Source organism: Rhodamnia argentea, chromosome 11 (genome assembly GCF_020921035.1).
Source record: "Rhodamnia argentea isolate NSW1041297 chromosome 11, ASM2092103v1, whole genome shotgun sequence".
NCBI lineage: Eukaryota > Viridiplantae > Streptophyta > Magnoliopsida > Myrtales > Myrtaceae > Rhodamnia > Rhodamnia argentea.
Window position 1 is genome coordinate 2,222,578 of NC_063160.1, and position 72,089 is coordinate 2,294,666.

At 38.0% G+C, this 72,089-nt stretch overlaps 4 protein-coding genes across 9 annotated transcripts in view; 2 read left to right on the forward strand and 2 right to left on the reverse strand.

Annotated features, from left to right (window-relative positions):
• Window positions 1-14,228: 14,228 nt before the first annotated feature.
• Window positions 14,229-30,380, forward strand: LOC115744120 (crossover junction endonuclease EME1B-like). Its single transcript, XM_030679220.2, has 12 exons — window positions 14,229-14,619; window positions 17,128-17,280; window positions 17,414-17,490; window positions 17,849-18,094; window positions 18,167-18,320; window positions 18,421-18,530; window positions 22,804-22,979; window positions 24,729-24,789; window positions 24,922-25,040; window positions 26,240-26,329; window positions 27,953-28,067; window positions 29,684-30,380. Exons 1-12 carry the CDS (start codon window positions 14,328-14,330, stop codon window positions 29,852-29,854), a joined length of 1,764 nt encoding a protein of 587 aa, XP_030535080.2. The 5' UTR covers window positions 14,229-14,327; the 3' UTR covers window positions 29,855-30,380.
• Window positions 30,381-34,406: 4,026 nt separating this feature from the next.
• On the reverse strand, window positions 34,407-39,888 carry LOC115744088 (TSL-kinase interacting protein 1). The gene is made up of 8 exons (XM_030679177.2): window positions 39,808-39,888; window positions 38,083-38,222; window positions 37,658-37,797; window positions 37,336-37,574; window positions 37,001-37,259; window positions 35,900-36,310; window positions 34,928-35,059; window positions 34,407-34,845 (listed from the first exon to the last, which is right to left on the reverse strand). Exons 2-8 carry the CDS (start codon window positions 38,198-38,200, stop codon window positions 34,756-34,758), a joined length of 1,389 nt encoding a protein of 462 aa, XP_030535037.2. The 5' UTR covers window positions 38,201-38,222; window positions 39,808-39,888; the 3' UTR covers window positions 34,407-34,755.
• A 7,067-nt stretch (window positions 39,889-46,955) lies between these two features.
• On the reverse strand, window positions 46,956-53,292 carry LOC115744089. Of its 2 annotated transcripts, XM_030679178.2 has the most exons (3): window positions 52,995-53,289; window positions 49,030-49,110; window positions 46,956-47,727 (listed from the first exon to the last, which is right to left on the reverse strand). In XM_030679178.2, exons 1-3 carry the CDS (start codon window positions 53,151-53,153, stop codon window positions 47,323-47,325), a joined length of 645 nt encoding a protein of 214 aa, XP_030535038.1. In that variant the 5' UTR covers window positions 53,154-53,289; the 3' UTR covers window positions 46,956-47,322. The 2 variants fall into 2 exon arrangements, with proteins under 2 accessions (XP_030535038.1, XP_030535039.1); XM_030679179.2 differs by lacking the exon at window positions 49,030-49,110 and having other exon boundaries at window positions 52,995-53,292.
• A 16,486-nt stretch (window positions 53,293-69,778) lies between these two features.
• Window positions 69,779-72,089, forward strand: part of LOC115744046 (UDP-rhamnose/UDP-galactose transporter 6) — a 5,609-nt gene continuing 3,298 nt past the window's right edge. Inside the window, exons 1-3 of one of the 5 annotated variants that reach the window (XM_048272304.1) lie at window positions 69,779-70,057; window positions 70,154-70,410; window positions 70,965-71,183. In XM_048272304.1, the coding sequence (XP_048128261.1) occupies window positions 71,054-71,183 (130 nt within the window). In that variant the 5' untranslated portion in view covers window positions 69,779-70,057; window positions 70,154-70,410; window positions 70,965-71,053. Of the gene's footprint in view, window positions 70,411-70,546; window positions 70,849-70,964; window positions 71,184-72,089 lie in introns of those variants that run through there. The other 4 variants (XM_030679131.2, XM_048272305.1, XM_030679133.2 and 1 more) reach the window with 4 other exon arrangements.

Sequence of the window (72,089 nt, forward strand, 5' to 3'; positions counted from 1 at the left end):
CTAGGAATACTTTTGGAACAATTTTTTACTATACGCGTTGCTGTTTCCAAAGTGTTTCGGGAACACTTTGGGAACAAAACACTTTTTCTGGAGTGTTACCATACGGACCTTAAGGCTGCGTATGGTAACGTTTCTATTCCCGGAACAACTTTTAGAACAAAAACATTTTTTTCTGTTTCTGTTCCCAGCAACAATTTTTGGGAACAAAAACACGTTTGGTAACCTGCAAAAAAATCTATTCCCGGAACAAAAAAAGAACAGAAACACGTTTGGTAATTGCATAAAATTTCTGTTTTGGAACAAAAAAGAAGAAGAAAAGAAATGCGTTTGGTAATCGCAAAAAAATTGTTCCTAATTTTTTTCATTTAATTAAGGGGACTATATATATTAAAATTAAAATGTCTTTATCTTTTTAACTTACTAAATCAAATTAAATTGCATTTTTTCAATTTACTAAATCAAATTGGACCAATATATGTAATATGTATAAGTAATTTATGCACAATTTTATCAAATGATGATATGGATGAGATCAACTATAAAAAAAAAAAAAACTCAAAGAGAAGACGAATTTGAATTAGACAACGAGAACATCAAATATGTTTTCTATAGATAGGAAAAATTACAATTATGAGTTACACGTAAATGTTCCCAAGTAGTTAAAAATATGATTACCTTTAAACGGGGACCCTAGAAAAATATTAATTGCACTTTGAGTAAAATTGGGGACTAACATGAAAAATATTTATGCATTTAGGTCCTTTTAGTCCAATTGTGCAATTTTTCCAAACATGAGGACTGAAATGAGATGCAAGGTATCAAAAATCTCATGTCATGACTCTAAAAGTAAAAATTTTGGCTAAAATGATTTAAAATGAAAATTTTTAGTCAATTTAGGATTATGTTCAATGAAAAGGCATGTGGTCCCAAACTGATTTTTTTTTTTTAAATTTAAGAGACCAAAATGAAAAGGGAATTAAAATAAGAATATGGACTATTTTTGCACATTTTTCTGACCACGAATACTATTTTTCCTTATTTTCGGATATTTTTATAATTAAAATAAATCTGCAAAATGCCAATTATCACAAAAAATATTTTTTGTTCAAAATTGGTTGCTAAGGTTAGGCCAAAGCTTCCAAGGTTGATTTTGTAATTTTATGAATTTTTTCATATCTTTAATTAATTTTTTAAAATAAAATGATCAAAAATCAAGTGTTAACATCATGCAAGAACAAAAGAGAAAAAAGTGTGTTCAAAAACAAAATTGTTCCTAATTGTTTCTACAAAATGTTCCAAATGTGTTTCTAAAAAGTGTTCTAGGAACACAGAAACAAGTTTTTCTTGTTTCTTGTTTCTTCTCCAAAAGTGTTTCTATTTTTCAAAAGTGTTCGCGGAACACTTTGGGAACACTTTTTTACCATATGCATTTTTGTTCCCAAAGTGTTCTGAGAACACTTTGGGAACAGAAACACTTTTTCCTGGAACGTTACCATACGGACCCTAAATGCCTGGATTGGTTCAGTTTAGTCTACATGGTTTTTCTAACAACGACATTGGCACTAGTAATCTCTAGAAAGCTAGTTAAGTCAAGGGGATTGATGAGGTGGGGTGGCCATTTTTCAAAACTAACCACTCTTCTGGTGATAACAAGTGCTAAAACCATTGAATCTGCCTAAAAAGCTCGGGCGACATCACCAGGAACAAACATCCAGCTCGGGAAAGAAGAAACAATAAGGAAGAGGAGAAGATTTACACATATTAGGACACCGAGTTTCTTATCATTGCCCAAATTTTTTTATTACATTGCATAAACTTACATAGACAAATGCACATTGCGAAAAAGAAAATCTAAAGACATCTAATAAGTTTTTCGCATTCCCACATACACATCCACAAAGCATAAGTTTGGACAAAGTATAATCCGACATAAGACGCCATCTTACGTTCCATTATTTCGATTTTTGCATCAATGAAAAGCCAATGACCCGATTATCCAAAAAATATATTATGATTAAAAAAAAGGACTTTGTCGTCGCATTGGACTTTTGGCCTGGTTTCAAAAATTTCTTCCTAACACTTTTTTTAATCGAACTATACCTTTTGGACAATTGAATCATGAACTTTTTGTTGATGCAAAAATCGAACTAATGGAACCTAAGATAGAATCTTCAGGATCATATTGTGGAAAATCGAATTAATGGAGCGTAAGATGGAATCTTCAGGATCATACTGCGGCCAAACTTATCCTTTCTTGGATCTTAAGCCGTGGATCTTCGCACATACGTAAAGCCCATGACTGCATTGACCAAAAATACAATTATATTTAATAAAAAAGTGTTGGGATGAGAATTTGTGGGAATCGGATCAAACGGATCATACTTTTGTTAAAAATTTAGATGATTAGAAAGTTCTCAACCTCGCAATAAAGACACCACTGAACTTACCTTTTAAGAATAACTGATCCTGTTGAAACTATTATTATCAACCAAAGAAGTGGAGAAGCATGAGGCAATTCTGCAAACAACACTGGGATCCAGATTGGGACTCTCTCCGGCCATCCAGCCCCTGGACGGCTCCCTAAGAAACGCCTCCCAAGAAACGTCGAAGAAGAACACTTGGGGAGGATGACTCCTCTAAGCTGATATATAACATCACCTTCTTAGGGGCCATGTCAGTAGCCTATTTTGAGGTTGAAAATAAATGCCTAGATTGGTTCAGTTTAGTCTACATGATTTTCCTACAACAGCACTAGCATTAGTAATCTTAGGGAAGCTAGTTAAGTCAAGGGGCCTGATGAGGTGGGATGGGCATTTTTCAAGACTAACCACTCTTCTCATGATAACAAGAATTAAAAGCATTGAATTTGCCTAAACAGCTCAAGCGACATCACCAGGAACATTTCTTATCATTGTCCCAATTTTTTTTATTACATTGCATAAATCTAGACAAACAAATGCACACTGCGAAAAAGAAAATCTAAAGACATCTAAGAAGTTTGTCGCATTCCCACATACATATTCAGAAAGCAAAAGTTTGGACAAAGTATAATCCGACATAAGACTCCATCTTACGTTCCATTATTTCGATTTTTGCATCATCGAAAAGCCAATGATCCGATTGTCTAAAAAATATATTACGCTTCGTCGCATTGGATTTTCGATCTGTTTTCCAAAAATTCTTCCTAACACTTTTTTTAATTCATTTTTTTAATCGAACTATAGTTTTTGGACAACTGAATCATGAGTGAAAATCGAACTAATGAAACGCAAGATGGAATCTTCCGGACCATACTGCGCCCAAACTTATGCTTTCCCGGACCTAGTGCCGTGGATCTTCACACATATGAAAAGCCAATGACTCCATTGACCAGAAAATATAATTGTATTTAAGAAAAAAATGTTGACATGAGAATTTGTGGAAATCAGATCAAACAATCCGTACTTAAATTAAAATTTTAGATGATTAGAAAGTTCTCAACCTCGCAATAAAGACACCACTAAAGTTACTTTTAAGAATAGCTAATCCAGCTGAAACTATGATTATCAACCAATGAAATGGGAGAAGCAGGAGGCAGTCCTACAAAGAACACTGAGATCCAGACTGAGATAGTGGACAACAAGATAAGTGGAGAAAAAGGAGGCCTTTCTCCAAAGTCGACTCCCTCCAGCCATCCAAGCCCCTAGACGGCTCCCCAAAAATGGTCCAAGAAAAACACTTGAGAAAACGTCCAAGAAGAACACTTGAGGAGGAGGAATCCTATAAGCTGACATATACCGCCACCTCTTTAGGGGCTACATCAGTAGCCTATTTTGAGGTTGAAAAGAATAGCAGCACTTGTTTTCCTTGGGGGTTACATGGTTTTTCTTCCCTTCTTCTTCTTCCAGCCGATCACCGAGGTCTGAATATTGGCTAGAGGCCATTGGCGAAGTAGGGCGGGAAGACAAATGATCTAATTAATGATATGATTGCAACATATTATTGATCCGATTGCAATATTTTTATTAATCTTATGACTTTCGACGGAACTTGTCGCATTAAACTTGGCACCTAGCGCTTGATTTGAAGGCATCGCGTAAGGTAACTACACAATACAAGTAAATATATCTTGGAAATTTGAAGGCCCTAATAAAATCTTCAGGCTCTATGCTTGCAGATGGTAACTGCATGTTGGCTAGAAAGAAAAAAAAACCCAAAAATTTAAAATGGGAGTAAAGTTGAAATTGGAAAAATTGACCTCAATGATCTGCCTTGGCACATCAAACAAAAAAAAAAAGCAAAACAAAAATTTAATTAAAATACTGTTATTGTGGAAATTTTGTTTTGTCGAGTAAAACATATTAATGTTTTAAGCTCCTTGAAGAAAAAGTGGAAAATCACATAGAGGGCCTCATCGGCCAATTACTTTTAAAATCCCAACCATCTTATCTTATACTCTATAAGTATTATATTTGTAATTGTTGTTTTTGTCGTATCTGTAACATTAAACGAACCATGAAACCCTACCATATTTTTCCAGGAAGTGCTTTGCACCATGCCCATAACAATATATAGCCGTTCAAATAGGATCCTGCAAAATTTCTAAAAGTTTAACCCGTCAGAGAATGACCAAAAATATATCTGTATTTCAATATTCCATCTATATATAGAGAGATTGAGGCATGTTTAAAAAAGAGCATTGGGGCTCGAATTCATAAGCTTTTAACTCCAACACCTCCTTAAGATCGAGGAGAGTATACACAATTTGTATGCAAAAGTGTCAAAATTTTTTAAACTTATTATATTGGCATCAATTCAATTATAAACTTTTTAGTTGGATAAGTTTAGTCATAATCTTATTGCATTGGTGCCAATTGAGTCCCATCCAACTAGGGTCGGTTGACGGCCATTGCACTTAGCAAAAAAAAAAAAAAAAAAAACGAGTGTAAAGAACAGAAAATGAAAAGAAAAAAAGAAAAAAAACAACAAAAAAAGTTAAAAGATATTATTAAAAGTGACAATGCCGGTGTTGACCGTGTCACGTGTGATGACAGACATCCACATCAGTGATTTTCAAGAGAGATAAACCAACTTGTTGCAACTTTTTCTTTTTTGCCTCCGATGCATGCTATAATGACTCAAATTATAATATGATGTACGAGTAATCTGTCCAGCTATCATACCCTTCTTTAGCTGCAAATGCTTAAAGCTTGACTTCTTCCTTCCTCAAGTTTTTAGTAACAACAACTGAATACTCAATATCAAATATGCATTTGCCTATTATTGAGATATGTGATTTATGTTAGAAAAGTCTCACATCAAAGAATTACTGATGTGGAGTGTTGAGAAATTCTATTAGATTGAAGTTGACAAAACTGCTATTATATCTTGAAAATACTTTGTGAAGTGCTTTGAGGACACTTTACGAATATATCATTAAGTGTTATATATTTAATCTGCAAATTGCTAATATTCTAATAGATTCAGCTCACTTGGACAGAAGCACATTCCCTCGAGACATATTCGTTCATTTGCAGTAAGATATATGTTGAATCTTCATGCAATCCTCATAGTTTTTACAAAATCAATCTTAATTGCTTTTATGGTAAAATATCCCTCACTAAACGGCTCATGATCTATCACATCGAAGATAATTTCCTTTATTAGAAGCTTGATTTGCGGATTCAATGATTTGATTATATGGGTGAGCAAATCCTCTCAAATCTCCGATCTTTCAAACTCTTTGCTATGTGATCTTTGTTCATCAATCTGTCAACGGCTAGTTTGGAGATTTTTCCTTGAGGTGATTCTATCCAATGGGAAGCTTGGATGTCAAGGAGTTTATAAGGAGCACAAGACGCTATATGGTAGAGAGACGATCAAGAGTTCATAATCCATATTTTGAGAAAGCTATAAATAATCTAAATCATCTTCTTCGAGCTTATCATTGAGATCTTTTGAGAGGTGTTGTATGAAGTGAGAAAGCTTTGAGTAGAAGCAGCACTCGCTTCTGTTGAAGTGCTTAAGTATTAGCCATTACAATTTTTCCGTAATCACTCATTTCATTACTCGGTGGAATACGGTTAGTAGATCGTTAGTGTGGGAGAGTGGATATAGGCTTTAGCAAAAGCCGAACCACTATACATTATTATGCATTGCTCTCTATTCTCTTATTTGCATCTATCTACAGTTTAATAAAAACACTTCACTATTCTGTTCTTTACATCCGCTCCTATCAAACTTGGAGTTTTTTTGCTGCGTTATTTTATCAATTTTGATTATAATCACCTATTCACTCCCTAGTTGATAGTGTTAACAAACAACATGGAATAATTAATATTTTCTAGTTGTCTTATAATTCATTGACTTAAGTTTTTGAGTGAAAGCATGTTTAACTAGACATGTTGATAGACTTGGAATTGGGCTCCTTTTATGCGATCTCCTCGGATGAAGGTTCTGAACTTCTATTGCGCTCTCTTAGCACCTTTTGCACTTCCTCCTTACGACCAAATCGTCGGTGCCCACGTCTAGACTAATGAGCACGTGTTTCAGCTTCATAGTTTGAAACCCTTTGGCATCTAAAAGGCGTGTATGGTGATGGAGATTCATTTTGAAGCAAGTAATGATTCAAATTTTCCAATTCTTGATTCGGGATTCACTTTCGTTTTAACTGGAATGACTTCGGTCGGGCATGATTTGCAATATAAATGAAATGAAAGAATGGGATTGTCATTAGTGAGCTTTTTGCAAGCATTCCCTGAAAATTATGCTTCGCGGTCTCGGACTTGGACTTCAAATTTGGCCGGACAACTACAAAACGATGCAAGGATGTTTGGAGCGAAGACCGCGGAAAAGGCATGGGACAAACTATGGAAGGAGTAGCTTGGCTTGTCATTCAGCCCGATTTTATGGTAATATTCCAGCAAAACTCTTGCATGTATAGTGTATTTAACTGAGGTATATATTTAACCTAGGTAATATTCCAGCAACTAGGAAGAGAAAACACCTTACAAGTATTCGCCCCCGTCATTAAAGAAAGATTCTGCAAAATTTTAGTGTACATGCCCTAAGAAACTTCTCTATTCTCATTGCTGCTAATTTTTTCTTGGTTACTCTCTTAACTGAATTATATCTCGCATATGGTAATGTCTTTCTATGTACATTAAAATGGGTTGGATGGTGGTTGTGGAGATGAATGATTCAGCACCAGAAAACCTTCACCAGTCTCCGATAATTTCATAGGTTATGTATGGGCGGCTTCTTTCGCACCGGAGTATAATCCATTGCAAACAAGTCATTTGCGTCGGCCGGTTGCCCTTCTTTCGCCACAAGCGTTTCCGCGTGATTCGTTCCTTCTCCACCGATGCTCTCCCGCAAGTTTCGAGCTACAGAACAAGGAAAGATTAACACTCAATGATCCAATCCAACATCTCCACAAGAGAGAGAGAGAGAGAGAGAGAGAGAGAGAGAGAGAGAGAGAGAGAGAGAGATTACCGGTAGTAGCCGTAATGGAGGCAAAACAAAGGAAGACGAGCACGAAGAGGACGAGATGCTTGCATGGAAGTTTGGCCATGTCGACTCTTTTCGATTTTTCTAAGCTATAACATGGCAATCACCACCAGTTCGATCTTTCTTTGGGTTTTCACTGCTTTATATGGACTTTATCAGAGGAGCGATATAAGGGTAGACAATAGACAGGTTCTTTCAGGTCGACTGAGACTCAGGTTTTTGTATGCAAATGAGAGAGTCAACATCAATGTCTGCTCATGTTTCTTGCCTGATAATGCGAGTATGGGCCTCTCCGGGCGTTTGTGAGGTTATTGTTATCTTCTTTCCAAGTGGCCTCACTGTCTGTTCCCACCTCGCAATCCACCTTTTTGTGTGTACGCATTCTCAAGAAAGAAGAAGAAACTAATGCGTTCATTCTCCCCCATCTTGAATTTCTCTTTTATTGACGAGAAAAATCGACCTAAGTCTTTTCACTCTTATCTTCGAGGTCAGTAGGACCTCCGATTCCTGATCATGTAAATAGTACAAGGCAGAAGGAACCGATAGATTCTTACCCTAATGATCACCGTCGCAAAATGTGGAACCAGAGTAATTTCCCGTGCTCCGCGAACGAAACAGCTCGGGGAGAAAACCTCCGAGCCGTCTCTTCTTTCTCCTTGCCTTGCACCGTTCGTGGCCCATACATTTTAGCCGTCGACCTAAGTTAAGGCCGTAATGAGGATGAGAATCCTATCAAAAGCCAATCTCTTTGTGGGAAATCTTCTTTGAATTTAGGTTCCTTGGGCTTCATCAGATTCAAACTTACTGTCAAACTCAATTAGCACGAGTAAATGAACCCTTGATAGATGTTACTATCTGTCTAGTTTGGATCTTTGACCGTCAACATAAAGCTCAAGTTGAAAATAACCCTAATCCTATTACATGGTGTTCTAATTAACAACGAGATGCGCCTCCATCTCATGGATCTAAAGAAGACCTAGGGTTTTCAGACAGCTCAGACTGTTTGGACTCCGTTTAACCACGAACACGTGGATAAATGTCGTTCATCCGAGCAATCCAATGACGTGTCTCGCTGTGGTTGGTCGCCGGACTTGTACCGAGACAAAGAGACCACACAACAAGTTCGAGCAGTGCGCAAGATCTGCGGGCCTCAAAGTTGAGGATCTTGCTTAGCCGAGCATCCATGGCCCTACAATTTGCAATCCCTCATAATTGACCTTGTCCCTCTTTTGAACACGACGTGTTTGTCCTCACTTGGGCAATTATGATCGACTTGATTTGATCGAAAACCATGCTTTGGTTGATTAAATTAGCAACTAACCATATCTGTATTCTAGGAAGAATGCCAAGGCAGAATGGTGGGGCTACTATCGTTTTCGAGCGAGGCAGTCGAACAATACGCAGAGCATAATCACATGGGGCACGTCGATGATTGTCTACTAGGTGGCCCCGACCTTGTCCTCAGATTTGAGCGCGTGATTTGTCGGCGATTATAGCTTGAGATAGCGACGCTAATGGAGAGGGTGTCATCAACTAAAGTGGCCTATCGTTTCGTGATTGTTGAGTTTTAACCTTGTAAATATGGTTTAGAAGTCATTAGGGCACCCGTCAAAACCAAAAAATTGATAATGTCAAATTATTTTTTCTAAGATGGAATCCTCTTTTAAGTACTTGAGTTCAATAGATGTCCAACAAGTTTCAAATTAATGGTCAGTTACATTGTAATGAATCATATAGTAAATCAATTTAAGGTATCACCGATGTTACTGCATCGACATATGTCACGTTCTTATTGAATGAATGATTCAATAAAGTATCACCGAGTTGATCGACCCGTTGGATGACGCCGAACAAGTTCGGAACTTGTTACGTTACAGTTCATCCTCGGGAAAAAATAAAAGAGGGTCGAGCCAAGTGATGGTGAAGGAGGAAGGATTTGATATGACTCGGTTCCAAAAGAGATTGCGCCCAGTTTAGGAGCCATGGGCTCCATGGTCGCCCTAGGATAGCCGACACGAACCAACAAACCCCACTTGCCAAAATGACTTTGGAAAGGTTCCTTTTTTCTCTAAAATGAACTTTGGAGAGGTTCTTCTGCTTGTCTGAACTCCCGATTTAGCTGCGAGGTCGCCGTCCGAGCACGACCCGATCACGTGCCGGGGAGCGGGATTGGCTTGAGCCGAGACGGCAATGCCCAGTTCGCTTCGCGGCACGTGATTCGCTTGGACTTTTGGTAATTGGAGAAAGGGTAGAGAACCCCCCGAAAGATGGGGGCAACTCAATTATTGCTGTCTTGTCTGGTTTTTTCTCCTCTGCGCGTTCTTCTGATTCTTCGTACTTACGTCGGGTTGATGTGTTTTTGAGTCACTACCTTCTCAAATTATCACGTGAATGTGTTGGCTCTTGTAGCATGCTCATCGGACTCCAGATGGTAATGCATGTTGAATTAGTGAGCTGGACTAAGGGTAAGCATGATTTCATGGTAGCACTTGAAAATTAGAAACGGACCGATGGAAAACCCATCCAATTCTAAGTTTTAGTATTTGCAGGGGAGGTTCTAGAATCCGGGTAGGTGAAACCCGTAACGTACAACAAGTTTTCATGTTTCTCTTGGTATAAGTCTTCACACGATCCTGCGATATGTTATGGCGTTCGATGATAAGTTTGTAATATGAAACCACTAGTTTGAGTTTCCATTCTTAGCAATATTCATTACTAAGATTTTCACTTTATTAATGTTTCATATTTATTTATGTGTCTAAATATAAATTGTGATCAATGTTGATTGTAGCAACAAGTGATGATAATTAAAGGTGATTCACTGTAATGTTTCAATTAAGAATACAAGTTGAATCGGGTAAGACAATGGAACCGCCCTAGAACTTGTGACAAGGAAGGTTTCATGTTTAAGGGCATGTATGGTAGGTTTCGGGTTTCAAAAAATTAGGAACATGTTTTGACGAATAGATTTCGGGCTTAATGTTTAAAGTGAAATCTATACGGAACTTGAAAACGTTCATCCCTTAACCGAACTAATGAATTGATCCTCGAATGAATGTTTGGATTTAAAACCCTTTGATTAGTGGTATCGGACAAACTTACATGATTTTGACATAGCAAAACCCGGTTACTCTTGAGAGGTTTTTTTGGGGATTCGACCAATGATTATGAAATTGACTGAGTGAAAACCGATTTCGTACATGTAATCACCGTTCCTAAAACAAAGGTTTGAGTCATTTCTAGAATACAATACAACAGAGCCGCTAAATAACGAGAAAAGGAAAACACTAGCGATTTCGTTTAAAATACAGCACACGGGGTTGAAATTGAAGCTTCGAAAACGAATGCCCTTTTATTAGCCATGATGAACAAACTTACATAAAATCAACATAGCAAAACTCGGTTATTATTCATAGTTTTCTTCGAAATTTGACGACTAAATATGGGATTTTTTTTTTTGGTCGGAAAAGAACAAATATGGGATTGATTGAGTGAAAATCGAGAATCGAGGATTTGAATACGTTTAATTACAGAGTTTTTGAAATAAGGTTAATTAATTTTCAGGACTCAGCAGAGAGAGCCACTAAGTAATGAGAAAACAAAAACACTTGTTATTTCACTTTAATATACATCACACAGGTCGAACTTGTAACTTTTGACAGCGAAAACCCTTTTACTAGCCACTTTGAACAAACTTACATAAAATCACCATAGCAAAACGTGGTTATTATTCATAGTTTTTTTTTTTTTTGTAATTCGACGAACAAATATGGGAATGATCCATTGGGGTGTGGTTCTGCTCCCATCGACAGTGGGCAGCCCACCCATGGGGGTTGTAGGGGAGCAGCCCTGAATGCCAGAGAAAATTTACAGTTTGAACTTATATTTTATTAGTAATTTGAGTTTGGGTTCATGAATAATTAGTGTTATATATAATATCTTTTCACTTATAATTAAGAGTTGTAATAGAACAGTGGAATGTGCTAATTATAGTGTAACGGAGCCTGCTTCTATTGTAACAAAAGATTCTCCTCTTATATGGAAATGGCCCGTATTAACAATTATGATTTTACATATATAAAATTCCTCAATATTTTATCCATTTGCAGCAAAATATTTTCTTTATGCGGCAGTAAAAACAAATACGTTTTTTCGGAGAGAGATACTATTTCCCCAATCGAGTCACATGAATCTAACATATTTTAAGAGTGGACTATGATAAATCTGGTGTTTCGATTTTCTTTTTCTCGTCTTTACTCCTCTATTTCATTATATTTGTACGCCTAATTCCAACACGATAAAGGAAAAACCGATGACTTAGAAATTTGTAATCACTACCTTTTTAAATATGGTTAAGTCATTTCAGTATACAACGGAGCCTCGAAATAATAAGAGAAGCAAAACACTTGTATTTTCATATCTGATGTTGTCATGAAGAATTTCATGAATGGTTCGAATGAAAAGAAACCCTATGATAGATGAAGAGAGAGACTCGAGATTTTGTCAAATCTCAAATTGATTAAATGAAAGTACCGTTTACTTGATATGAGGAGGCTTTTCATTGCGATTAGTAATTTATCTACTGGCAACTAGTAAATTTTCAAGACCATTAGTAGGCTTCAGTGAGGTAATGTTGTTTTCTATTAGGAAAAATTCAGTAACTCCTTCATGTGAAACAGTTACTTTCCCGAGTGATTAGTAAATTCCAATGGTGAAAAGTAGACATGGCCAAAATGAACCGGGAACCGGAACCGGCCCGTTGACCGGGGCCACAGTTCCGACCCGGAACTAGCTCTCAAGGGCCGATTCCAACCCGGTTTTTTTTTTTTTAAAGGAGGAGGCCTAGGAAAAAATATCCGTTGGGCCTAGGAACCGGAACCGGCCCGGAACTGGAACCGGAACCGGAACCGGCCACGTCTAGTGAAAAGTGACTCATACATCCTACACAAGATTAGTAACTTTTCATAGAAGAAAAATATGACCACCCAATATACCCATAATTCAAAATTTTATTATAGTAATAAGTGTTGTGCCGATAAAAAAGTGGAAAAAGCATGGACCCATGTATTTATTATTTTTTTTTGGGGATCGGGTGTTATCTTATCACAATCTACTATACAAGTCACACTATATGGATTATGTACCGTGTGCAGGTTGTGAAATCGTGCTCTCTCCTTACGCATCCCCACCCCATTCATCCCGAAGGTGTGGATTCGAGCCCCCTAACCCCCTCTTCCCAAATGAAAAGAGTGTATTCACGTATTCACTCTAGGTGTATATAGAGTGTAGCACATATGAAACCCTCATAATAATACGCACGGAGAATAGTCGCGCCGGCCGCCGGCCCCCATCACCTTTTGATTACCGAAGAAAGGGAACTTTATATGTTCAGATAAGTGTGTGTCCATATAGTGCAACTAATAATTGCTCCAAAACGTTTAGTATGTATCAACAGAAAATTAAAAAAGTATTCAACTCATCCGAAATCACTAACCAGTTTCTGGAGAATTTTTTTTTTTTTGATCGTTAGAATTTCTTGATACAAGATTCCGCGAACCCATTTCAAGTGCCAATAATTTGGTTTTGTTGGGAATTGTAGCAAATTGAAGAAAGGCCTCCGAGCGACCCCTTTTTCAACTAGCCATGAGGATGTTTTTTTTTTTATAGGGTTAATATTACGGCAATCCCAAATTAATACATATATAATAATTTTACTCTTAAATTAATTTTTTCACTATAAAACATTCGAAACTGGTACAATTGTGTCAAATTTATCATCCCTTAATTTTCTTTAAATTTCACTATCAAATTGCTGACTTGAATATCACGTGGCATTTGACGGGTGTACCAATTTAGAGTTTTTACCCTCCTTTTGTCACTCGTGTTCTTGTTTGAGATTTTTTGTGGTATTAACTCAATTTAAATAAAAACTACTGGAGGTAAATTTGCTATAGGTATATTAGTTTGAGGTTTTTCGTGATGAAAATTTTTAGTTTGAAGTAAATTTATCACACCAGTATATGATTTTTTGTGGTAAAAGATTAATTTGAGGTAAAATTTACACAAGTGTACCTGTTTGAGAATTTTCGTGGTATTAACTCTTGTCATAATAGATAGGAGCAATTACTTCCGACTTATTACATTAATAATTTCGATTAATAAGTTTACATACGGAAGAATATTTCTCAATACATTTATGGCTATAACAAGTTAAAATTTATTTTAATGCGGTAATTAAATTTTTAAGTTTTGTTTGGTTGATATTAAAATTTTAAGTTGTAAAATTGTGTGTTTTTTTTTCTTTCTCATGAACTAGTAATTATTTTTTGACAATGTCTTTAAAATTAGGGGTACGTTGCCGACAAATCTGTTAAAAATTCTTTGCGAAACACAGGTCGACAACGCGGGAGCCAAAGTTCCGATGATTCACCTCAAGCACGGAAAGCTACTATACGACCCTATCCAGTGGTAACCAATGATGTGGAGTCTACCTTTCCCACTATCACTTTCTTAGGTTAAGGGAAAATATTTTTCTTCCCTTCATTTTAGAGAATACCTCCAAATTTTACATTCTAGAGTTCGGACGAAGCAGTTTAAGGACTTTACTCATGTTTGAACTAATAATTGTTTTTGGACCAAAAAAAAAAGAAGAAGAAGAACTAGTAATTGTTTCATTTGTTCAGTGCGTCTAAACTAGATTTACATATTTATCCCCGAAAATGAGAGGTTATTTGCAAACTTGCCACAGCGTCTCTCTTGGCAATTTCGCGCTCGAAGAGATCACCGTTCGATTTCAAGCTCTGCAATCTCAGTTCGCTTCGGTGGAAAACCCCCCAAAAATGTCCGACCCGATTCTTCTCTCCGACGAGGAAGACGACCGCATCGTGCTCTGCACCCCCACGCCGGTCCACTCCCGGAAGCGCCGCATCGTCCACGACGCCCGCTCGGAGCCGACGGTCCTGGTCGTCGAGGATGACCCGACGCCGCAGAAACCGGCCTCCGCCTGCGCCTCCACGCCCACCTTCGTGGCCGAGACTCCCATGTCGGGCGTCGCCATCGTGAGGTGCACTGCGAAGACGGATTCCTCGGGCGACCAAGCTAGGGCTCCGGAGGCTCCTCCGAAATGCTCCGGTTAGTCCCTTAGTTTGCTCAAATCGCTTTGGAGTTGTTGTTTCCGTAGGGGACTCGTGGTTGGTGCAGTGTTAAAGTTGATTACGTCTTGTTTTTTTTTATGCTATTCCAGCTATGTGGGATAGATGAACAGTGATCCTTTGGAGTGATTTTTTTTTTCGTCTGTAACTGCAAGCGGAATTGAACTGACATTGACATGTAACGTAATCTGTTGGTGTTTTCAAATTGTAAGTTTTGTTTGATGGCCCGTTTTACTGGTAAAGGTAGAACTTTTAGATCTTAATCCTATCAATTGGACCAATATGCAGTACAGACCAGCGAATCTATCTGAGTAAACTTCAAAAAGAAATTGTTATTATGAGAATGAATGGAGGAAAAACATAGTATTAGAGGTTCTATTTGAGGGTGCTGGTATTTGAAGAGCTTTGATCTCAGCAACAGCTTTAGCACTTTTGGTCTTTGATAGAAGTTTCTGCATTGACATCTAGAGCACTCATGCAATGGCTTTGGCCCTCTCCTTGTGTTGAAATTTGTGTATTAAGTAATAATGCACTCTCAGTCTTATTCATAATGAATTTGCATACCAACAAAACAAGTTGCATCAAATCTGTCATTGCAACGGATGGTGGATATGGTGCTGGTCAGCAGTCACAGAACTCCCACAGAACATGATGATAGAAATGCTTTCGGAGTAAAATTTTGATTTGTAAAAGCCATACTAACAGGATTTTGTTCTCTTATATTCGTTTGTTCTCTTTGTTTGAAGTTTGAGGAATATCACAGCAAGGATCTTTTCGTATGAAGTAATGGTAAGTATGTTTGGAATTGATGTGAGGATGGCAACTGCAATTCCTCTCAAAGCTACTTTGCCCCTGGTTACGGATTTTCTGGCTCATGTAATCATTCATCTAGTGATGCCAATGCCAAATGTAAATATTAAGTAAGGTGCACAATATTGCAAAGGATTTACTGCAAAGTACACTTATAAACTTGTGTCACTGTTGCTAATCTCCACTGGCGTGCTAATAATCTTCTTCTTTGGATATTATAAAATGTAACTTGGGCTACCTCTATTGACATTCTGTTGATTTGTCTTAGAATACACGGAATTGCAATGGAGAAAGTTAGGTTCTCTCGAGTGATGCTCAAGACCTCTCTGGGGCAACCTATGGGACAGTCTCTTTTACTCTTATAGTTGTTGCAATTTCGAGGAGTAACCTGAGATAGATGAGGTCTTTTGCATCATGCTCATGGGATTAAAATTTTCTTCATCGTATTCTTCATCGTAATTTCGTTCTATGTAAATTGACAAAATGTCATTAAAAGCTATCTCTGTGACAGTTTGCATCAGTAACAGAAGTACATTATTATGATATATATTAGTGGAGATAGCAATTGTCACAGAAGTGGAAGAGTTGAATTGTACTAGACCTTCTTCCAATGTCATGCATGTTACAAACACTTGGCACTGTCATTGCTTAGAATGATTTCCTTAGTCCAGCAATCTATTATCGTGGATGGAAAAATTTTGGGATGAATATGAATCGTACCTCCTTGGGAAAAGCGATCAGAACAATTCTAATCATATGAAGCTATCACGTTTGACAAGATCATTATCGTAGTGTGATGAAGAACTTCAAGCAAAGAATGAAGGAGTGTTACCTTACGCCCTTTTTGGTGCGGTTTTTTTTTTTTTTATGATGATCGATTCCAATTATTGAAATCCACGGACTCAAATGCTACATTGGGAGAGATTTAAGATAGCATTATTTTGCATGAGGTGACATAAAGTGACAATTATGGGTTCTTACACACAGATAATGTTGGCATATGAATAATCATGAATTTGTTTTTGATGGCTCATTTGACTAGCCTTTTAGGTCTAAATACTATCAGAAAAGCAATCCGCTATACTAACTAGGGAATCCATTTTACTACACCTCCAAAGAAATTGTCATCATCAGATTAAATGCCGAGAAATTATAGTATTGAAAGTTACATCTAATGATGCCTATAATCAAAGAGTTTCTCATGTAACGGCTTTAACGCTCTGGGTCTTAGATACAAATTTCTGCTTCGATATGTCAATCATTCTTTGATTGTTGTTACACAAGTAGCTGAACACATCTTTCTCTGTGATCCTTTCTAATGGCTTTGCAGTGAGAATTAAATTTGGCTCTAATTCTTCTTGTACCACAGAGTAGCTGAACTCTACATTATCTTCAAATTCAGTAGTACATAATCCTTCATTGCATGTCCGCTGGCATTGGTTGTGCATGCGCATGCTTATGATGTGTTGGCCTTAGGTTTGTCCTGTTGGCTTGTACTAAGTTTAGACTTAGGCTAGGCATTTTTAGTGGCTAATGCTAATTCCTATTTTATAAATTATTTGTGATATCTACATATCTGTGCTCTGAAAGCCAAATTCATGTATCATAGTTGCATTTTCTTTGTTCAGTTCTGATATCATTCTTCATGTTCTCGTTGTCTCATGCATATTTAATCTAGGTATTAGCGGACTGATTTTTTTGGAATCTGATAATGAGTCTGATGGCTTTCTCGGAAGTGAGCTATGGAAGGCAAATGGGGCCAGTTTCGCTTCTCATGCAGTAAAAGCTTTTGGGCATGGCATAAATTTTGTAGATTCCGCAGATTCTCATGGTAAGTAATATTCATATTGGATGTTGTTGTTCTTTCTTATGACCCACATTTTATGTTAAATTATTAGTAAACTAGGAACGTCACTTCTCCTTGGTGCTAAAATGTATTGCACATGGATGAATATGATCATTAGGGAATGATGATCTAATTCAAACATCTGAAGGTGGTGCGTGTCCAGCACAATTGCCATGTGATGTGCACACTTACCAGGTAACTTGTGGTGAGGTGGTATCAAGTTGGTTTTCCTTTCCTTTTCACATTGTAGTTACTATTGGTATTGATATGCACTAAAAATTGATGTTGACTCTTCACCTATTTAAGGATTTCATGGGGAGATATCACTGATGGGCTGCGCTGGTTCATGATTTTGATTAATAGCTGGTTTTTAGTTGCTAGGTCATCGATTGTTTCTCCTATCATGCCAAAACCATTATTGTTATTACTATTAATGTTATGTAGATGACAAAAAAAGACATTAAGTTCTTGTTTAAAGTAAAAATACGCGCAAAAAAAAAAAAAGCCGAGGATTTTATTTTCTCATTTTGATTATCTTTTGATTTTTAATTAGGCACATGATTGTCCAGACAAAGAAAATTTTGGCATGGAGCAGGTGGACGATGAGCCAAAACACCTTAGTGGAAGTAAATCATATGCTCAGAGGAAAGATAGTGCTCAGCAGATGGATTGGAAGTCAAATTGTCAAAGCAAAGCAAAACAAAATGCTCAGAAGAAGGACGTTGCAAATAAAGCAAAAAACAAGAAGAATGATGAGGAGAAGATTAGGATGAAGGAAGAGAAGAAACGGAAGCAAGAGGTCAGCAAATGGTTGATTATTGCTAATTTTCTGTGTTTAAGGCTGATTAATTGACCTCAATCAATTGTGCAGGAAGCAAAATTGCAACAAGCCATCATGAAGGCTGAAGCTGCAGAGTTGAAGAAGTTGCACAAAGAGAAGCAGAAATGGGAGAAAGGGAAATTCGCATTAAAGTCCATTGTAGCGGAAATTGATGCAAAAGTGGTTGAAATGGGTTCAATTGGAGGTAAGGTGATAAAAAAACTTCCTCATCGTCATGTTATTTTCTTTAATCATGTATAAAAGTCATAACCTCACTATCTTAATCAAACAAATTTTGGCTCCAGGTCATCTTCTTTCTGGGTTTACTGATAAAGGACTTACGTTCCGCATAAAGGCGAATCCGATTGAAAGATCAATCTTGTGGACCATGACAGTTCCAGAACATTTATCACAGGTGAATAGTGATTAAAGCATATATATATTCTGTGCTCCAATTTCTTACGATTTCTATATTTGAATGTTTTATGATCCCTAATAGCTTCTTCTTCATTGTTAAACATGAGTTTGCATTAACTTCAAATTACTATATGGCTTTAAAAGCCTTATCTTTAAATGTGGTAATACCATCAGCATAATATAGACACATTATAATATAGACGTTATTTGGTGTGCTATAATTGAATTAGCTCATATGTCATGGGATTATGGAATTATGGATTCAGTATGATTTAATACATATCTCAACCAATGTGAATAAGGTGCACAATTTTGAAATCTGATTAATTGCAAAGATCACTTCTTACACGCATCACTGTTGCTAATTTCCACTGGCAAACTAATGAATCTTCTCCTTTTAATATAGAAAAATCCAACGTTTGTACTCTAATGACATTGTGTTGATTTTTTTTTTTTTAATATGGATGGGAGATACAATGGAAGAAATTAGAATGCACAATCACCTTCTCTCTTGGGATACCTTTGGGATAGTGTTCTTAAGTGCTACAATTGTTGGAATAATGAAGAATAAGCTAGATAGAAGAGGGTCCTTTGCATTCTGCTCAAGAAAAAATTTCGTCATAGTAATCTCTCTTGCATGATAAATTGACACAATGTCATTAGAAATTGTCTTTGTGACATTTTGCATCAGTCTAACAAGTAGAATCTTCTTCCAATATAATGCATGTCATAGACATTGGGCACAGTTGTTGCATTGAATGATTTCTTCAGCACGTCAATCTTGCCATGGGCAGAAAAATTCTAATCGTATGCACTATTAATATTGAAAAGATAGGAGTTCTAGTTAGTGTATTGAAGAGTGCCAAGATAAAATGGACAATGAGTTTGCCCTACATTTTTTGTCTAACAAAAGTCAATGACCATGATGCTGCATCGTTCAGAGATTTTAAGTTATCAATAGGGCACTGATTTTGTTGGTATACGATGATGTTGATTTGGAACTAGCTATAATCTGTTACTCCTTTTTTCCTGTAATCTTGGCCGGTGAGTTGTCTTGGTTTCCATTGCCTATCGATGTTGATCTTTAGCTGTTAATGTTTTCAATCAATTTGTCTCCCTCTATGCTTAATTTGAAACCGACGACCTAGGAGAAGGAGCAAAGTTGAGAGCAATGGTTATAAGAAACTAAACTGTAAACAACCTGTGCAATATATGTAATTTGATGTCTTTGGTGCATGGCCAGCTTGTCTGTCATTGAGGTGATCATTACAATTTTTTTTTTCATTGGTTTTGTCTTGTTATTACGTGCTTTTCCTAACAAGAGGAGCCTACCTGTTTTTGCCCTTCTTCACGTTAAATGTTATGTAAACGATTTACTTAACTGCAACATCCATTTTGAACCAAGAAAGCTGTACTTATTAGTTATTTTCCCTGAATTTTCTCTGAAGAAAGTTAACATGGAAAGTTATCAGAAAATTATGAAATAGATGTTTGACAATAATATTAAAGCAGAGTCCTGAGAACCTTGTGCTGGTGCTGAAGTCCCGGTTCAGGACTGCCAGCACCTGAGGACTGGCGATGGGGTCCTGGGGTGAACCCCAAGTTTTGGGTTCAGGGGTGAAACTGGGTCCAGTAGTCAAGATCTCAAATAATGGCTATGAGATCCAAGTTCGGGTCACAAGGGACCCATGTGCGGGTGCTAGAGTATCGGGTTCAGGTTGGTGGGATTGGCCAGGTCTAGTGCCGGTGGCTCGGGCGTAGGCCTTCAAGGAACCGTCGGGGGCACTTAGTGGAAAATTATAGCTGACTGCTCAATGAGAAATGAACCATTACATCATGAGATTTTAAAGCAAAAGTTATACTTCTAAATGTACTTTGAAGAGCTTGCCAAACATGTCATCCTCGACTAGCACATCAATTTCCAGATCCTAATTTGGATTGGTGTCTACATATTAATCTGCACTTCATCTTAAAGTAGATGAGAACAAAATTTTTTTTCCTTGACTCTTCAAATTGGAGGAGCATTGAACAAAGTGAGTTCGTCGAAGCTTAGAGCTTCACGATGTAAATGAAAAGACGTAGAATTATAGCTATGGAAGCTATTGAGGTTGCACTGCGTGGTGCTCATTTGGCAGCAAGTGCGGGAGCGATGTAGGCAAATGAGGTTCAACTCAGCGGGGACACGATTGAGGTTCAAATAAGCAGTGGCGATTAGATGGAGATGACGGAGCAAGTGATGGAGAGCCCTAAAATGTCAAGGAATGAGTAACTGATATTGTTGAGAGAGAATTCAGAGAAATTGCGATTGATGAGTGGTAGCTTGGAATGTATCTTCTGAGAGTGAAGAGTCAAGGTCGTTTTTGCAGTTGAAGGCAGGGATATAGCTGTGAAGTGAGAGAATCGTGAACAAATGTTTTGTTCTCAGGCGGAAAGGACCTTATTCAGAGCTTTGACGTTCTGGGTCTAGACTTCAGGAACCTAAGACTGGGCCACAGGGGACCCGGGTCCGTGCACCTGGGTCTCAAGTCTGGGCTTTGTGATCTCTGGGTTGAGTGGTTGAGGTCTTGGTGGCAAGTGGACGGGTCCCAGTGGCTGGGGTCTTCCTGAGTCCAGGGTTCTAGGTTTGGGTGCTGGTTCTCGAGTCCTAGTCGCGGCGATCCAAGTCTGGGCTGCAGGGGTGTGTTTGGGTGCCAAGGTACCTAGTTCAGGCCTTGACGACCCGGTCGAGTCCAGCACTTCGTCAAGGCCCGAACTGGGGTCTCGGCTGCTGGCTGCTAGGGACCTGTGTCAAGGTGAGGTCTTGAGTTCAGGAGCTAGTGTCCCAGGATTCAGTTGAGGGGATACGGGTGGGGCTGTGAGGACCCTGACCCAAGATGGTCTTATGATGTCGGAGGTCGAGTTGTATTTTGAAAAATGATTTCTGAATTTTCAAAGGGTAAGTCATTTTTGTGAAATGAAGTATAGATTTTCCGTTGATTATGAATAGAAATTTCCTTTACTCATTTTCCTAACCAATTCAAATGCGGATAAATGAGGAAAATGTTTCCCGATAGTCTATTTTCCGCGATACAAGCGGTGTTGTAATGTGTTAAGTAAGAAAGGGGTTAATTTGTTCAGTACATGTAATTAAGGGGAATTGTCTGAAAGAAAAGGTATTTAACGGAATTTGGAATATTATTTACTACATTATTAATAGTTTTCGGTACATGATTATCAACTATTATCAAACGGTTTTTATTTCTAAACTCAGCACTTAAGGTGGTCCACTCGTAAAACTCAGTCGCCGATACTTTATTTTTGTCAAACAAATGTATTGTTAGCACTTCTATTTTATCCAATATTCCCATTTCAGTTATCTATGTAGCGTTTGATGTAGACATAAAGCTGCTGGATAAGAAACTTTGGTGTCTTCAACATTCTTCGAAATTACTAAAATCTCCAACTTATGTATCCCATAAGAGCGATTAGTAATGCATCCCAACTCGTTAAAATACATCGCTTAAACTTAAGACTTAAAATTATACCATCATCTTTTATTTATTTATTTTTTACCCACAGTATAATTGTTTCTCAATTCCAAAACTTTATTCTAGGAGTCCACTTTGCTAAAACTATTTTACAAGATCTTACAAAGCAACAAGAGAAAAAGAAAAAAAGAAAAAGAAAATTTTTATGATTTGGGACAAATTCCTAAATAATATAAATAATTATACATCAATTTTTCAATCTGTTCTGGTACATACTGTGTGCTGGTACTGGTATAATGTGCCATCCATAATGAATGAAAGTCTAGGTAATATTGGTCTCACTAACTCGTCAATTGGTTCTAGGGCTCTCATTCTTATATATTCATTCATTTCTTTTGATGCATTTAATACTTGTGCTTTTGTTATGATGTTGCTAGAAAGAATTTTGGCTACACAGATTCATGTGAACATATGTGAAATGGTGTTGGACTGTCCTCTTTCTGCATTAGGTAGATCATAGAGAATTATTATCCACACCATCATCATTTCCTAATCATCTAATGTTCAAGCTGTATTCCAAGATGAAATTAGCTGTTGCCCCCATAGTTCTTCCTAGGCAATCGGAATATTAGGGGATCAACCTGCAGACTGGGCGTTTATTTGCAAAATTCTCAATTGTTTTTCTTTTCTGTTCCATGCCATCTTTTGCCTTGTTTGTCAGTTGTTTGGCATGTGTTTTTTTACGTACTCTCTTCTGCTTCTTTAGATGCGATACTAATGTATTGATCTTTCTAAATCATGCAGCTTTGTCCTAAAGAAACAGTTATTTCATACATAACAATTGTATACGAGGCAGAAGAATTCTGCAATCTCGTTTCAAGTGGGTCCCTTTTTGATCATTTAAATGGAATCCGTTGTCTTTATCCGTCTCATACGGTTTGCTACCTTACAAATAGGTTGATGGCATACATTAACAAAAGGTAAGACGTCTTTTTTTGATCATGCTAAACTTTGTTTTTTCATGTCTTTCCCTTTTTATCACTTAGTTCTGCAAAGTCTCTTGTAGTGTCATAAAATTGAGATCGAACATCAATCCATAGTTTAGGTTTATAAATGGTACAAAGAGCTAATATCACGTCCACTTCCAGTTAATGAAGAAAAATGACTCAATCCACCCTCACCAACTAAGACAAAGAGCTTATCAAAACTAGGCTTATGTCCTGGAGTCCTAGATTCATTGTTGTTTTGGTCGATTTTGGAATTTTTAAAATCTACAAAAACATTCTAGGAAAGTGCCAACTCACTCAGGGCTATTCATGCCACTAACCTTAATGTCATGTTGTCTAGGCATGCTTTGCATGATGAAATTCTCGGAATAAAGGATGGCATGCAAAAAGCGTATAGCCAATTTTGAAATGCTTTTTGCATGTGGAGGCATACTAAGGCAAATGCTGCAAATGATTATATTCAATAAAGTGGTGTGGCCCCAATTACAGAATAGATGAATGGATTTAGGTTTGGAAATTGAGACAACTTAACTGATGGAAGATGCTCATGGTGAAGTGACTTCACCATGAATTATAAGGAATAACTTAAAAGACACAATTATGCTTAAAGGAACTACAATGATGTAAAAGAATCCCGTAGGCTACCTTTTTTGTTGATCGGTTCGGGTAGGCTACCTACTCTAAAAGTGTAGCCTACCCTTTCTTATGTTGCAACAGACTGTAACTATGCATATCCCTCAGGGAGAAAAACAGAGGTCGTCTCTCTCTGAAGGCAGATAGGCTTTAATAGCTTTAAACTTGTGGAAAATTCCCACTCAAGAACATGTTTTCCTTATAAGACATAGCATTTTGCTCATTGGTGATCACACTTAATTTAGCACATCCTAAACACTTGTACTGTTTAAACATTCTTAGAGAGTGGGAATTCTGTGTCATAATGTTCTCAAATGTAATACAGTAAAAGGAAAGGTTCTTCTCTATCTGGCGCTAGTGTTACTTGCACCAAAATGAAATCCTACTTGAATCACTTTTTTCTTTGGTCAGATTTGAATCACAATATCTACTTAGCATTATTAGCCCCCGCAAAATGGAAGTTTTTCTAGCTTTCCCATAAAGAAGATGCAAGTTGATTCGGCAACTACACGTTTGGGATCTGTTATATCTATTAGAGTTATTCCCCCATGCTTGTAAGTCAGAGGTAGTCTACATTCTGGAAACTTTGGATGTTGTGTATGATGAGTTTTGGAGGGATGAATAGGTCTATGGTATACTAGCGGACGATTAGTAGCAAATCTCTACTGAGAGCATGCACAAGTTCCACTAGATCAGTTGACACCGTGTCTGTGTAAGAACTGGAACAATTTGAGTCTAGTTAACCAGAAAGAGAAATCTGCTTTAATTACTGCATCTGTTAGATGAATGTTTGTACAAAACTGTACATTTTGCAGTTTATTTGATTCAAACAATCTGTAGTTGTCACTATTCTTTATACCTTTTCTTCTTTTTCTGGTTGGCATAATCGTGTCCCACCTGAAGTGCTCTTTTGCTGTCATTAACATCGGTAACTAGTTTCTTGTGGCGATTATTGCTGGAATTTATTATTATGAATATGAATTGCGGTTGCTGGTTTGAACAAGGCTGTCTAGATCTTGCTGGATTTAAGCTTTATGAGTGCTTATTTATTATGTATATTGATGCATAGGTTTTTGCATCATATCTTAGGGAGCAGCAACTGTACAAGAATCCAGCCAGTAATGGTTGGCAACGACCACCAGTTGAGGAGGTGATTACTTTTCTTTTTCTAACATCTTGCAACTTTGAACATTGTGTTTACTTGCCTCTGCTTGATAAGTCCTTGTGCAGTGCTGTTATTATCTTTTGGATATTAAGAGAACGCTTCAAATTTGACTTGCAGGCGTTAGCCAGACTGGCAACGCATTTTGCTAGGGTACACTCCAGGCAATGCATAGATGAACCTGAAGTAGCTCAGCACATTGTTGGTCTAACATGCAGTCTAGCCTCCTGCCAAAACAGGTAAGGATTAGGAAGCTACGCTATTGAAGAATAAGATAGGCAGCCCTCCTTTTGTCTTGCACAAGGCATAAACTTATGATTCTTGATTCTAAGAACTATAAGTGAATTCGAGTTAGAACCCAAGTATCTCTTTCTGTTCTTGATCTAGGAAGCTATACTCAGGCAGCCTTTGGGGAGCCCATATGGGATAGAAATATCATATCCGATGTTTAGGGGTGCACTTGGATTGGAGAAACCTAGATAAGTTCATATATAACCCCTAGGTATAGTTTTTGGGCGGGACAAATTCTATCCGACTTGGTTTGGATAACATGAAAGATGAAGCCAAAACCTAAAGAAAAGAATCAAAGTTTCCTTGCCGAGCAAAGATGGTAAAGCAGTGGTGCCACAGCTGGTAGCAATCATAACGCGGTGGTCGTCTGAGATTCGCTTACGCACATGGCCCTCGTTGTGGACACTCTCTCTCCCCTTGGCTATCCTAGATCTATTTAACACTTAATATATTTATTGTTTGTTCTTTTCTGATCTTCTGATTTTTTTGGGGGTGGGGTGAGGAGAGAGTGGGGATGGGGGCACTAGAATTGAACTTCTTATTTGTTTAATCGACAAATTTCCCATCCTTGTTTGAACAATTTGTATAGTTGTTCAGGGTCTTTGCCAAATTTGCCAATTTATTAATTGTAAGACTTGATAAGATATTGGAAATCATGACTGCAACATGATAAATTTTGTCCGGAGTTTCCCACCAAAAGTTATATATTTATGAAAAAAATGCACATTATAGATTGGGATTCATCAGCCAGAATCTTGTTTTTTGTTGGGGGTGGGCATATGAATTACACTTTTGATTAACTTGCTCTGTCAACTTCCTATCTTTTTTCTTTCCTTTTAAATAATACAAACAGTCACGCACTCTACACAACAATGAGTTAATTACATAGATGTGTCTGGATTGACTTTAACTTCTTCTTCTTTTTAAAAACAGGGATGGGAACAAGGTAGAGTTATAGTTGTTGCTAATTAGGTGGGAACAAGGTAGAGTTATAGTCGTCGCTAATTATTTATAAAGTCATTTTAGAACAATTGCAGTATTGCTCCGGACTACCAATATGCCTCTTGTTTTTGAATGTATGTCGGCAAATTAATTTAGCTATTTAGCCTGTTAATGTCCTGACATTTTGCTGTATCTTGCCATGCAGAAAGAAGTTAACAAGGCTTTCTGTTAATGCTAATGGATCCATCATTCCTAAGGGTTCTCTTGACGGGAGCTTAATTAAAAATAACTGCTGGTAATTACCCTTTCTACTGTCAACAGGTAGTTGCAACAAAGATGCGCACTATGCATAGCATATCAATGTGAAAGGGTTGTAAGAGATGCCTTTTTCCCTTAGCCTAGACTTATATCGCGTTTTGTATTGTTTCCATGAACAAATAGAGGATAATAACTCTCAGATTCATCTAAGATGGGGTTTTAATTTGTATATTTCTCAAATCCATATGGTTAGTGGGAGAATTTCATGAATGTTAGGTTTATCTACTTAAGGGTGAATTCCACGTCTTAGAAAAGCTTTTAGTTACATCTAAAACCACTATTCATTCAACCGGGTCTAATTACTCAGTAAGTAGTATAACTACAACTACTATATGACTGGTAGTATTGAGCATAATGCAATTCATTAATGAATGATGGACTTGAGTGATGTATCAAAATATTAAATGCACCTTTGACAGCCAAGATTACAAATTGTGATGCCATCAACTCCAGTAGCAAGCAAAGGCTACAGTTGACCATAGTCAAGAATGAGCGGATCCTAACAGAAACACATGCTCTTTCCTTTGGAGCTGTTGTGCAGCAAGTCGAAACCATAAACCCATCACTGAGAATTACGATTTTGGTTGCTGGCATTCATGTGGCCTACACTAGAGAGGAGTTTGAAAATGATTTAAGGGAAGAGGTTCAGAGGTTGCCTGGGGGGACTTTTATTGCTCAGTACAAATGTTGCGGCATGCATACTTTTTTTTTTTCCCTAATTTGAAGCATCCAAAACTTTCAGAATATACAAATGTTTACAGTTTGATTCATCTATGAACACTTGAATAATGTTCTAATTTCTTGCAGGCAAGTAAGAAAAAAACGCCTTTTCCTTTTTAGAAGTCAAAACTAACAACCCTAGACTTAGATGTATGATTCAATTTGGTGATTACAACCAGAAAATGGAAAGTGCAGTAGAAAATGAGCTGCACTTTGCTCTTATCCTAAATCTTGAATGACCCGACATCATCCTTTATTAACAGTATTTGATAGGGACATTATCCCTTTTTCTTGGATCAAATGCAATTTTATGATTAGGGATTTTTCTCTTAGATCCAATACGATTTTGTGATTGCAGATTTACTACGAGAAAGGCAATACCTTGTTCAGGAGCTTTAGCAACTCTTGTTAGATTAGGAACTCCAGTAACCAAAATTCACCTTTCTTTGTCCACGTTGTTTTGTTCATTGTGCTTATGCACTCCACATTCATTGTGCTCCTCTTCTAGTGCCTGAAACTATGTAGTTCTTCTTTTTTTTTTTTTTGGTTCCTTGATAAGGAATTAGCCATTCAGAGGAAAGAGTAGTGCATTTTGCTCTGTCCCGGGACTGTCCACATGAGTAAGATCTAGTTGAGGCCTCCCCCACCCCCCCAGCCCAAACCCCAAAAGAGTAAAAAAAAGGAGAATAATGTAATGTTAGACTTGCTATTGACTTACACATTTAGGAAGACTCCTCTTTTGCATAGGAGAGTAATGAGAAAAAAAAGAAGAGAGAAGACTCCTTTGCATGCTCTATCTTTATCAGAAATGTAGCGACTTGCATGACACCTTATCTAGGGCAGTTCTCATGTCATATTTTTTCTGGGGTTTCACCACCAGGTTGAAAGCGTTGATGGCTATTCCAAAGGTTCAGCCACGATTTGCTGTGGCTATATGGAAGAAATACCCGACCATGAGATCTCTATTGATTGTCTACATGGACCCAGGCAAAACTGTAAGCATCTTCTCAAGCAATTTTTACCTGTCATTGATTCTGACAGTGAACCATCACGTTTGATGACTATGACTATGGCAATGTGCTAGCCTAGCATTTTAGGTTTAAAGCTCTCATTTGGTTGAAAAATTGCATAATATATCATTGGTTTAGCATTTGAGGTGCTGAAATCAGACATACAAAATGCTGTTTCTAGACGAGTATCCAAACTGTGATGTTAACAATTTCCACTAAAAATAGGAATTATTGGGAAATTGGTGTAGGTTTGTAAAGCTGGTTTCATTGAAAGCATTTGTGATGGAAGCAAGAGATGGTAAAGGGAAAAAGGTCAAATTTCTTTAAGCGTGACCAATAAAGTTCCCTCCATCAGTTGTAGCAAGAAATCGCATCGCAGGGTTCAAAAGCAAACAATTGTTGAAAATCGATAGCAGTGACTTATACATGCCATGGCACATCTTTGTCAAAACTTGGTAATTTGTGTCCATCTTTTAATTGCTATAAGCCTGTTGATTTGGGGGGCTCCATCAACTTCATGTAGCAGGAAGCCAAAAGGGGTGCTGATTTTCTTGCTCGTTTGCAATCGTCCTCATATTAGTAGCTGATCATACTGAACCATCTCTGTTATTTGTTTTATTTCCTGTTGGTTGCTTCACTGCTTAATTTTTTCAGTATTGCTGATTCTTCTGTTGCACGGCCTTGAATCAGCAGTTTCGATTGTATTGGATACTTGCGGAGATTGCTAGCTTTTGCAATTCTGGTTCATAACTATCAAATTTATACCAATTAGTTTAATTAAAAAGATTATAATATGCTTATCTATCTTTCATGATGCATTTTTGCTTAGTTCCAGGAGTTTGTGTTGTTTTACATGTACCTTAGCGAACAATATCTCAGGAGTTAAGTAATGGACAAGAGGGCTCTTGACGATGGCCCTGTTCATGAGAACTGAATTGTCAGAAAGAAACAAATGCCTCCATTGAAGGATTGAGGAATGCTTAGATTGGGAGCTGAGCATAAACTTCTTCCCATGTTTTCCGGAGCATTGCATCCTGCATATTATGCTTACAATTTGTTTTTTTTGGTATAGGAGGACTTCTTTTTAGTCTCTTTGTACTCTGGAAATCCTTTTCTCTAGACCTTCATCTGAATAGACCAGAAATCCATGAGATAAGTTTTGAATCTTTTGTTTTTTTTTTTTTTGCCTCGGGATAATTTTTTTCTTAGGATGATGAAATACTAGTTAAAAGGTAAATTTACATTGGGAATGAAAGGAAGGAAGACTTTAATTTGTTTTTAAGTTACCAAGTGTGGAAGGAGAAGTTGAGGAGCAAAAGTGGTAGCATTCTCTTTAATGTGGGGGCAGGGTCTGGTGGAGAGTGGTAGGAAAATTTCTTTATAATTTAGTTAAAATGACCTAAAAACAGATGCTGTGACTCCGTTGCATTTTATAAAGATGTTGTTCGTCATGGTCTACAGGAATAATAAGTGTCCAACTTGTCTCGACAGCTCTACACTTGTAGCTATTTAGAAGAGAAAGTGATTTGTTTTTGTTTTAGTTCTTGGCCAATGAAGCTTTCTGATACCATGCTTAAATGCGTCTACATCTCTGATCGCAGGTACATGAAAAGGAATTTTACCTGAAGGACTTGACAACAGAAGGTTTACTTGGTGAAGACAGAAGATTAGGCGAGGTGTGTTCTAAAAGAGTGTACAGAATACTCATGGCTCAAAGTGGCAGCATAAGGACTGATGATGTGGAGGACGGTGCTGATTTTTTCGCAACGTAATTCCTTGTTGAACCTCCTAGCAATTGTACCGTTGGTGCGCATACTGTCTTGGCAGAGCAATCCTCGTCTGTTGCATAAGTTTTGCTTTTTCAAATGGTGGGCAACAATTTGTTGCTAAAGTGTATTTGGTTGCATTTAGTCATTCTTTTCGCTCTTGGGATTTGTGTTCTCATTTAATAGGTCTTGCAATGGTCCATGTGTACAGTTTTTGTCCCCTATTAATGTGTTCAAAGGGAGCTCTGCCTACCTCTTCATCTTATTCTTAGTGTATGCCAGATTGAAATTTATAGGTCTTTCCTGAACTATTTGAAATTTGGGTTATCCATGTCGATCTTCTTTCAGTGCTGTATCTTTTGACTGTTTATGTACCTATCGGCTTATTCATAGACCTGTGAAACACACAATTTACTATTGAGTTATTCAGACTCGTTGGATTTTAGAGTATGATCTGGTAGGTAGGTGGTCATTGTGAACAACTACGAAACAGGCTGGAAAATATGGTGTCTATCAGGAAGTGTAGAAAGAATTATCGGAAACTTCTAATCTAGAACTATGGCGCCTTCAATCTATTTTAAACAACCCAAGAAATCCGTATTGCTGCTTTCAAAGCCAGTGTTTTACCCAAAGGCAAAGGAAAAGAAAATCACACGCATTGCTCGTAATCCTGGAAGGGTCTCAGCTCCTTCAGATGTAAGTTCATTTTCTGGTTATCCGATTCAAGAAATTGAATAGATGCCAAACTTCAAAGGGGCATCTTTGTTGCTGCATTTATTGACGACAGTTGCCTCAACTTCCACTGCACTTATATTTGACTTGGATGAGATGCTATTTGAACACCTCTTCTCTCTCTCTCTCTCTCTCTCTCTCTCTCTCCAGCACATGGGACATCCTTGTCTTCTCAGACAATGAGCCACAATTTGCAACCAAGTGTTGCTCCCCAAAGGACAGGACAGGCAAGGTGGAAGTTGCACTCAACTAATCAATATGAAAGTGTTTGGTGCAGAGTCTGAATATGATTGGGCCTTGTGGGCCTCGCCTCCAATTTACCCACTTGTGGCAGTCAAAATCACTGGCCAGAACTTGCCCACTCCTATCTTACAACAGCTCTAGCCACCAATGCCCATTTCTATCCACATGAATCCTTCTTTCCTTTTGATCAAGGGAATAAATAGAGCCCCCTGCTAACACATTTCTACATTTCCTATGTTGGCCTTTCTTGATTCTCTTGGATGCACATGAAATTCGATAATTCTCATCACAATTTGACTTTCTACTCAACAGACTTTTAAACGATATCAATTTGCATTCGAAGTGGTAACGTGCGTGGTTTAGTTTAGTTAAATCGACTTTCCCCTCTATTCGGATGATGCATTTGTCTCGAATCCATCGTTGTCTCTCCACTTAACCCATTAAATCTAATCAACAGATACCATATCTCATCCCATCACCACAAACGGCCCCTCCTCTTGCTGTTGCGCGATCCAATAAAGTCCTGTCCTGTCGATGCCAACACATGCCGCATTATAGAGCTAATAGCACTGAAATAGGTATGCACAGGGTGTGTGGTGCACTACATTTCTGTCTCTATATTAGACGTGGTAGAGTCTGCCAATTCCTCCACAAGGTCTCTCTGAACATGGAGAAAAGCAAGTCATTCAACGGCTACTCAGCATCTTACTCAGAAATAAGGCTCGAGTTCGAGGACCGGTCCAAATCGTATAGCTTCAATGGCCCGAGCAATGTGCCCCACGGGTTGGAGAATTCCGGCAACCCGGAGCTCAAGAGGAGGAGGAGGGTGGCCAGCTATAACATGTACACGATGGAGGGCAAGCTCAAGTCCTCGCTGCGCCACAGTTTCAAGTGGATCAAGAGCAAGTTCTCCGACGATATCTACGACATGTAAAATGCAACAGATTCTACTTCATTCCTTCTTTCTGTTGCACATCAGAAGCTGGAGAATTTCTGAACGTGTATAGGTTTGACGGGGAATGCGATGTCATGTCTCATAAACTTGTGTATCAACTAAGAATGGTCGTCGCTTAGAATCTTCTCTTTTTACTCAGCAAGAGTGATGGGTTTGAGATCATTCAAGTTGAGGGAGGATGGGATGTGATTTGCAGTGTTAAATTTCAGGTTCCAGTTACAGCAAAATGAATTTGGGAGATATGAATGGGTGAATATCCGTACAACCGGCTTCTGTAGCTTTCGTTCATACTGTTATCTCCTTTGCTTCATCGTGGTATAATTGTTCCTGTTAAAGTATTGATCCAACCTTCTAGGATGGTGAAGAATTTTTCTAGCATCCATAGAAATATGTTGAATACATGTAATATCAAGAAAACTATAGAATAAAGTTGATGTGTCTGACAAAATTTTAGCCAATGGCCTTCTAGGAAAGTGGGTGGAACAGACCTATAAATATAGGTGCGAAAATTATCAAAAAATTATTAAACTTATTGCAATTGTGTCTATTGAATCCTAAACTTTTTTGTATTTGCGTCAATTCATTCCATTTAACCAACTTTGGCCGGCCGGCACTAACGTAATAATCTTTAATAATATTATTTGGAATTATTTATTTGTTTCTTTGTTTATTTTCTTTCTTTTTTTTTTTTCCCTCTCCTTCTTGCTCTAGCTGGTCGCCCAAAAAAAGGGAAAAATAAATAACATGAAAAATATTAAAATATTATCAAAAATTTCCACATCAGTGCCGATCGGCCAAAGTTGGCCGGATGGACTGAATTGGCAAAAAAAATTATTTAGGATGCAAGTGTAATAGGTTTAAAACTTTTTTGATAATTTGTCAAATATAAGGTGACCTCGTGCTAGTTGGAAGCGCAGAGAAAGACTGTGGCCTCTTCCCATGCAAAATCACTTTTCATATATCTTCTCTGCTGTTTCAAACTATTCCACCAAGCTCTCCTTTTCAAAACCAAATGACCAGTCTCCGTGGGTATCGGGTGTTTGTCATGTCCACCCTCTACTAAAATCACTCGCTGATGTATCCGTAGTCAAACCTTTGTTCAAATTCTAATTCACCGTCACCGTCCATTCCTATTTTTATTGAAATAACTATGATTATTGAGCGCAAAAATGGCTACTTTCTTGATGGCCCAAGATTTATGGGACATCGCAAAGAAAGGATATGCGGCTCAGAAAGAAGGTGCAAGTTTCCATGCCGGCTCTAACAAAAAGAGAAGAAAAAACAGGACATGAAAATATTATTAAAGAAATAAAAAAAAATACTAAAGAATTCTAAGAAATTCTAAGCACCGTAGAAATAGCATCATTCCTAACAAATCACCTTGGCACGGAACGTCTTTACAAAGGTGTATATCATCTTAAGGTTGAGTGCGTAACCGATCGGAAGTTCTAAAAGTTTAAAATGTTAGAAAACTACATGGAATTTTGTATTTTCTATCTCAGCACCATCCCTCACGGAAAGGCTGGCAGGATCAGAAAAACATGAGACATTTGAACCTAATCCTTACGCGTACAAGCGAAGAACTGTCGAAATCCGTGAAGCATAAAGAAAGCAAAACCAATTTTACAGAAGTCAAATGCATGAGACTTGAGCTGTTAGAGAACGTCGACCCTATCTTTTTATAAACCAGATCACAGACTGGGAAATGAGTTCAAATGCAAGCCTCTCTGTACGGAAGGACAAGGGCACTACTTTCGTGTAGTTTGAGGTCAATCTTCACAAATGCCTACTATGCATACTTTTTCCTATTTTGCTTAGCTTTCTACATATATATCATGTTGTAGAAAGATAGGGTGAATAAGTGCGTCGTCCATGAAACAGCACAAAGCCTTGTGCTGTCAAAGTCAGCATCCATGTACTTGTACTAATAAAACCAGTTCATTTGCAGTGAGTTGAAGTAATCATAATACAAGTGAGATAATGACAAATCAAATGATAATCCAGACACTCTTTGGAAGTTTCAATCTCCTATACAATGAATAGGCGAACATACTTATTCCTTGCCAAGGGTATTCAAAAGCCATTTCAAGTGCTAATGGCCAGATAAGAGAAACATTTAAAAGAAGTCGCGGAAGATTTTTCTTGTCACAGAAAATAGATGGAGCTAACAAAGGGACATAATTACACCGTTTTTAAAAGTTTTTTGACTTCTGATGCGTTTATGCTTTATACTCGAGTAGTTGTTATCTACCTAAAAAGAGCTCCAGTACAATACAGATGACCTTCTGCAAACATTGAACTTCAGCCCTCCAAGGGCAACTACGTTGGGACAGATCTATCGACCACCTACCCACATCCCAAGCAACTTCAAAGCTCAAGCACACTGAACCAAGTCAAACCCAAATGTCACAGTTGATAATAAATCCACATAATTTCAAGATTTGATTTCCATTATCCGATCTCCTAACAAGACAAGATGAACTCTGTGATATCAGAAGACAAATCAATATCCGCCATAAATATTTGATAGAACAGGTAGAATTAATCAGAAGTGAGAAAAGGTGACAAGAAAAAGGAGACAGATATCTCAACACATAGTAACAAATACAAAAGATCGGAGCAATCATGAGACCAATGAAACATCAATTAATGGTAATAATTGCTCCACAAAATGACATGAAAAGCATGAAAAGTTTATTTGCCTAGTTTTCACTAGATTTGGAGTATTCCACAAGTAATTGACATAGTAAATTCTAAATCCTTTCTAGGTATCAGAATGCCAGGTGAAAGAAACACTGGCTTTCGTAGACCCGAGAATGAAATCAGCAGAGTTTCTTTCTAATAGAGATCAATGTGAGTAAACTAGTGAAATCTAAACAACAAATGCCCACTTGTCTCCCACAGATTCTGAGGAAGGCCTGCCTGTACAATCCCAGCATTGAATCTTGTACTTCTCAAAGCATGATGCATGACCATATTATCTAACAAATCCACTCGTGCTAATACTATCCCCATTTATAACCTTTCCTGAGGGAAGACCCAGATCAAACGGTCCCAGAGTGTCAGTCTGCAGCAAACGATAGCATCCAGCAGATTAGCAGTAGTTCCAGTTTAGACTTCTATAAGCTACAATGCGAGCTATCACATACCCATTTGATTCCTGCTAGACCAAGGCTGCTTTCATCATTATAAACTCGTGAACAAAGCTGGAGGGTAGATTCAGATTCTTGAGAAGCATTAGCAGGGGAAGTATCGGGTTCAATCCTAACCTGTACGCCATCCCATGAAGCATAGTAAAGGTGAGAGTCGTGCTATAAACATGTCAAGTACACCAAGCCAACCGCAAGATAATCTGTTTTTCTTGGCCAACAACCCAAGACTTTGACAACATGCATTTCCTAAGCAAAGCAAAAATCTAGTTTAGCGAAACCTTTATTATGATTATTTCGAGTGTGAAGACAAAAGAGAGCTTGATACATGACAATGACCAGAAACACCATAAACATAAGACTCTCCTATCAGGATAGGATCAACTTTATCTGTCCCTGGTGTTTTGTGCACACTATGAAGGGTATGACCCCCCAAATTTTCCAACTACCAAGCCGATTGTACAGTTGATTATGGGAGGACCACAAGGACACTAGCTCATTCAAAAAAACTCTGTTTTAGAAGTAGCAACTACTATCTCATTCATCATTAACACTGCTCCAAACTTCCTATTCACAGAATGCTCCAATAATACAACCTATTGCTTAACATAGGTTAAGCTAATCAGTGCTTAAATATCAGAAAAAAAATGTAACTTTAGAATCAGCACCTGGCCATCAATGGATGGCTAGGAAGACTGTCTACAAGATTCCCCTTGTTATTTTTTTCCTTCATTTTTCCTACTATTTGTTGATATATACAAGTAATCTGTGTGCTAGGAAGTCAAGCAATCTGACTGAACATCTAGAGGTCAAATATTCACAGAGAACTTCTCAAAGAGTAAATAAAAAATTGAGGCATATTGAATGTCCTTATGTCCTGATCCTGATGGCTTTTTCAGTTGAAATACTATCCCATAGAAGATAAATCATGGACACAATATGATAAGAAAATGAGCATTGAAGTTGACAAACCTCAGCTGCTTTGAGAAATTGGCAAGGCCTGGTTCCAATTTCTGGGCAGGAGAGCTCAGCGTTGCTACTTCCATTTGAATTCGATATATCTTTGTTCATAGAGGACTTCTTAAAAGGAAATGCCATGCATGTATCTTCGGCATCCAAAATGGATGAACATGGCTCATTTGATGACAGCTTTGTACTTTGAGAATGTTTAACATGTGTAGTAATCAATGCATCAAATGAATCAGAGGTACATTGGGATGGATGAGAGGTTGGAACACACCCATTTGTCTTTGACAAAAAACTGCTGAACATGCCCTGCAAGGATGCCTCAGAAAGCAGACCCCCAATGCTAACGTTTGTGAGATTATCAGTCCATATTTCTGATGATTGCCTGAGACCCGCTTCATTGCACTCAAAAGCATTCTATTTTCAAAGGATAAAAGTAGTTAGACAAAAACATCCACATGGAACACATCAATTATAACACTTGAAACAAAAAATCTCCACAACAAAGCAGTTGGACAAGAGCAAATCAAGGGAATCATTATGGATGATATCATAGTGGATGATATCATAGTGAAACCAAAATGTTCCAGGTTATGAACCTCCAATGGCAAAGCCAAAATTCACTTACCCTAAACCTACAGATATGAGGCTAAGATGGCAAAATCAAGGAGGAGACTTTTAGAAGCCAAATCTATGCTAGAAGGATAACTATCTGGACCAAATCCTAGTAAGGGTCGAGAAACTTAAATCTACGACTTTAGAATCTAAGACAATGGAAAGCATGTCCACAATACATTTTGATACCGTCACAACCACAACAGCATACAAAAATGAGTCTTGCTACTACCTAAGTTTTCCACAAGAAATATAGAAACTGAGGGTAGTAGAAACAAGACATTTCAATATACGTTGCCATGTGAAGAAAATTCCAAGCAAACTTCCTATTTTCTTCTACCCCAATTCAATATACTTGATTTGCTTCATGGAAGCAAGTGTGCATGCACATGAAGCAACCAAATAAGAGTCCAGATTGCAGATACCAACCAATTGTTAAGAATCTTATGAAACCAAATCTATCAAAACCACAAAAAGTGGTAGTAGATATACCATCTGATCTACTGGATGATCCACTAAGTTGTCCACCATGACTTCATGGTTCTTCACACCACCAACTGCTTCTGTTACTTCAATATCTGCCTGCTCAAACTTTCTCCCCTCATCACACTTATTATTGATGTTACTATCGCAACTTTTCTGCATGCCTTCATGTTGGTGAGAAGACTTGGCGAGAAATGATGAAGGGTTCAGGGACTCTGCTGGGGCCAATTCAGAAGATTTACCTCCAGCATTGGAGAACCAGCCATACCTTGACAAGAAATAAGTCAGAATGACGTTGTGTCCAACATAAAACTTAATGTGACAATGCTAAGTAAGCATCAGACCTTAGGCGGAACAAGGCAGGGCTACCAATAGCTGCATGGACATCACCTGCACTTACATCTTTATCATCCAAAGTCCATCTCTCAGGACTACTTTTTGCCTCCTGTATGCTATAAGGATAAAGGCCAGGTTCTCCAGTTGCAATGGTTGAACTTCCCCACTTAGTCTGCAGGTGCTTCAGAATAGAGGAAATCCTTTTCCGAGCTTTTAAAGTGAGCTCTAAATATGGATGGTGTCCATCCTACAATTGCAAAAGATAAATATCAGACTCTGCTGCGTAGGCATCCACTTATGTTTCTTGGCACCCTAGGATGCTAATGTCACCTTTTGCAATCCTAAGCGAGTGACTTCATCAATGGGGAAAAGCTGTAACTTGATCTTTGTCGAAGGATCAAGTCTCTGCACTGGAGAATGCTGAAGCGCATGCAACTCTTTTCCTGTTTTCAAGAAATATGTACCTTGTTCTGGAAAATGAAAAAAAAAAATGTGAAAATGTTGGTTTTATTGGAAGGTAGAGCATCTATATCATTGTAAGCTAACAAAGAGTCCTAGTATTTTCGCCTTCTCTTCAAAGTAAAGGGGTTTGCATAAAAGCATAGACCCAAGACAGACACATGTGGAGACTGAACTTCATTATTCTAGCTTCTCCAAAGTTGAGTGAAAACTTAACAAAAGGCTTGCTTTTGGGTTAAATGAATGAAAGGTCACCCACTCATGCAGCAGAGCAGGGGGAGACATCTCACCCATACCTTTTAAAATGTGATGCAGCTCATCAGTTCTCTTTACAGATTTATCCCTTCCCTTGTGAACGTTTTTAGCATTGCCACTAGGAGGAGCCTTCACCTTTCTGTGTTTTGCAGGTCTCATTGCAGCTTCACTTCACTACTTTCTATTCACAAAGAAAAAATGGAACTTCAAACCACGGTACATGGAGATCAGGAAAATCACCATAAGGAATACAAACACTATGAACAGATAGTTTGCTGGAACAAAATCCCAGACAGCTGCTTTCATTTTTCCTCCACCATCTTCACAATATATAATGAAATTTCATTAGAAGAAACATGGATACCGAGGCACAATGCACATAGATCAAGGCCGAGTTCCCTGGATTACCCATACTTATATCTAGTATGGCAAAGTGATAGCAATGCCAGGTGCACCTCAGATGTAGAAGAAAAGCAAGCATTAACACATGAAAAACATGGAGCTCAAATAGTCCAACTGGTCATTATTTATTCCCAAGTATATCATAGAAAGAATCATAAAAAAAAAATGAACATTTTACCTGTGATCCTGACCAAAATTTTTTTACCCTTTTCCAACTAAAGAAACAGAAACAGATAAAACAACCCACTATATAGTATTGACTAACCAAGACCAAGCTTCGAGCATTGGGTTGTGAAGGAGGTAACTGGGGACAAACGTAAAGCTTCTAGATATAGCAAAGTAAAATGAAGTTTGATTCTACTAAATTTAGCCAGAGTCGTCAGTACTGCCAAGAGAGAATCTAGTGACCGCGTAGCGGAAACAATGGAAGCAATCAAAACACGAAGCCCAAATAAACATGCAGATCCCAGGTGTCGAAAATGCCAAATCTCACTGTGTTTGGCTCCACTCTTTCTGAGAAATGCAATGGCTAACACTTGCAAACAGTCATAAGACTTCGTATTTAAAACTCAATCCTATTCTTACTCAAAATAGGAAACCTATGTCACAGGAAAAGGCATAAGAATGGAAAACCCACTGCAACAGGAAACCTGCTCTTTCCTTATCTCTCACCAATAAAATTAAGGTGCATGAAGTTCGAATTGGGGCATAATTTAAGGGACATTTTGTTAAGTCACCGTGTGAAAAGAACATTTCTGTGGGAGAATTCACCAGAAAAGTAATATTCGCACGACAACTCAACTAAGCTATAAGGCCTCAAGCACCACCCAGATCTAGGAACTATCCTCCCGATGAACAGCATAAGCAAAATCGCTATTGATTAACCAACCCTCAGATTTTGTCTCTTTAAGCTCTCCGTCTCCAGTTAAATTTGACCAAGCGGGCCTCTACACACTCACGGATTCCAAATCCAAGAGGCGTCTGTGTCTTTCCAGCCAAATTCTACTTGGGTTTGCCTTGACAATAAGAAACCCTAGAAATCTGATTTACCACAAGCCAGTAAATTATCAAGTGAGGAATGGGGAAAAATAACCATTCCGCATACTCCCGCGCAAAAGCCATGTTCTTAACCAAACGAGAACACGCCTAATGCATCACTCTCGGGTCTACTGCACAGAAGCAGATCCTCTGTTCACTCCGTCAGCATCAATCGAGCGCGGAATCCCAAATAAACAAAGAGCGATCGCAACATGGATAAAGAATTCAACAGCGGGGCAAAGTCGAAACCAATCACGCGGATCCAAACGCCGCAACACAAATCGTTCCTACAAGCAAGAGGGAAAGGCGGATAGATTCTCGCGCACCTGATGTTCAATCCAAGCACACGGGAAGCGAGCAAGCGAGGGAGAGGGGAGCGAAGATGGACTGGCGGGAACGAATGTTCGTACGAAATGGTTTTGCAGAAAGGAGATGTTGCCGCCTCAAATACTGAATTCCCGTCGTGGACCGGGCCAGATCGGACCGGGTTCTGCTCATAAGGCGGCCGGCGGAGATTGGTTTTATTTCTTTTTTCTTTTGGACCGGTCTATTTACCAATTTTTGAAAACAGAAGAAAAAATTATTTCTCAATTATTCAAAAATAATTATGAGAATATCATCTGCGAATTCAAATATTCGAGGCATTTTCATTAAATTCGCAAGATTTGGAATAATCTATTGAACAAATACAGCAACAAAAGAAAAATATATATCTTCAAAAAGAAATGCAGCAAAAGCTGTGTATTCTGTACGTAATGAGGTCGGAACTAACAACATTATAAAGAGTGTAATCGGGTCATGAATATATATACATATATATATATATATATTGAAAATTGCAATTTGAGGCTCTCGGCGATGAAATTCTCGGATATCATCACATAGATTATTTAGATACTTTTCATTGATAGGACTTGTTTCTTGACCAAAAATAATAATAATAATAATACATAGATGACTCACATGGACTGACGTGTTCAGAAATCTATCGTGTCATATAAATATGATTGGACTTCCGATTCTTTCTCCGAAAAATCCCCGTGTTTTTGTTTTTGGTCAAAGAAAAATCTCCATGTTATATATGCTTTTTTGGGCTAATTTTAACCATGGAGATTTTTCGGAGAATTACCAATCTCGAGTCGGGAATAAATAGCCCATATCAAGCCAGGAAAATTAGGGGGGAGGTTTTCTTTTGGTCTATGATTTTTTATTAAGAGATTATATAGTATAGTACATAGTATATTGTAAAATTCCGTATTGCATGGAATGGAAGTACAATTTTCTTGAATGCTTTCGGTCCTTCATTTTATATTTTTCCTAAATTATAAACTTAGGTTTATCCATATTTGGAGGAAATGGTTGAGTCCATTTCTTTCTTTTTCTTCTTTCTTTTCGAAGAAAGTTAACAATCTTTTCCCAATTTCTTACCTTTCTCTTCCTCTATGGTTGTCAATTTGAGAGTTTGGAGTTTGACCTTTTATGTCCAATGTATACAGTGCCACGCCATCATTTGTCATGTCATCTGTTAAGATGCACGTGCGAATTGTGTTAGAAAAATCTCACATCGAAGAATTGATGTGATATAGAGCAATTAATACATCCTAGTTGGCTCATAACTCATAGGCTTAAGTTTTTAAGTGAAGATGAGTCTAATTGGATATGTTGACAGGCTCGGACTTGGCTTTTCCCTTGACGATCCATGCTCTCAACAATTAGTATCAAAGTCGATGATTGACTGGTAGGCCCCCAATCTATTTCGGTTAGTATATGTTGGTGCAGAAGAATACATGAATTAATGGAGAGCAGGCCTAACACCGGAGCTTACACATGAGGGGTGAGATTGTTAGGACACATAGGAAAATTGATATAGTGTAGAGTAATTAGTATATTCTAGTTGGCCCATAACTCATAGGCTTAAGCTTTTGAGTGAAAATGGGTCTAACTGGATATATTGACAGACTCAAACTTAGACTCCCTCTTGATGATCTCTTTAGGTGAAGGTATCGGACTTCTGCCGCGTACTCCAATATCATCCCTGGCCTTATATTGTTACGACGATTCTAATGTCCGTAGGATAAAAATCTAATAATCATTTTTGTGTTGCTAAAACGTGAAAAGCGTTAGTAACCTTTAAATTTCGTCAAACCAAAATTTTGCCTCGCAACTTGCTTAGTCAAATAAGTCGGTACGTTGCCACCACTCTTATCAAAATGTCAACGGTTACTAAGTCGCTTAAAATGACCAATTATTTGAATTATTTATCAATAATTATTTACGTACCCTGAGAATTTGTTAAAGTTACTAATATTTGTTAGAAAATTATCAACTCTTACGTTCGTATGCTTGCCAACGTTTATCTAATTATTTCGAAGCTACCAATTGTTCATAAAATTTACCAATATCTGTTTGTGAAAGTTATTGCTCTTATAGGAAATAACTAGCGTTGGTTTGGGCGATTAAAGAAATTTTGATGGCTTAAGTTACAAATAAGTCTTAGCTTCTTCCTTTTTGGTCGAAACAACAAGTTTTAGCTTTACTGCTCTGATTTGATTTAGTTCCCAACATTTATGTCATTGTGTCGACATGACGAATGGTTCTACTAGACTATCAGCATTTATTCGTCGGAAAATCTTAATGAGGTTTGAAGTGCCTTCACTTTCACAAAAAAAGTCTTAAAGTGAACGTTATTTCAAGTAAAGAGATATGAAGTAGCAATAGGAGTTTCAAATTATATATGATCTCATCGCCGGCCAAGGGTATTTTCGTCCAAAGATAATCTTTCGTTTTTCTCTTCTTCCTTGTTCATCGTCTTCTTCCAGCGAGATGAACAGGGAAGAGCGGTGGCATTGGTGACCAACCCCAGCAACAACCGAGGCCAAAACCGAGCGACAAAGCAAGAGATTGAAAAGAGATTACCTTCGCTCAATGTCCAAATCGAAAGCCTTGGGCTAGGTAGGGGACCTGAGGAAACAAAACGAGACGACATTTTTGTCCGGTTAAGCTCATTGCTTGCGACTCTGAGAATCGAAAGGGGGACGAAAAAGAAAACACGTCAAAGTCGACGGCGACAATGACGATGACGAACAAGGTGTGCTCCATTTTTGTGATCGACCTCGCTGATTTGTTGTATAGAGCATGCTCGATTTGCGAGAGGTCTCTTCCCGATGGCCCTTCTTTCTGCAAACACTACAACCTCAACTCTTTCAACCCGTTAGGGCGTGGTTCATACTAATCCCTATTGTGTTCTTGTGCCGGCCACAAATAATCTCTCTCTTATAATTTAGAGTTATAAGAGAGCGGTGGGAGATGCTAATTATAGTACAATCATCTACTGAATGTAATTCTAGTTTAAGGGTGAATCAGTATGATAAACATTACATCTCCATTTCTCTTTCTTGCCTTTACTTTCCATTTCATTGTGTTTGCGCATCTAATCCTAACACAAACAAACACGACAACAACAAAGGGATATGCCATTTTAGCAATCTACGCTAATCTGCTGTACAGAGTGTGCTTCATCTGCGAGAGGTCTCTTCCCGATGACCGTTCTTCTCTTTGCAGAAGCTGCAACCTCAACTCCTTCAACCTCGGCTCTTCCGGTTCCAAGCGCCTCTTTCATCTCCTCCCGAGTTTTACTCGTGGCCTTTTAGCATTTCTATCTCTTTTTTGTTAGACGATGCTGTTTTCTTTTGCTTTCGGTGAAAGATTGCTTCCTTGTTTTTTTTTTTTTAATGGATTTTGTGGTGGTTTTGTTTTAGTGCTGGAGTGATGGGGTTTGGCTTCTGTTTTTTTTTTTTTTTAGGATTAATACCAGCGAAAAACTTCAAATTTACACATATATGATAAATTTACTCCAAATTATTTTTTTGCCATAAAAAACTCTAAACTGTACATCTATAACAAACTTACCCCAAAACTATTTTTTTATCACCAAAAATCCAAACATGCACATTTGTGACAAACTTATTTTAAACTAAACCGGCTCACTTGTGACAAATTTACTCTCTATTAATTCTTGTTAAATTTTACGGCCAAATTGCTGGGTTGGATGACATGTGATCGTCGACGGGGGTATTAGTTTGAGATTACAAGTGTGTGAATTTGAGGTTTTTCGTGGTTTAACCCAATTTAACGAAAATTAATAGAGCGTAAATATATCACAGTTGTACTAGTTTAGAGTTTTTAATGGTTAAAAAATTAGTTTATGGCAAATTTATCATAGGTGTACTAGTTTAGGATTTTTTGATGGTAAAAAAATATTTTGGGATAAATTTGTCACAAGTATACGAGTTTGAGGGTTTTTTTACGGTCAAAAGAACAGTTTAGGGTAAATTTGTCACGTGTGTATTAATTTGAGTTTTTTCGTGATATTAAATTTTTTTTTTTTTTTGGTTGGTGTACTGAGAAATGCAGATGTCTATAGTGACCAACAAGAAAGTTTCCACGGCGATATGCTTCGACGGGGTTGCGAAGATTATGTTTGGGACAAATATTGATGAGTTCTTCGATTTTGCCAAGCTTATCTTTTTGCTGGTAAACCTGCCCATCCTTCGACCATGTTTTTATGAACAAGAAGATGAGCAGGAAAGAAGATAAAGAAAAATGTTTAAAAAAAATTATTTGGGGACCAAAATACCCTTGACTAGCCAAAAGATTTGGCTGATCAACGAGGTCAAAGATTCTTATATAAATCTAACATGACCACTTCAGGCCCTTATTTAAAATAAAATCCATTTGAATAAGGGGTTTTCAGGCTCTTATTTGGAATTTACCATTTATTCGTTGGGCTTATTGACATTTTGAGATCAAATGACTCTTATTGGAAAATACCAACTTTTTTAGTCCACCCATCTTTATTTGATTGGATAAATGTATTGGAAGTCATAAAACTTATCATGAAAGTATAATTTAGTCTTAAAACTTTCACAAAAATGCAATCAAGTTCTAAAACTTGTCAAGTTGTTGCAATCAACTCATAAAACTTTTTAGCATCTTCAGTTTGTCAAGTTGGATGGAGTTAATGAAATGACTTGGTTACACCAACTTGTAAGTTTTAAAACTTGATTACACTTTTTAAAACTCAATTACACTTTTTTGACAAGTTTTAGACCTTCCGATGCACTTGCCCCTCATTTGATTGTTTGAAATTGCGAACCGTTTTAATACTCTACAATACTCTAGATAAAATTACCAAAATTTTAATTTTATTAACTCTCATAAGTAGTTAGCAACTATTGTTTGATAGTTTCAAAAGTATCCACTGTTCAGATAATATGCCGGTATTTATTTGCATAGCTGGCCGACTTGTTCAGATTACTATTTACTGTGGGAAATTTCCCCCTGCCAGTTGGGGATCAAAGTTTAGTTTATTAGATTGTTTTGAAAATTACCAACCAGTCTTATGGTTCACCAACATTTACCTATAAAGTTACCAACATGTTAAAAATACTAACACCTATATGAAATTACCAACTATACTAAAAACTACCAACCACTCCAATAATTTACTCATATTTGTTTGCAAAGCTTAATTTAGCAAACTCTTACATAAAAGTATTGACTAATATTTGAGTTAGTTTTGAACGTGTACTCCATTGTGTTGCAACTACCAATTTTCAAATAACATACCAATGATTATTGCATCTTGTCCAAGATTATTTTCTCTTATTTGAGAAAACTGCGCATATTTATTTGATTATTTCAAAAGTCCCAAATATTTCAATGATTTACCAACTTTAATTTGGCGAGCTTACAAACATAATAACCACTCTTATACAAAATTACCAACCCCTTTTCAAAAATTAGCAACTACATTCCATTCATTTACCAACAATTAATTGGGGAGCTCAAGTTACCAACTCATACGTAAAAATGTCACTCTTATTCGAGTCCCTTATCAACACTTATTCGACTGTTTTATGAGTACCAATAACTCCAACTATTTACTCACATTTGTTTGAGGCGTGTTAAGTTCAATCTAATAAACATTGGTAAGTGGACTAAAAAAAGTGTCGATAATTTTTGGGATATGTTCAATGAAAGTCCTAAAACTTATATGGAAAATGCAATTGAGTCCTATAATTTACAAAAAGCATAATCAAATTCTTTCGTTAACTTCGCCCAATTTGGCTAATAGGAAATACTGACATGGTTTTTTTTTAAATATTTGCTCTCTCCTATGTGGTGATAATGTTGCTAAAATGACGTCGTTTTGGTGGAAGGGCTAGCAATGGTGGGAAAGTGGTCAATAGGGTCGCTAGGCCTCCGTCGTGGGCCGACAACCCTTGCCGAGCCAGGCCCTCGCCCAAGGCAAGGGTCGCGACCCTCCCCTAAATTGGGCAAGGGTCGCCAGCCCCTCCTAGTTTTGGTCAAGAGCCGATAGTGGTAGCTGAACCTCACCAATGGCACAGCTCGGCCATAACTGGACAAGGGCCAACATGCCCTTGCCACTGGTTCTCTAGGTTTTTTTTTTAATGTAAAATTAATTTTAAATTGAATTAAATTCAAATTCAAATTCAAATTCAAATGGCGTCATTTTAGCCACGTCATTATCACACAAGAGAAAGAAAATATTAAAAACCAACATCAACATTTTCCGTTAGCCCAATTGAAATGAGTTAATAGAAAGACTCGATTGTACCAATTTGACAAATTTTAAAACTCGATTTCATTTTTTGCAACTTTTAAGACTCAATCATATTTTCATGACAAGTTTTAGGACTTTTAGTGAACATATCTCATAATTTTTTAATCGATATTCGAGCGGAAGTCCCTTAAACTATTTTGATATGTGGGATGTTGTCCCTAAAGCCCTTGAGTGAATTACCCGCTCAACACTTTTCGCCGCACCTCAACATCTAACAAGGACAAGGCAGTTACAACAACAAACCAAGAACTAGCGCTCGAAAAGAGCTTGACCAGATCATATGGGGCTCGACTTGACCTCAGATTGGCCGAGATGTAGGTCGATTTGAGATATAGGTCGATTGGGGTTGGCAGCAGCCCTAACTAGATTCTTTGAAGTCAACGTCGAATGTCGACCCTCATAACGTTAAAATGCGACAATCATTATATTATCTTGCTAAGTACTCAATTGAACATCGACTCGTCGCTTTGTCTCGCTCTTATGCCAGTGCTAGTCATGCTCTTCTTAATTTTTCTGTGTTAGTTGACAATATTCAAATGCAAATGCTTTGTCGTTTGTCCCTCAAGCTAAGAGTTTGGGTATCCGTTAATGTTTCTAGGACTACTCGCTAAAAGTTTATTCTTTGGTAAAACTCTGTACATCCGAATGCCATAATTCCAAATCAAGTACTAAAGCGTATAAGTAGGATTCACAAGGACCTTCCACATCGTCTTCCCTTACAAATAGAGGCGATTCACCAAAACGCGCAAAGAAAAACATAGATCTAAAATTATCACAGCCAAGCAAAAATTAAAAGATTTCAACTACGCTAGCTGATTCAATTCCTGAACAGGCAACCAACAATCCAATTGTGAATATAAATGGCAATCAGGAAAAGTCACGCTACTCCGCATCTTTCCAACCTTCCATTACACGGACTCTTAGAGCAAATATGCATTGCGCTAACCAAGGATATGAGTAAGCATCAGGGATCTATTATTGACCCTATGAACATGGACATCTATGTGCACAAGCAAACTAGACATGACCGGGGTTTTAAATTAAGATGGATTCTTTATAAGATCTCTCCCACAGATGAACAATTATCAGCATAAGAGAAGAAAAGGAAAAAAGCAAAGAAAACCTACCCAACACAAACATAGAAAGAGACAAGCATCACAACTCCCTTGTATCACGGAATTTGCCACATGCATAATCAGTAATGGGAATCTTGACCAGGACTCTCCGCATGCATATCCATGGAAGTATCATTGGAGCTAGTAGGGTTGTTATCCCTGATCTGATGATGAGGGTTGTTAGTTTCGTTATGTCGCGCAGCATTTCCTGACGATGTGGTGTTCGCATTATAACCACCTTGCATCAAGTGATAGTGCTGGAGGCTCCGACGCACAGGGCTTGAAAGTGCATTCGAAAAGACGGGATTTTTCCCCTGGTGATCAGGATTTCCAGAACGAGCACCCTGAATTGTTGCTGGTGCAAACAGGTTAGAAGAAACGGGGGCACCAACGTTAGCTAAATGCACTGCTGCCTGAGAATTTTGGTGCTGAGGCGGTGGCCTGGGGGACATTGGAGCGTCATCTGCTGCATAGTCGAGCTCATTCTACACAAGTTCCAAGACAAAAAGGGAAAATAAATAACTTATTCAGCTGTTTTGACGAACAGCATGCCTAATTGTTCAGGGACAAGGCCAGGAAAGAACTCGAGTAAATCCTCTAACGAATACTTTCAGTAAAACGAGAAACACTTCAAACATTGCCATAACCTTCAAGGCATCTTTCACTGATGATGCATTATTATAAAAAATTGTCCGGGAGAAAACACAATCTGTTTCCATCACAGTGGTCATTTGATGTTAGTTCAAAATCCAAATGCAGTTTATAAAAAATCCCAGAAGTAACGGGTATCATCTGTTTTCAGATGGCACAAATAGCAACTCAGTCACATCATCTGATGGAATTTACTGCCACGCCAAAGTACTAAAGAAGATAAGGCAAGAAAAACCTCAAAAGAAACAACGCAAGCTGCAGACAAGGGTGGTAGAGGTGCCACTAACTGAATTAAATATACAACATCTTGAATAATGTCTTCGATGAATGTAAATTTTGTTTTTCTACCCAAAGCTACCAATCATCCAATAGAGCACTTGTTCTACATTAAAGATTGCTCTAACAAAAACATAACAATGAGATTAACCTAGCTTATGACTTCAAAGTTCAACCTAATGTATAGGAATCATGAAACCATTTATTGTAAATTGGGGGGAGTATAAGGTGGCATTATCCCACAAAAGCATCAAAAGACTAATGCCAAGCCAAATGAATAGGAGCTGAGTTGGACGTTGCTTTCAAATAAAGTGTGCTCCATACAAAACTCTAGACTCAGTTCTTAAATACCCTTATTTTCTTATGAACCTTGACTCACTTCTTCAGCTAGAAGATTGTAACTATGGAAGTCCTCTTGCGCAGTCATCTCCCATTAGTATACAATAGATTTGTGATACACATCACGTAGCATCATAGCTTCTTGCAGAATCTTCTGCAACTAAATATATACGAGGGTAAGCAGCAGGACGGCCTCGGTTATCTGTATTTTTTTACCTATAAGGGAAACACCTACCACACTTTTAGCCTTCTGTGACCTCTAACATGCAAGCCAGACTCCAGACTTCTATATAAAGAAGTCAATAACAAAACCACAGAACCAACCTATAAGTAAAACAAAACCCCAGAACCTCTCCATTAAAGAGCCCCTCCCATGAGGCGCTACTAATCAACCCTGCATGACTATAGAAACACAAGTATAGAAAGAGAAACAAAACACAAAGTAATGGAAGAAGTAAGTTATGGACACGTAAAGTGAGGAAACCAAACACAATTGTGATGGACTCTGAATATCAGCAAACCTGCAAGTATGCAATAATATCAATTGTGGAGACTCTTGATCCTTCTTCTTGCTGTCTCAAAATCCATTGATAGAGTTTCTCCTAAGTAAAAATAAGGAAGAAAATGCAATTAAGTAAATTAATCACCAGCTCACGCTCTTTAATATTAGAATGCATCCAAAAAGATCAGGCAGCTAAAACATAACCATAGCATTTCTTAATCATATTCCACTAAAAACATTAGTATCCCAAGCAACTACATAAGAAGTTCTCGTCAACCCCCAGGACGTTAGCAACTCTATCCACAAGCCACCCCATGGTATCATAGACCATATCATCAGGCGAGATATGTAAGCATGAGGCACAAATAACAGATCAGAAGCTGCTGAAAAGAACAATAATGACATGAGAAGCAACTCCCACCCTATTACAACCGTCTCAAGCGTTACAAGGGAACCAGTAAACTTATGATTTCATTCCTTTCCAACTTTTGGCTTGGTAGCATTTGACTGTTTGCTGTTTGTAAATCAAAGCCACCAAGGCACCAACCCCCTCATTGGGATATGCAACAGTCTTGCCAGTTCATTTTTACTCAAACAACAATCTGATAAGTGGGAAATGCCATCTTATCAATGCTTCCTGCGATAGACATCAATTGTTCGGGCATCTGAGCATCTCTAATGTCAAGGGGATGGCAGCTGGGGCAACGGGTGGATATACATACAAACTGGATACAGACTTCACCATAAAAACCTTATTAAGAAGGTGCCATCACCAGTAAATAATATGTTGAAATACTTAACAAGCATGATATGCCGAGACAAACAATTTGTAACAGGGCCACACAAGTTGAGAATCTAGCCGAGGATGCACATCCATTAGTTAACATGGCATGAAACATAAAAGTGAAATGTGAACATCATCTTAGATTGAAGGTCATCATCTCAAGAAAACTTATAGTCCAGGGAAAAGGAAGCAGGAGAGAGCTAGTTAGTAACAAACTCTTACTAGAGAGATCCCAGGAACACACATGGACGAAAAACTTCTCTGGACGTTAAAAAAACAAAAGCAGCACTTCATTTGTCATGCACTTTCCAGTGCAATGCAACTCTGGTCCTCTATCTAACAGATAAAACAAAAAATATGCCAATTTGGTGCCAACCATTAATACCTTGATGAATGTAAATGCAATGAATATGCACATCATGCTAAGTCAAATTGTATCCCATAGTCATGTATGGGCAGAAGACTAATCTTTTCCTCATTTAAAGATAATGAATTGTTAACATAAGAAATCCCATCAGAGATGTACAAGTACAGGAAGAAGAAAAACAAACAAAAAGTAAAGCATCACAAAACTACACAGAAGCAGCACAAAATGACCACAGGGCAAAGATGAATCAGAGATTGCAAAAGAGAAGTAGCCTAACATTTAGAACCTTCTGACAATTTTTTGTTACATTCTTTCCAAATGCACCACTTTAGAAAAGAGGCACATCGCTCCTAGAATTCTTAAGAGTGTTAACTCCCCAACATAGGCATTCCAGTAGCTAAATATTGGATGACATGTCTTGGCATGACTCATACAACCTTAGACAAGCTGAAGATATGATTCCAAAGCTTGAGGGAGAAGTCACAATGAAGAAAGAAATGGTCAAACAGATTCACGTAAATGCTTACTTACACAACACTGGTCCATAAGGATGAAATTGCGCTTGCTGAGAACATAGGGATCAAGGTATGAAGTTACTACATAAAGAGTGACCATTCTACATAAAGTGACAATTTTAACCTAAATAGAGAGTGCCCTATATTCTGGCCCAATAAACAAGGAAAGCGGAAGAGCAAAAGGTAGATCACATGCAAAAAAGCATGACTAGCAGTAGGAACTCCTTAGTATGCAAATGGAAGTCAACGGTTTGATAATTTAACAGAGGATTCAAGGGAAAACAAGACTTGTGATGGCTTGAAAAATGAAAAAGCCCAAGGATGAAGGTCTACAACTGGGAACTACTTGGTGTACACAAGCGACGGTCTTTCCTGTTCAAAGAGGTTAACAAATTAAAGTTGAAGCTAACAGAAATCTCCCCGAATAATCTTTTTAGCACCCCATTATATCAGTTTCGGCGCCATTCCTATGGAGAAGATATCTCTGGCATAGGGATCCCGGGTGCCAATCAGAAGGGGAAGAAACAATTTGACTTTCTTTTAGGCTGGCTCTTCTCTAACCAGAGAAGAACGGCATTCTGATTAACTAGCACAAAAAATTCACCAACAGCTAGGCCAACAAGGCCAAGGGAAGGGAAGAGATTGTCTATGAAGAGAAGAGCCAACTGTATTAGAGTCAAGAATTGATTGTTTTCAGACAACCGAAAAACAATATTTAATATTCCATCTAGGATATTGTTTGGAGAGAAGATGACCCAAACCCTCTGAGGGAAAAACTTCTGTCAAGTGTGCAAAAGAAGTGGGGTTGGGAGGGCTGTAGAATTATCTCATAGAGGGTGGATCCACAAGGAAGAGTTAACGACTCATAAAAAAAGACATAGAGAGCATCTATCCTCATATTCAGATAGCATTATGATCAATCAAACCTCAAATTGCTGTAAATGGTTACCTTCTGGTACCACACTTCATTCAAATACATTCAACTCCATGGAATACCAAAACATTATTGGAAGTTGGGAGTGTGACTGGTACATGCTTATAGAAAACTTTCACTAATTAACTTGGATGAAAATCTTCTGAGGATTAAAGCACGAAGCCTAGGTGGATTCAGAGAGGAATTCATTCATTCGAGTTAACATGTTTCTAGAGAAGCTCTTACCCTGCATTCCTAACCATAAGTATGTTTTTGAAATTATTCATTCCAGAAATTAGTTCATTTCCAACGTATGCCAATCAACAGGATGATATACAACTAAATCTAATTTGAAAATCATGCAAAGTGAGTTGGATACAATCTTTTTCTTTGGTTATTTCAATTTAGTACACCAGTAGAAGACAAAAGCCTCTACTTTTTTAACAAGAAATTCGCCCTACTGCTCTCAACTTTTCTGTACGAAGACTTTATTCTGGTTTTGAGTAGCATAATGCTGATTCCTTCTGAGCATAAGCCTAGAATAAGTGAAGATGAGAACTTGTGGCGCGTGGCATGCCAACAAGTATCCTTGTTGTAACTCCATAGGATCACCTTTAACTGTTCGAATATTGTTATATCCTAATGTTCGACCTCATCAACCAAAGTCATCAAAAAGCAAAGAGATGTTGCCATGCCTATAACCTCCAAGCTAAAAGTATCTTTAACAACACACATTACCAAGCAACACAACTCCAAACTCCAATATACCTAACCCAACATCAGGGAAACTCCCAGACAATGTATCATTAAATCTGACCCGTGCAAATAAGCTGCCACTCAGTCAAACCAAAACATTCTTCTAGATAATCTGATCCCATTACAGGTGTTCGTCCTCATAGTGCTACCACAAAATTTTCACAAAAAATGAACGAGCACTTGCCATGCCCATAGTGTACTGATATAAAAATAATACCGGTAAAATAATCCACAGGGCAATGCAATTGCAAACAGCAATCCACCTAACTCATATGAGCCCCAAAAGAGAAATGAAAGACCCAAAGCCAGACAACCGCGCACCCTAAGCAATTAACTGAGCCTAGGCACGAGGTCAATATCACGTATAACCGATCTAGAAGCCCAAAACCTCACTTTGGCTAAAGCCAGGGCTTCAATTTTCGCAGCAGAGTACGCCAAAACGATTCAAATCCAATTGCCCCATCCCAACCCTGAACAGTAACATCAGATTCTTATAGCAAATCAAAACCAACAGAATCCCCACCGAAGACCCAAAAAAAAAAAAACAATCCACGAATCAGGTATCAGGAAACCCCCTTCAAATCGAGCTAACCAATCAGCTAAACGTCAAATTAGAGAAAAAAAGGCGCGGAATCGGGAAGAGAGATACCAGCGCGTGACGTTCCCCGGATTGGAAGGAGAGGCGCTGGTGGTTCATGGCCTGCGTGTAGAGTTGCGAGAGGGAGTTGGCGGCGCTGCAGAAGGAGGAGTAGAGGCTCCGGTCCACCTCATCGAGGCGCGACGCGACGGATTTCCTCTTCTTCGCCATGGGATGACCGAAGGATCGTTCTCCGATCGGAATTGAACCGCGAAGAGAGAGAGAGAGAGAGAGAGAGAGAGAGAGAGACGATGGCTGAGGGGAAACTGAGGGAAAAAGGCAAAGGCAAAGTTTTGGGTTGCTGCAAAGGAGATGGAGTGGGTACGTGGATATTCAGCCACGTTGATCGTATGTGGGTCCCCCCCCGCCTCCCTTCCTCTATCACGTTACAAAACTAGGTTTACGGCTCGGGGACCTGCCCCTCAAGGAAGTCACCCATCCTGAAATTCGTACCCTTATCATTACGATGCCACATACGTACCCGTATCGATGATTCGTATAAAATTTCGACACTATATATTTACTACATCAATCGCCCTTGATCGAGACCGTAGGATTATTGTTTTAAAAGAAGGACTAGTCATCGAAAGTATTGAAAGTACGTAGTAGACGTTCGATACCTTTATCTGAGGAGATTGTCACGAGAAAACCTAAATCCTAAGTTCAAACCCGTCAGCATATCCAATTGGATACACCTTCACTCAAAAGCTTAAACCAATGAGTTATGGACCAACTAAGATATATTAAGCGCTCAACACCACATTAATTCTCCGATGTTGGACTTCTCTAACACAGCTCAACAGCACATCAATTATCTAAGGTGAGACTTTTCTAACACAACTCATATGTACATCCTAATAATCCCCCTCTCACGTGTGAGCTTCATTGTTAGGTTTGCAAGTATCATTCTACATCAATTTATCTCAACTTGAATCTTCCAAAATCATTGTAATGCATCCGTAACAATGCACGGCGACCAACCAATCAACATTGATTGCTAACTTGGGATTTTGCATCACCCATGGTCTCTATCTCGCATCACCGGAACAATTGTCCATGGTCTTTTCTGCCAAGACTCGCTTTAGCAAATCGACTATCCATGGTTATTTCGTGTCACTGGACCAATTATCCATGATCTTTTCTGCGAAGACTCGCTTTACCGGACCAATTATCCACGATCTCTTCTCGTCAAACCAATATTGATGGCAATTTTCACTTGAAACAAGCGTCGATCATGAGGTTTCTTCCTTGAGATATTTACCAAGCACCGGAATAAATTGGGTGTGGGCTACCAATCAGCCACCAGCTCTAATAATCTAAGGTTAGAAAACACTTATTTTTTCTCTGTGAATTTTTTGAGTGAGTTTTCTATGAGATATTGTGATATTTTCACTTATTTTTCTTTGGTGTAATCTAAGGCTAGAAAACTCTTGAACGATTGAGCTATTGTAAACTATATTAGCCCAACTCATAGTGGATTTTTTTTTTTTTTTGGTGATTGGTTCTTCTCTTGAAGTAGGTATTGACAATCAGACTAAACCACATGAATCTCTGGTGTTCTCTATCATTTTTTGTTGATTTTTTGGTAGACCCACCAAAGCATGAAAGTTAGGATTTTTTAGAAAATGGATTCCTATTCAAAGAAAACACAACGGCATGGATAAGCTCACATTAACCCGCCAAGTTGGAATCCAATTTGGGATCCAATTTGGGATTTTTCTTGGGAGGTGTTGGGAAGAATTGAAATATAATAATATCGATTCATATAGATGCAGAAGAAAAGGTTCTCTATTGATTCACAAGCTATACGTATGGGATAGGGATAGAGAAAGAGAAAAAACTGAAGATTTCACTCACATAGTACCTTTGATGGAAATATTAATCTGTCATACCTATCACTCAATGAGAAAATGAGTCAGACACTAGGATCAAACCTATGAGACTTAAGGAATGATGGAAGGGAACAAATAAGAAAGAAAAGATTTCTTCTACTTGCATTAGACTTAAATTGCAAGATGTGTTATCTTCCGCGTTATTTCACAACAATTCTATTAGAGGTAGGGTTAGTGTTTTTGGAGTTGATTTGGAGCTTTTCTTGTCTTATTATTATCTAAAGGGAAAATTACCAAAAAAATCATAAACCTGTTGCAAGTGCGTTAATTCAGTCCTAAACCCCTTTTTTTGGCCAATTCAGCCATAAACCTTTTACATTTGTGCCAATTTAGTCAATCCGAACAAGAAGGATTAACGTGGACATTTTCTTGTCCGAAAATCGCTGGCATGGACCCCGGCCATCTTAAGTGACATGATCGATATTGACGTGGACATTTTCATTAATATTTATTAATTTTGTTGAATTTTTCATAATTTTTTTCTTTTTTCTTTAAATTTTTTATAGTTTTCGCACTTAGGGTTGGCGAGGGTAGGCGGCCAACCCTCGCCCAAATCTAGCAAGGGTCGTAATGGCCTTGCCAAATCTAGTCAAGTGAGGGCACCGCGGCCCTTGCCGACCCTGGACAAAAGAGGCCGTGGGGACCCTTGCTAAATTTGGGTGAGCAAGGCTGTCGTGGCCCACGCCTAGGGCCGACGCACGTCCCGGCCCTAAGTGCAGAAAATAAAAACAAGTACAAAAAAGAAGAAAATTATAAAAGAATTGAAAATATTATCAAAATTTTAATAATAAATATTTATGTTAGTGCCGGTCGTGCCAAGTAGGACGATTGGCGTTCACGTCAACGATTTTCAGCCAAAATTGGTTGGATGAACTGAATTGACATAAATGCGAAATGTTTTAGAATTAAATTGACAAAAAAAAGTTTAGAACTTAATCGGAACAATTTCAATAGGTTTAAGACTTTTTTGATAGTTTTCTCATCATCTAAAAATGTTGTTTTTGCAGTTATATGCAAAGCAAGAGTTGAGATTGAGAAGTTTAATAGGAAAAACAACTTTCAGTAGTGGATCAGTAAGATGTGTGCCTTGTTAACAAGTTAAGGTTGCATGACAGCGTTATATGGCAAGGCAAAGTTGTCAAAAATGAGGAAAAAGATCAATAAGGTGTAGTCAATTGAGAAGGCAAAAAGCATAATCATAGAATCTATCAGATGAGATTCTAATCGAAGAGATCAACAAGAAGGATATTGCTGCGTTGTGGGCAAGCAATCATCTGTATACGTTAGAAACGATGTTCCAATTATGAATGATTGAAGGTACACCCCTCAGAGCTCATTTAAATGAGTTTAACAAACTTGTGATGAACTTGAAGAACATTAGTGTGGCTCCGTCTGATGAGAAACAATGCATGATATTGTTGGTGTCTCTATTAGTTTCTTTTGAACAATTTTCTCACTGTTATTAGCGCGTACTATGATTATCTTCAATTAGATGAAATCCGCCTTATTTTCTAAGGAGTACCAAAAATTAGTTAGGGGAAGATAAGTTAAGGTAGCAGATGGAAGAGATCTTCAAGGTCGAGGCTCAATATTCGAGACCATGCTACCAGTACGATGAGGTATGCACTAAAACAAAATCATCTGAAGTATAAGGGAAAATGAATTAAGGTGGAGTTTACGAGTGATGATAACGTTGTCCCTCCAACACATAATAGTTCCAGTGATTTTGACGATATGTTAATAGTTACCACGAGTTCATTGGGTGACGTTTTGGTGCTTGACTATGGATTTTCTTATCATTTGACTCCCATAGGCACATGTTTATACCAATCAACGCATGGAGGGTGGCAAGGTGCTTATAAAAAAATGTTTGCTTGCGAAGTAGTAGGTATCAAACAGTTACGTGCTAGGATGCACAACGGACTGGTGAGTACATTCACTAATGTAAGGCACGCACCATAATTGAGAAAGAACCTTATCTTGTAGAGTGCTCTTGACGAATTCCGATACTGAATCTCCGCTGGAGGTGAAGTATTGAAAGTCCTTCAAGGTTTGCTACTTGTGATGCAGGGGAAGAAAGACTGTAGGTTGTATCTCTTTTTAAGACAACAATAATGATTGGCTAATCGGCTAGATTATCTGAGGCTACATGAGATTTGGACAAATAAGTGAGGGGGATATTCTTGTTTTAATCCAAAAGGGTTTACTCGGAGGTCACGGGATTGAAAAGGTGAACTTCTGTGAACACTACGACATGAGTAATTAGCGAACATTGAAGTTTAGTAAAACTGTAAACCATACTTCGAATATCATAGGCTATATACATTCAGACTTACAGGGACCTTCTCATGTTATGTATAAGGATGGTGGGAGGTATTTGTTGTTCTTTGCTGAGGACCATTTCAAGGAAAATTTGGATTTATCTTCTTGAGCACAAGAGCAAGGTGCTTGGTTGGTTCAACTTGTGGAAGCCAATGATCGAAAAGTAGATGTGAAAGAAGATAATGTGCTTGAGAACTGACAAAAGGTTGATATTATGTTTGATGGGCTTGGCAGTTTTACGCAGAGGAAGTCATAGTGAAACACCTTTACTATTGCCAACACACCACAGATGGACGAAGTCGCATAACGTATTAATGAATTATATTAGAGAGCTCGCTCTTTACTCTTTGATGTTGGATTGGATGAAGATTTCCAATCCAATGTAGTGGATACCGTTTGTTAGTCAATAAATAGAACACAATGACCAACAATTGATTGAAAGCTCCTATGAAAACGTGGTCAAGTTAATCGAATTGAGAATGTTCAATTGCCCTGCTTATGCTCATGTGAGCAATGGTGCGTTGGAGACCGGGGCAAGGAAGTTTATATTTCCACACTATATACAAGTAGGATGTAGTATACAGGTTGTGGTGCACCAAGCAAGATTCGCTTGTGTTTATATTCAACAAAGAGGTTATCCTTGGCGAATATGCTTTGTTTCTCTATTTCAGAAGATGAGTGAGAGATCAATTGTAGAGAATGTAGAGAGTGTTTAGAAATAGGTGAAGCTTCATGGAGAGCCTACAAATGTTTAGAGTGCGATAGATTGCAGCAGTGTCTACAGAGTTTGATTCCATAGCAAGTTCCAAGATCACGGTTGATGCAGTTTTGAGGTGGTCAAAGGATGTGTGAGATATAGTAACAGTTATATGCGGGATAAGGACACCACAAGTGTCATAACTTTCGTACGACGCTCACTTGAGTGCTATAACTTTTTTTTCGATCACTTGACTGCCATAACTTATGTACGGTACTCACTTAAGTGCCATAACTTCTTTTTCGATCATTCAGTGCCATATAACTTTTCAATTGATTGCTTGAGTACCATAACTTTTTTAAAAACGTTCACCACAAGTGCTAAGCCATGTCATATTTACGGCATGTGGGTGAACGTTTTAAAAAAAATGGCACTTATGTGATCGAATGAAATTTGTGAAACTCAAATGAATGTCTTTTAGAAGTTCTGGTACTTAAGTGATCTAAAAAAAAATATGACATTCAAGTGAGCGCCGTATGAAAGTTGTGGCACTTGTGGTATACTTATCATGTTGTATGTGGGTATAGAAATAGATTATTTGAGTGCAGTATAGACAGCTTTGAATTTAGAGATACAAAAAGTGAAGACTGCTATAATGTAGAGAGTGACTTGAAGGAGTCACCTCGGAAATGCTTTGAGATGTTCGAACATACAATTGAGAAATTCTCCAAGTACTTCACTTGCTGCATATCACAAAATTGAGGAAAAGTACACTAGAAGTATCATAACTTGTGTACGGCGTTCACTTGAGTGCCATAACTTTCAAAACATTCACTTAAGTGCCATAATTTTTAAAAATCGTTCACTTGAGTGCTACGTCGGAGCAAAATCGTTCACTTGAGTGATGCAGTAACTTTTTCGACGTGCCACGTCGCCTTTCCCGCATGCTATAGTAACTTTCCGACGTGCCACGTCGGCTTTCCGGCCTGCCACGTCAACTTTCCCGCTGCCACGCCAGCTTTTCCGGCGTCCACGTCAACATGGCACTCAAGTGAACGATTTTTAAAAGTTATGGCACTTAAGTGAACGTTTTGAAAGTTGTGGCACTCAAGTGAACGCCATACAAAAGTTATGGCACTTCTAATGTACTTTACCCCACAAAATTGTCTAGATTGTCATCGTGTATTCGGATGGAAGCGGAGCACTTAATTCATGCTCTGAGAAGGTTTACCTTTTTTTTTTTTTTTTTTTTTTGCTAAGAAGAAAAGTGTTAGACAAGTCGAAGGTGCAATTCTGCCTATTATGATGAATGTAGTTAAAAGTCACTCTCGTTAATCTCCATTTTCACGAGTCAAGAACCTTGTCGACCCGTTCAGAACTCATACGGTGACTAAGATCGAGGTGGAATCATGAATCGACTCACCTCGGGTGGTGTCAAGGTTTTGGCACATATGACTATGCTTAAGTCTTGGATTTCAAAGACATTTAAAGCTACGTTTGTTTCTCAGAATTCGAAATGATAAAGAATAGGATACGGTAGCATTAGAAATCCTCCGCATATCGTCTCAATTGCAGAAAATCCTATCATGTTTGGTACAACTTAGGATTGAAATTTTTCGAAAACCCTTGGTCGTGTCTAACTGGTTTAGCCTCCACCCGCCATTCCCCACACCCCCGCTGGTGCCCCGAGTCTTCCATCCCAGCAGTGGCCCTCTCGATCGGCTTCCTCGTGGTCACCGTTGTCTATAATAACCTCGGGCGAGAATCCCGACCCCCTAGCTTGTCTCAGAGACGGAGAGGTAGAGCTCGAAGACGTCGATTTGGGTTGCCTTTTGGTTGGAAATCTGGTCTTCTACTTGGGTCGTAGTTGAATTGTTCAGACCAGCAAAACCACAAGAAAAATCAATTTTACGGCAAAACGAGGAGGGAATTCATTTTGAGGTTATCATGGAGTGGGGAGAGTGTGCTCAGACAGCCAAGGGTTGGCCTTCAACTTCTGGGGAGTGAAAGCCCCGAGGTATCATAAATTCTTGTCCACATGTTAATGCGAAGAAGAAGAAGAAGAAGAAGAAGAAGGGGATTGAGAGGGGAAACACTTGATGACGACACCTAGAGAAGACAGACATAGGGGGATTTGTTAAGTTATTTTTTGATTTTTTTTTAATCCGGGTTTATCTCACCCCTTATCTTAGATTTTTTTATTAGGCATCTTATTTGGGTATATCTGGATTTATCTAGTCCGGAGGATATCGCCAAACACCGGATAAGATAATCCTATCTCGACTCAAATTAGGATTATCAAACACAATCAAAGTGAACTAGGCCCACTTCACTCACTATCGGCGGGAAATTTATCCGTAAAGTCCTAATCATATTGCACTTTTGCCAGTTGAGTGCCAAACCGTTTAATTTTATTAATTGAGCTCTAAACTTTTTCATATTTTATCAATTGAGTCCATTCAGCCAAATTTGATTAGAAGTAGCTAATATGAACATCGGTCGTCCTACATGACACCGCCGATACTAGCATGGATAATTTTAATAGTTTTTTTAAATTATTTAGTTATTTGTTTGTTCTTTTCTCTTTTCTTTTGTTTTCGTGCATTACTTTTTTCCTTTTCTTTTTTCTTTTCGCTTCGTTGACCTCAAGGGAGGGCCGCCCTCGCCTAACTATTTTTTTTTCTTTTTTTTTCTTCTTTACTTTTTTAATTTTTCCTCTTCTTTTTTCTTTTTCCTCCATCGGCCCTCGCCCGAGGCTCGGCAATGCCTCACGGTGGCAAAATAAAAAATAAAAGGCAAAAAAAAAGTAAAGAAGAAAAACATAACAAAAGAAAAAAAAAGGAAACTCAAATAAATAAAGAAAAATAATATTATATATTATTGAAAATTGTCCACGTTAGTGGCGGGCGCGCCGCTTAGGATAGCCGGCTTCCACGTAAACGGTTTATAGCCAAAATTGGCAGGATAGGCTCAATTGGTAAAATGTGAAAAAATTTAGAACCCCGATTTGCAAAATTAAATGATGTAGGACTGAATTTACAAAAGTGCAATAGATTTAAGACTTTTTTGCACAATTTTTCCCACTACGGGCTATTCAATTTACGTCCTTGCGTTGCTTTTCATAAACCCAATCATGCTCACACTCTTACAAAGAGCCAACGGGGGCACAAATGGAACTCGCTCAGCGTTCTTCCATCTTCAAAAACCGAGCAAACCTTTTGACAAGAGAAACCACTCAGCTCTTTGCTTTTTATCTTTCACCCTGGAAAGTGGAGCGTGCTCAAAACTCCTTTTTGGTCCGTCGGCATCTTACATTCAAGACTTGCATACTTTGATCATTGGTTATGCATTCATTAGAGTGCATCCTTCTATCATGCACACTAAAAATGATTTTATTTGGCTATGTAGGGGGGAATTACCAAAAATAGAAGTCCTAAATCTACTGCATTTGTGTCAATTCAATCCAAAACCTTTCAATTATGCCAATTTAGTCATAAACCATTTTACGATTTGCCATTTTAGTCATTGTCCTAAACCTTTTATAGTTTTGCCATTTTTGTCCTAGACCTATTATTTGATTAATTGGTCAAAAAGGACTAAATTGGTAATTCGTTAAAAGGTTTGGAACTAGTATGACAAATCAATTAAAGATTTAGGACTAAATTGGCATAATTGAAAGGTTTAACACTGAATTGGCAAATTATCAAAAGATTTAAAACTGAATATGCACAATTAAAATTGAAAGGTTTATGATTAAATTGGCCATCGTACAATACATTAAGGACTTTTTGGACAATTTTCTCGCTGGTGTTCCAAACATGGTTATCATTCTAATGACATTTTATCGATGATATTTCGCGTAACTCATAGGATCTTACAATCCAAAAATTTGCAAAAACCCTAGCTATCTTGGGTTTTAAAAAAAGAGAGATTTTGACTACTTTGGCTCCAAGTGAGCGTTTCGAGCTATAAACAGTTGCAACGGCTATTTGGACCAATAGCTGAAGTGGAAGATTTCTAAAAATATTTTAATATTTAAAAAAAAAATGTATCAGTTTTTTCTTCTTCTTTTGTTTTCCTTTTTATTTTTTATTTGTTTTCTTTGTTTTTAAATTTGATTAAAAGATTATTAAAAAAATACTATTTTAATAATTTTTTAATATTCTTTCACTTTTACGCACCCGTGGGGTGCTACCGCCTCCACCTGCCCCGGGCGAGGGTAGTCGGACTCGGACCTCGCCAAGCTAGGGCGAGGCCTCGTCATCCTTCAAGCGAAGGCCAGCTTGCCAGGCCCAAGGGAAGGCGCCCAAATCTAGGTGACTCTAGCCCTTTATCGCCCACCCCTAGGCAAGGGCACCCGGATATGGGCGACAATGGCACTAGCTTAGTCGCACGCTAGTTTTGCCCACAAAGATGGGCATAAAGATCGTTGCTTGTTGAGTATTAGGCATCTCCAATTCATGCAATTCGACCAATAAGTTGTTGAATATGTTAATCCCTCCTCTCCCATGACTTATGAAGTTTGATTCCTCATTAATTTACTTATTCACGCTGATTTGGATGCTCTAGTTGGTGGAATTGGCTGATACCAATGAAGGGAACGGATCCCAATAATATACGTACATATACGCAGCGGATTACACTAAATTACATGTCGTAGATCAACTTGAATCACCGATCGGAGAAATACATTACATAGAACAAACATACCACAATAGCCATAGGCTAAGAGCCCTAATCGCAGGTGAGAAACAATCTGAATTCGTAGATCGTTCATTCTTCAAGAGAAAACCACATAGAGTTGTTTGAGAGAGTTTTTCTAACGATGGAATAGTATGTCTACGTTCTGAAGAGAGAATATACAATGTACTCTTCTTTGGAATTGGCAATCAAATCACCGATTATTGTGATCAATCAAGGCCCGCCTTTTTGATTTCCCTATATATGGTAACTGATACCATATATTAAAAGCAATTTCGAATTTGCTCTTTATGGGCACAATTAATTCCAACAGTATGAAGTGGTGATGCTGGAAATTATAATGAAACCTGGGATGAATGTTCTTGCTCAGTTCAATGTAGTGGGAAGAAGCCGAAGTATCTGGAAGTGCAGAAGAACATGCTTGGTCTCGCTCTATGTCCAGCCACCAAGAACTGTGTTTCCACTTCTGAGATCTAGGGCCGATGACTCTTGCTACATCCGGCCGAGAGCTGGCGAGGCCTCGCCTACGGCAGATGAAGGTTGCTGGCTCTAGAGGAGAGCCGGCGTTACCTAGATCTAGGTGCCCTTTCCTGGGCCTGGTGAGGATCGCCAGCCACCCTCGCCCAAGATTGGCATCCCTCGGGCAATCGGTGGCAGCGGCGCCACACCAGTAAGCCTACCATTCTCTTTTTTCTTTCAGTTTTTTTTTTTCAAATAAAATTTTATATTTTATATTTTTACTTTTTTTAATCTAATTTAAAAACAAAGAAAATAATATAAAAAAAATTCAATGAAATATTAACCAAAATTGTCTACGTCGGGACCGTTAGTGTCATGTAGGACGGCTGGCGTTTATGTTAGCGATTTTGTGCCAAAATTATGTGGATGAATTCAATTGATAAAACATGGAAAGGTTTACGACTTAATTGGAAAATTAAAAAGTTTAAGATTGAATTGAAAAAATGACAATAGGTTTATGACATTTTGAACAATTTCCCATGTAACAAGGAAATTTTGAACTAGATTTTGACCGAAACGGATGGTGCCGAAGGAAGGATGGTCGGAATCCATGCTCGAGGCTATTTAGGACTGTTTAATTGGCATAATTGCCAAGTTCAGCATTAAAAAAACAGTTATTGACAACTTTTCACAAAAAAAAGTTGAGAGAAATTTTCTTTGAATCACTTTCTAGTTGGAAACAATCTCGGAGAGAAATTTAAGGATATCTGTTACCGTTGTGTCTTCCAAGTACACCCAAAGGCATACTGTTGGAAACAATTTAGAGTTAGCCGTAGCTGCTACTTGAGCTATAAATTTTAACTCGAGCTCGTGCGTTATAAGCTCAATTGATTCGTCCTGCATTTATATATGTGGTGGTATATCCTGAAATTTTATAGATTTTTGTGTCTATTCAATAGCTATTATACTATTTTCAATAAAGCAAAGTGTTAATATCAAGAAAAATTCCAAATTGGTACACATGTGATAAATTTACTCCAAACTATTTTGTTAATCATAAAAAACCTCAAATTGGTATACTTGTGATAGATTTACCTCAAACTATTATTTTGATCATCGAATATCCCAAACTGGTACATTTGTGATAAATTTATCCAAAATTATTTCTTTTTTACCCCCAAAAAATCATAGATTGGTATACCTATGACAAATTTACCATATGTTAGTTTTGATTAAATTAGATTAATACCACGAAAAATCACAACTAATACACTTGTGACAAACAAAAAGTAGAAATCTCAAATGAATGCGGACATCAACTATCATGTGTCATCCAACTTAACAATTTGACGATAAAATTTAAATGAATACTAATAGAGGATAAATTTGTCATAAATATATCGGTCTAAGGTAAATTTATCACAGGTGTACCAGTTTGGTATTTTTCGTGGTCAAAAAAATAGTTTGGGGCAAATTTGTCACATGTGTACCAGTTTAGGATTTTATGTAGTATTAACCCTAAAGTAAAATAACACATGTTTGTTTAGACTCGTGGGCCTATAGTCTAAACTCTACTCGATAAGGGCATGTTTGGTAACGCTCCTATTTCTTTGATTTTTGTTCTTTTGTTTTCGCAAACCAAAAAAGAATAGAGATCGGTTTGATAACATCAATTAATTTTTTTGTTATCGGGGAATAGATCAAGAGCGAAGAAATAGATTTGAAATAGAAACAAGAAGCAAAAAAAAAAAAAAAATTTACAGAAGGACACCTCAAGTGTCAATATTTGTGTACGAAACTCATTTTGATACCCATATTTTTTACTGGCTCATTTAAGCCCTAAATCGGAGAAAAACGATCACTTAAGTGCCAGCAGCAAAAAATTCAACTAATTACGTATTATTTATTTTTAATTTTTTAACATTATGTGGCAATTTTTTAAAAAAGAATCAGGCCACATTCCATCCACGTGAACTCTTAAACTTAAAAATAAGTTATATCTTTTGAAAAATTAAAATTAAATAGAAAAATAAGCTTAAAAAAAGTTGCAATGGTAATGGCTAGCAAGGGTGGGGAATGGCCGAGGGGGGTTGCCAAGGCCTCGCAGATCTAGGTGAGGTCGGCCTCTCCGACCCGGGCGAGGCCTCGGTGGGGGTCGCCGAGGCTCGACCCCACCCTCGCGAGCCATTGCCGGCAATGGTCATAGCAACTTCCAATTTATTTATTAGATTATTTTAAATTTTTTAATATTATGTGAAAGTTTTTATTGATTTTTAGCTTTTTTTTTATTGTTGACTTGGATCCTTCGGCGAGCCACATATGATTTTCGGTGAAGCTCACCGAAGTGACATTGAAACAATCGTTTTTTTTTTTAAATTGATACTTAAGTTATCAAAATATATATATGACTTCAAAGTGAGCGTCGTACACAAAGATTGACATTTGAGGTGTCACAAGTCATTTATGCTAAAAAATTATTCTCGAGAATAGAAGTATTACTGTACGGCGTACAGGCCCTAAGTAGCTTGAGTGGCTTGAGGTCACAGCTTGAGATTAAGGTCAAGCTCTCTACTCCAAACCAGGCAAGACGATCTCAAACAGTCAACAAGTTGATCAGAGCACGAAAAACCCTTCGACTCACTGCCCTCGACGTGCCTCTCGAAACGACAGAAAAAAAAGTGTTCAATCGCGAAGTGGTGGTGGAATCAACCAAGATGTATAACGCCCGACCTCACTAGACTCGTTATTCCCAAAAACGAGAGAATTTTTTCCGGGAAAAGACGAAAGAAGATATGGAGCGGGGCAAATCGATAGTAATGGGTCCGGCCATTAATATCAAAGCTATTAGATCGAACTTATGAGAGTTCAGGGCAAAGTGCCAAAAATATCTTAAATTTATTACATTAGTATCAATTCAGTCTTAAATTTTTTTAAGGGTTAATACCACGAAAAATCCCAAACTAGTATACATGTGACAAATTCATCCCAAACTATTTTTTGGGCACGAAAAATCCTAAATAGATACATGCGTGACAAATTTACCCAAATCTATTTTTTTTTTATCATGAAAAATCTCTCACTGGTATACCGGTGATAAATTTATGCCAAACTTTTTTTTTATCGTAAAAAACCTTAAACCGATACACCTATGATAAATTTACCATAAACCGGTATACTTGTGACAAATTTACTTTCCGTTAACTTGAATTAATACTACGAAAAATCCCAAATTGATACATTTGTGACAAACAAAGGGCAAAAATCTCAAATGGGTGCACCCATTAAGCGCCACGTGTCATCTAACTTAGCAATTTGACGGTAAAATTTAACAAAAATTAATGAAGGGTAAATTTATCACAAGTGTACCATTTTGGGATAAATTTATCCCGGATGTATCGGTTTAGGATTTTTGATGGTAAAAAAAATAGTTTGGGATAAATTTATTATAAATGTACCAATTTGTGACTTTTTATGGTAAAAAAAATAATTTGGGGTAAATTTGTCACAAGTATACCAATTCGGAATCTTTCACGATATTAAATCATTTTTTAATTTAACCAATTCAGTCCTTAACCTTATCACTTTGATACCAATTCAATCCATTCGGGCAATTTATGTTGGAAATTATTGACTTGGATGCTAGCATTCCTACGTAGCACGGCCGATGTGGATGTGGATATTTTTTAAAGTTTTTTTTAATATTTTTGAATTGTTTTTATTTGTTTTTTCCTTTTTTTTCTTTTTTTCTTTTCTTTCCTTTTTTTAACATGCCCGTGGTGGTGCCGATGGCTGGGGAGGGTCGGCCTCACCGAGCCTAGCCTAGGCGAAGGCGAGCGCCACCGAGGCCGACCCTTGCCGGCCATGGCGTGTGCCGGTGCTAGCATAGGACAAGAAAGAAAAAAATTAAAAAAAATTATAGAAAATTTTCCATTTCAGCACCAATCATGCCACATATGATGATCAACATTCATGTCAGCAATTTACGAGCTAAATTGATCGAATGGACTCAGCTAGTACCCATGTGAAAAGGTTTTTGACCAAATTTATCCAATTAAAAGATTTAGGACTAAATTGGTACTATTGCAACAAGTTTAGGACTTTTGTTGTACTTTATCCGAGTTCATACTATAACCATTTCTATACTTTTGACAATCATACGATCCATTATATGATAGAGAGTCGACGCAATCACGTTTATTAGAAGTGGACTATAGAGTGGTTATATAAGCCATAACTCACCTAGGTAGTCTCGAATGCTGCTCTTTGCTTTGGATATCAGAAAACAGTTGTGACATAGAGTGATTCAAAATGTCAAACTTAAGCCCATCCTTTCTAGCTTCAAAGTCACATAAAGAGTGACCTCTCATGCGGGAACCGTGGAAAAAGGCATATCCTAGTGAACTTGGCTATAAACCCTGGATCGCATCGTTGACATTCGAGTGGCTCTTCAATGAAGGCTGGTTTTGTGAAGAAGCAAAGCGTCCTTACCTAAACTAATGGGGAAAAAAATTACAATGGCAATTGATGATGAAGACAAAGATGATGGCCGACGCTCATACGAAGAAGTCAACTCATGCAAAATGCCATGTTACCCTTATGTTGTAATAATGAACATGAAGTGCACTTTGGCATTGTCCGGACCTTTTAACGATTGCCAAATCCTTTCTGAAAATTATTTGGCTAGATCATCTTCTGTTCATTCTATTTGGGCAGTAATTGCCAAAAAAAAAAGATTGTACATATCAATTTGGATGATGCCTTAGATACAATGTTACTAGCAAAGAGGGACGTCGATCCATCCCGCTAGATATCCCCACTAGCCCATTGAATGAGACTAGTACAGGTTTGAGGTTTGAGGTGTGGATGAGCCAAATATGTCGACTGTCTACTTAACTAAACTTCTCTCGATAATCCCCGTTTCTTTTCCTTACAATTTTTTGAACGGTGAGAGGTGCCAATGGTGCTAGAACTCGACGAATCACTTGAATGAGAATTCAACGTTAGGATTAATGTGAATGTAGGGAAATCTGCTTGCCCACGAGTGTGGAGGTCGAGCATACAAGCTTGCCTTGCATGGTGCATGCAGGGCAATTTTAAGGTATCCCCAGATGTTGTAGGACTGTGAGGAAGGAGAATGCTCCTCTTCCATCCCACTATCGTCTTGTGAATTTACCAATACAATGTGAATGACCTCCTTGTCTCGAGACTAATTGTGTTTTTGGTTGAATGGGCATTTTCAGAATATTGTCTAACAGAAATACTAAGGAAAAAGAAGCACTTGTAGCGCTAATCATGAGCTTGGCGACTCGTTGCTCTCGCTCGACGTGAAGCGCAAGATGAGGGGACTCGGGCCAGGTTAAGACTGGCCGAGCCAACTAGACTCATTCTCGATCGGTCATTTTTATGAAAACAGCAATGATTTTTTATAATGAGCTTGTTTAGGCAAGGAATTTAGGCCTGATCTAATGCAAGAGCAGCTCGCACATGGCTCGCTCGTTGATCAGGTCTATACCAATTTCTTGATTTGTAAGGTAGATGACAAAATGAAAGAGACTTGGCGCCAAAATGTCGTCATTTCAATGACATGGTTTATGGAAAATTCAAGGAAAGCGGTGAACTCTTATTCCTTTTGCACAATTGTCATTGTCATCTGTCAGCACTCAAGGAGGCCATAAACGCCGGCTTGAAGCTTAATTCGCGTCAGGACTTCTTCTGTCTATTCATGAAGGAAACTGATCTTCCTTCATGATTGCGATGCAGGCCCCTCCCTAGCATACAAAACTTTAGGGTGTGCAGGATAATACTTCTAAAAGTAAATTTACACTTATGAAATAAAAATCTATTTGATAATGTAATTTCTAAAGCAGAAATTTATTTGGTAAAAATTTTTACTTCTGAAAGAAATTTTCACTTCTGAAGTGAATTTCCACTTCCGAAGTTATTTTTTCCCCAATTCGAGAAGTTAAAAAAAATAGCTTACGCAACTCAAAAAGTACTTTTTGACTCACCTTTTTTTTTTATTTACGCCATCACCTTTTTTTCGATCATACCCACATCCGCCAACTCTCGCGATGACGAACCGTCGTCGGCCACCGCCCACAACCACCGCCAACCGCCGACCATCGCCTGCCCCCGCCCACCGCAGACCTCCGCTGGCCTCCACCCGCCGACCGTCTCCCGTAGCCAACCACTCTTGACCTCCACCGGCCGCCTCTCTCGACCGCCGACCACCGTCGCCCCCAATCGCCGACCACCGCCCACTACCAACCTTCGTGGCCACGATCGCCGCCAACCATCAACCGCCACGTCGGCCACCGCCGCCGAGTTGTCGTCTCTAGCCCCCCGAAGTAAAAAATAAATAATAAAAATTATTTTTAAAGAAATTTAAAAAGTTTAAAAATGAAGTACAAATTTTTCGGCCGTCGATAATAATTATTCATAGAATATTTTGTATTAATAAAGTTTCAAAAGTAAAAATTTCAACTATTATCAAATGAATTTTTCTTATCGAAAATAACTTTTAGAGTAAAAGTAGAAAAATCAACTTCTACTTCTAAGGAGAAGTAAAAAAATTAACTTATTATTAAAAATTAATTTCTGAAATAGAAATGTTATCGTGCACGCCCGTAGACGACTTCAATTGTACACAGCCCGAGTTTTTTTTGGTCGAAAGAACACAGCCCAAGTTGGCTGCTTGGTTGGACAAAAAAAAAAAAAAAAAGTTGGCTGCTTGGTTTCTTTGTTTTCTTGGGTAACGGTGGAAAAATCAAACTACCAATCAGTCCCTTCGCTGGTTTCCTCAGAAAAGTCGCCTCCTTTCTGATCTGAATCTCACTCCTCGCTCCAAGTTCAACGCACCCACCGAATATTTTTCTCCTCCGGTGACTCCACACATCACGGAATTGACCCCAAAATCAGATCGCTCTTGAACGAAGTTCTAAATTCGTGATGGAGTCGGACGAAAATGGTGTTCGCATCTTTCCATGGATATAAAAATGGAGGGTGTTGTCTTTCTCATTCGTTCTCTACCCCCAAGTCTTGTTTTTTTGTTTTCTCTCCTCTTGTGACTCGTTTTCTGTATTTTCCTTTCAATAATCAAGAAAAGCATTGAATTTCACGGCAAGAAGTAGCTGACACTTTGCGTTGCGTCCTCCGTTGCGTGGCGTCCTCCATCTCTCTACATTAGAGTTGGAATTCGCATGAAGGGCACTCGCACAGAGACAGGGCCCGTCTCGACATACTCTGAAGGTTTTTCTCAAGAGGTTTGCCCTCAAAAACCCACATGATTTTCCTGTTTTATTGGCGAAAGACAGGACCGGGTTTTGAGTATCATGTGTGTTCTGAGGAAATTGTGTTGGTGGGTTCTGTACTTCTGGTAGTCTGTAGTTACAGGGCCTTGGCTTTGGCAGTTTCTCAGCTGATTTTGAGTCTGGATGTTGAATTTTGGGTTTGAAGCATGATTGATGTTGGATGATCATATTGGGTTGCTTTTATTTTGTTGACTTGTTTGAACGCCGTTCGTGCTTTCAGCGACTAATAGATTTCGGTTTCGGTATCATTTTTCTTATTGATGTCAAGATAGGAGAAATATATTTGGTCTTTAAAGTAGAGTGAAGTTTATTTGGTAATGACCATCCTTTTAGGCAGCGAAGTCCAATTGCCGGGATAATATCGACAATTTCTGCATTCCTTGTAAATTCCCAGATGGAAATGCAAGTTCTGTGACTCTATCCCTCCATGTAATCCTTTGTTTATCTATGTGAATCATAGACAGTGCCACGCGGAAATTTGCAAAGTATGCGAATCTCCTTAATGTTATGCACTTTTGTTTCTGATGCAGTGGCCATTTGACCTTTGTGAACCACAAATCTTATGAGCAGTGTTGTCTTGACCGTATTATGTTTTGTGCAGATAAGGAAGTTGCGACATCACGGTGCAGTGTTTGATTTTTATAAAGGTTGAGCGGCAGTGACAGTAGTGATTCAACGAGAGAGAAGAACATGTCTTCGGCAACTAAGGCTCATAAAAAGGCAACTGTCGATGCAGCAGCGTGGATGTTTAACATTGTCTCCTCTGTGGGAATAATACTCGTTAATAAAGCTCTGATGGCTACGTATGGTTTCAGATTTGGTACGTCCTTAGTACGAGTATGAGATGAGCATCATCATGGTTGCATCAAATCAATAATTCAGATAAGCTTGGGATTAACTTTTATTGAAGACCAACCTTTATCTTTTCTCTGATTATGCAATGCTCTTGATGATTGTTGATTTGGAGAGCATCCAAACCTTCTATTTTCTTAGTGTGTTCACACAACACGGCTTTCTGGCTTTCAAGAGTATCTGTCTCTTATTGTTTTCTCATTTCCTATTTTACATCTTTTTTTTCCCTGCCTCCTCACCTAAATGACTGAGATGTCATCCCACAATGTTGATCTAATGTCTCTTTCTATTCAACCTTGTCTGGCAATTGCTTAATGATTCTGATTGAAAAAATTTCTGCAAGACTAAGGCTACAACGTTTAGCTGTTTCTGAAATCAAATCGGTGTACAATATGAGCTAGATCATCATTATTTGGGTAATCAACATGTCCTGTTTTTGTTTGAAGTTTGAGGATTTGGTTTCCCTAATGACTAGGGATTATAGGGACTAGCTCTTGGTTAACTCAAATGAAATAGTTTGTGTTGCTTATTATTGAAGGAAACTTGAAAGATGTTGGTGGAGAAATGTGTTTGACTTGGAGATTCTTCTGATTTTTTGTCCTTTACCCTGAAGCAAATTTCCTGTGATAGAATTCTTAGATTGTGTGCACTTAGGTTGCAGATCTGTTGACTTTGATGTCTACCTATAAATGCCCAAAAAGTTTTTGACTAGTCATTGCAATGATAGCTCCAGTGGAGCTTAACTGGTATTACCATTTGTCATTAAAGGTTAATAGCTCTTTGATGCTCGTTTTTCTCAATATTTATCTTCGGATGGCATTTTCTTCTAATTTGTTCAAGCAATTCATGGTCAATTTCTATCTTGCACGAGTTA

What these genes read in the sequence shown, in the direction of transcription:
- LOC115744120 (XM_030679220.2), top strand. Translation starts at nt 14,328, where the DNA reads ATGTCCGACCCGATTCTTCTCTCCGACGAGGAAGACGACCGCATCGTG. An exon ending in CTAGCCTCCTGCCAAAACAG is followed by an intron (nt 25,041 to 26,239) that starts GTAAGGATTAGG and finishes CTTGCCATGCAG; the next exon opens with AAAGAAGTTAACAAGGCTTT. An exon ending in ACATGGACCCAGGCAAAACT is followed by an intron (nt 28,068 to 29,683) that starts GTAAGCATCTTC and finishes CTCTGATCGCAG; the next exon opens with GTACATGAAAAGGAATTTTA.
- LOC115744089 (XM_030679178.2), bottom strand. Translation starts at nt 53,153, where the DNA reads ATGGCGAAGAAGAGGAAATCCGTCGCGTCGCGCCTCGATGAGGTGGAC. An exon ending in CCGGGGAACGTCACGCGCTG is followed by an intron (nt 49,111 to 52,994) that starts GTATCTCTCTTC and finishes ATTTTTACTTAG; the next exon opens with GAGAAACTCTATCAATGGAT. An exon ending in ATATTATTGCATACTTGCAG is followed by an intron (nt 47,728 to 49,029) that starts GTTTGCTGATAT and finishes GAACTTGTGTAG; the next exon opens with AATGAGCTCGACTATGCAGC.
- LOC115744088 (XM_030679177.2), bottom strand. Translation starts at nt 38,200, where the DNA reads ATGAGACCTGCAAAACACAGAAAGGTGAAGGCTCCTCCTAGTGGCAAT. An exon ending in GCTGCATCACATTTTAAAAG is followed by an intron (nt 37,798 to 38,082) that starts GTATGGGTGAGA and finishes TTCATTTTCCAG; the next exon opens with AACAAGGTACATATTTCTTG. An exon ending in AATTTCTCAAAGCAGCTGAG is followed by an intron (nt 35,060 to 35,899) that starts GTTTGTCAACTT and finishes TATGCTTCATGG; the next exon opens with GATGGCGTACAGGTTAGGAT.